At 49.7% G+C, this 61,475-nt stretch overlaps 3 protein-coding genes and 1 long non-coding RNA gene across 14 annotated transcripts; 3 read left to right on the top strand and 1 right to left on the bottom strand.

Annotated features, from left to right (window-relative positions):
- Positions 1-11,532: 11,532 nt before the first annotated feature.
- On the top strand, positions 11,533-14,587 carry LOC107312858 (uncharacterized). The gene is made up of 3 exons (XR_014945201.1): positions 11,533-11,628; positions 12,523-12,586; positions 14,487-14,587. It is a non-coding gene; the product is annotated as an uncharacterized LOC107312858 (long non-coding RNA).
- Positions 14,588-18,446: 3,859 nt separating this feature from the next.
- SPRY3 (sprouty RTK signaling antagonist 3) lies at positions 18,447-29,617 on the bottom strand. 3 transcript variants are annotated; one of them, XM_015860654.3, is made up of 2 exons: positions 29,412-29,617; positions 18,447-24,946 (listed from the first exon to the last, which is right to left on the bottom strand). In XM_015860654.3, the coding sequence occupies exon 2, from the start codon at positions 24,897-24,899 to the stop codon at positions 23,985-23,987; it is 915 nt and encodes a 304-aa protein (XP_015716140.1). In that variant the 5' UTR covers positions 24,900-24,946; positions 29,412-29,617; the 3' UTR covers positions 18,447-23,984. The 3 variants fall into 3 exon arrangements, with proteins under 3 accessions (XP_015716140.1, XP_015716138.1, XP_015716137.1); XM_015860652.3 differs by lacking the exon at positions 29,412-29,617 and adding an exon at positions 28,013-29,375; XM_015860651.3 differs by lacking the exon at positions 29,412-29,617 and adding an exon at positions 27,728-27,997.
- A 7,708-nt stretch (positions 29,618-37,325) lies between these two features.
- TMLHE (trimethyllysine hydroxylase, epsilon) lies at positions 37,326-50,438 on the top strand. 5 transcript variants are annotated; one of them, XM_015860663.3, is made up of 9 exons: positions 37,326-37,408; positions 39,668-39,735; positions 40,186-40,358; positions 41,474-41,650; positions 42,403-42,682; positions 43,710-43,829; positions 45,989-46,225; positions 46,561-46,699; positions 47,612-50,438. In XM_015860663.3, exons 3-9 carry the CDS (start codon positions 40,187-40,189, stop codon positions 47,741-47,743), a joined length of 1,257 nt encoding a protein of 418 aa, XP_015716149.2. In that variant the 5' UTR covers positions 37,326-37,408; positions 39,668-39,735; position 40,186; the 3' UTR covers positions 47,744-50,438. The 5 variants fall into 5 exon arrangements, with proteins under 5 accessions (XP_015716149.2, XP_085400828.1, XP_015716151.1 ...); XM_085544702.1 differs by having other exon boundaries at positions 37,326-37,823; XM_015860665.2 differs by lacking the exon at positions 39,668-39,735.
- A 327-nt stretch (positions 50,439-50,765) lies between these two features.
- On the top strand, positions 50,766-60,675 carry LOC107312819 (uncharacterized). 5 transcript variants are annotated; one of them, XM_085544697.1, is made up of 11 exons: positions 50,766-51,565; positions 51,751-51,860; positions 52,249-52,401; positions 52,515-53,267; positions 53,449-53,856; positions 54,925-55,332; positions 56,180-56,584; positions 57,876-58,283; positions 58,813-58,911; positions 59,487-59,521; positions 60,111-60,675. In XM_085544697.1, the coding sequence occupies exons 4-11, from the start codon at positions 53,009-53,011 to the stop codon at positions 60,312-60,314; spliced, it is 2,226 nt and encodes a 741-aa protein (XP_085400823.1). In that variant the 5' UTR covers positions 50,766-51,565; positions 51,751-51,860; positions 52,249-52,401; positions 52,515-53,008; the 3' UTR covers positions 60,315-60,675. The 5 variants fall into 5 exon arrangements, with proteins under 5 accessions (XP_085400823.1, XP_085400824.1, XP_085400825.1 ...); XM_085544699.1 differs by lacking the exons at positions 50,766-51,565; positions 51,751-51,860; positions 52,249-52,401; positions 52,515-53,267; positions 53,449-53,856 and adding an exon at positions 54,510-54,744; XM_085544698.1 differs by lacking the exons at positions 57,876-58,283; positions 58,813-58,911; positions 59,487-59,521; positions 60,111-60,675 and adding an exon at positions 56,727-57,122 and having other exon boundaries at positions 50,766-52,401.
- Positions 60,676-61,475: the final 800 nt, after the last annotated feature.

The raw sequence follows: 61,475 nt of genomic DNA, 5'->3' as shown, positions 1-61,475 counted from the left end.
AGAACAGGGAGGTGAGATGCTGAGCAATGCTGTGTGTATCTTCAATCACAAGGACTAGGTGACCAAAACTTGGGTGTACTCTCTGTCCTCAGTCCTCCCTTGCTCTTCTGCTGAAGAACGTGTGGCTCACACACTCAGTCAATCAGAGGAGCAGTCCAAGGCCTCCTTCTATCCCCCATTCCTTTTGCTATATTAATATTTTATTACTTTTCATTGGAATATGCAAATGAATGTGTGTGGGAAGGCCCTGGAGTCTTCCAGTGTTAACAACACAAGTAAACAAGGATTGTCCTCCTTATAAGTGATGTTAACACAATATACAAGTGTTGTTCTACAATCAATAACCTCATAGGAAACTCTAGTAGCTGGAGGCTGTTACTACATTAACTCACATTGTCATTAAAAGACTTTTGTTTTACTGATAATTTTTTTTTTTCCCAAAAAAATGAAATAAGAATTTATTTCAGACATTATAGGTGGATCAGAGAAACAAGGCTATAGAGTCAATAGGTAAGGCAGACTACAGCTTCACTGCCCCACAGAGTCGTCTTGTAGCTGCTTGAAACCAATGTAAACAATGTCTTGACATCTGCAGTGGAATTGCCAGGTAACAGCCTGAACTAGTGGTCAAGTGAGTCAAGGGAGCAGAGCAGTATCTCTGAATAGAGACCACACTTTCCTTGATCTGTCACTGGTTGTTAGAAGGGGTGAACTAATTTTCCTTCTTTATTACCTGTTATTGCTCTGTAGCGTCTATATACCATCCGAAGGGATTACGATCTCCTTCATTTGCCATACAACATCTCTGCTTGGAAAGGGAGATCAGACCAAGAGTTGGTGATTTGGTCTTCCACTGCTTGATCTCAAAGACTGTACCCTTTATGAAGGTCTTACTCAGATTAGCTGCTTGTGGGAGACATGCTGAAATAAGAGATTTAGGAAGATAAAAGATCTTGGATCAAAATTTCATTAGAAACCACCACCTCAGGGCACTTGGGTAAGAAGTGTGTCAATTTCTAGCCATGGATCTCAAGATGAATCCTATTGAAAAGCCAAAGCGTTGCACAATGGGAGCTTTCCTGGCTCAAATCAATGTCCTACAAACACCTCATTTCCCAAAAATCATGACTACTGCTCTAAAGTACATATGGGATCCATGAAGGTTTTTCAAATTTCTTCTGGTTTCAGTCATCTCTTCACAAATCTTGTATGTGAAAGGGGGAAAATATTTCATGAGAAACCTGGCTCGTGTGGCTCCTAGGAAACAACTGTACTGAGCAGATGGGATGCTCAGGATAAGCACAGCAATTGTGGCTCCACATGGCCAAGGCGGTCTCTTCCCAGACTCAAATCCCATGACTCCTTCAAACACTTCCATAAACATCTCCCTGTGAAACAGCAGCCTGTTTTTCTCACTGCTCAGCCTGGCTTGGGCTGGTGGGTAGAGTAATTATGTTAATTTTACCATCAAAATGATTAACCATTCCATTTCAGCCAAGAAAATGCTGGAAATTGGCTCATGATTTATTCTGTGCTCCTATTTCATCTCTCCTTTTAACACGGCACTTTGGTCTCCCTGCAGCTTGCTGGCCAATTAGTTGAATCAAAGGAGACACATAGAAATGCAAGTCTTAAATGCAGCTCTGGTCCAGGCTTTGGTGGGATCTGGACAGTTCCATACCCCAGAGGGTTGGGGAATAACATCTCCTTACCTTCCTTCACCAGGCTGGACTTCATTTCCTTCATGTTCATGAAATGATCTCTCTGGGGGTAGGCAGCTCTCAAGTTCAGTTCTTCTCTGTGAAGTGGAGAGTCTCTGAGCTTGGCATAAAGATGAAAGAGACCGGTCTTTTGCCACCTAAAATAGTGACGAAACTGTATGAATGGAAGCCCGCCCCAGTTGGAAGCAGCGATGACTGGGCTGGAAGGACCCATATTTCTTCACCCCTGCACTGAGCTGGATGGCTTGCTGCAATGATAGCGCTTTCTCTAATCTGTTTTGAGTGGCACCCCTCCTTCCCCTGTGGGATCTCCAGCATTTCCCTGGGAAATCTTGCATGGCCCGACACATCCCTTTGTCAAGATGTTTCCCTGAGCACTTCATTTTCAGTTAAAAGCCCCATCCCTCTTCATTGTGTTTTCTTTATGCCTCAGCACTTCCTCTCTGCACGTGCATTTTGCTTGATAGCAAGTCAGAGAACCAATCCTGCATATAATCCATCCATACACGCTGTCCTTTCACCTTGCCCATCCTCTTTGCCTTCTCTGACTTGATTTTCACTCTGATGGGTAACACTGTGTGTACCTTGAAGGTCCATGAAGCATTCAGAGGGTACACCAAGTGGATGTCCCCATCTGCCATGCCCTTAGCAAACCACTTATGCCCTGCATGTCATGTGTGGTGTGCTATCCAGGATATTCACCCAGTGGCATACAGCACTGTCCCCAGGCATGTGCTGTGTCTGCACAGCCAGGTTAAGGGGTGGGACCCTTCCATAAAGATTGCAATCACCATGGAGCTGTTTGTCTCCTGCTCACCTGTCTCAGGCCAGTCCCTGCAGGCTGCTAAGTAGAAGTGACTCCAAGGTTCTCCTGGGACTGCCTCCCCATTTATCTCAATGAGAGCCATGACATCCCAGACTGTGATGCATGAGGCATGCCACGTTCCCCCATACTGTGACACCTCTGGTTTTTCTGCTTTGCTGCTTCTCTGTGGCACCTCTCTCATGGGACACCCATCACTGCTGAGGGTGATGGTTTCTGTATTCAGTTTGGCAGGGTACAATATGTCCTAGGAGATAGTGTATTGTTTTCTGTTTTTCCTTTTCTTTCCTAGGATAAAACACATTGTTTTCTGCAAGGAAAGGAAAGAGAGAATAGGAAAGGGAAGAAAAAGAAAATCTGATGTTTGAATACCTGCTTTTGAGCTTTCTGGTTTGCTCCTGCTAAAAGACAAAGTAGTTTCCAAAGAGGCCAATGTTTCTGGATATTAACTCCACATGTATACATATATATATATATATATATATACCATTGCTCCCCAGCCTCAAAATGGGCCTTAGGATTAGAAAGAGGAATTGATGCTCCAGTTGTCCAGAAGACACTTGGGGGACATTCACTTGGTGTACCCTCTGAATGCTTCATGGACCTTCAAGGTACAGACAGAGAAGCCCCATCAAAAGGATTGCAACCATTCATATGTCACAGCTGTAGCACTCAGGGTGTGGGGACAGCTGGCTTCACATGGGGACTTTGGCACAGGCACAGAGCTGAAGCCAAGTGTCCCAGGCTGGTGAGACTAAGGGATAAATGATGCTTCAGCAAGCTGCAAACCACACAGACCCAAATGACTTCTAAATTAACTTTGCAAACCATTCTGGGAGGAGGGTTCCTTCTGAATAGCTTAAATGGTGGAAATTTGGGCACCTATCTAAATAGTGATGTCTTCCCAAATTAAAATACTATAGGAAGGGACAGAGAGCAACATCCCCTCCTGCCACAGCCCTGAACTCCTCTGCTGCAGAGCCAAGGGCTATAAATTACCGACAAGTGACTTTTCTCGTAAATGGTTTTAATTTTTGTGTTTATGTTCAAAGAGGGAACTGCAGGATCTATAACACAACAGATTGACGCTGGTTCCTCCCACAGAGCTCCTGGGCACCTCCAAGCCTTTTATATCCTGCTTTCCCATTAATGGGTAGTCCTAAAGCAAAGCCAAAGAGGCTCGTTGTCAGTCAAGTCCATTCCCAGGACCAACCTGGAGATGGACGGATGCAGCCAGTGTCAAATAATGGGCCTCTTTCATGCCACAGCAGGAGAAAGGAGGCAGTGAAGTCTGAAATGAAGGTGTAGTTTCATCTGCTGGGGCATCCCCTGAACATCTGATGCCTCCTCCAGGCTCAGTTTGTCCTTGCTGAGCTGTTTTCTGTTCATGCACAGAAGGAGGGCATCCTTCAGAGGTAGGCAGGTGGATCTGGAGCCAAGGTGTTGCATCCTTCTGAGACAAGGGGAGGCTGGGCATCCTCTGGGGAGAGGGTGAGCAGAATGGGAAGATGGGAAGGGTTTTGGGGGTCTGGCCGGAGGATGGGCAATGACTGTATTCCCAGCTGCAGTGCTGTGGTTCCTACATCCCTATGGGACATAGAAAAACATCTCAAATCACCATTTTCTTGCCCAGGAGTCAGGAAAGATTTGTTTCAAAGAAGACAACAGCGGCAGAGCATTTCATTCTAACTCTGCCCTTTTGCAATGACCCGGATGCTACTGCTTTAGTTTTCCACCCTTCACCTGTCCCTGATTGCTGGCTTGCATCAGGACACCCCAGTCTCCCACCAGCACTCAGGGATACTCTTGGCTATTCATTGAATCATAGAGTCATAGAATGGTTGGGTTGAAAACCTCAAATTGAGTGAAACTCCTGTTGAAAGTGCAGAGCAGGAGGGTGGTCCACAGGCTCGGAGAGCTCTTGTCCTACACAGCTTTTGCAGTTCTTCTATTGGATTTAGCTACAGATGACCCAATAAAAATAGACTTTGCTGCTGGATCACTGCCTGAGCTCTGCTGGACTCGGTGGAAACTGCGCCGCCAATCCCATCCTTCCCATCAATTCTGCTGCATTTGTAAGCTGGGTCACAAGAGGGAGCAATTGCCCTATTTGTCTTTCCCTGGCTGGAAAGCCTCTTGCTGGCCTCGGCCCCTGACTCCGGGGATTTGGGGCAGCCTGGATCTCAGAACAGCACCCAACATCATCCCTGACCCCAGATTTTGGGTCTCAGCGAGGCTGTCAAGGATGAACGTGACTGCACAGAATAGGCACAGATCTTCTACCCACTCAAGCTTCAGAGGGTAACTGGGATCCCATGTGGGATGCAGAGTCCATAGCCTGCAGTTTTAGGATGTCGCTGCATCTCCTAAATCTCCAGGAGCAGTGAGGACAGGGGAAGAGCTGCCCCTTTGCTCAGAGATTTCAGGATTGTTAGTCTCTCACTTCCCATAAGTGCTCATTCAGCTGGGAAAACTGCAAGAAAAACCCTTTCTCAGCAACTTAGTCCATCAGAGGCCAGGCCAGCAACTTCCCTTGCTCCCCACCCAGGCCAGCAGGCAAAGCATGGCTGCATATAACCTCTGACCCCGTGCCAAATACTTTGTGGAAGTTCAGGGCCACCCAGCACAAAGCCACAGCTGTATAAACATCTGGACTCCAGGCCAGAAGCCTTCCTCTGGAATCACTGGGACTTCTCAGCGTGTGAGGAAAAAATGCTTGAGCCTCCCTGCTATTCCCAGTGGGAACCAGAAAGGGAAACGTTCCATCTTCTCTCCCATGGAGTTGCAGCTGGGTCTGCAGTGAAGGTTTTGATTTTTCAAGCAACCCCTCTGCTCAACCCTCCATGTGCCTCTGAGGCATTGACCTCTTGCACCCAGCTGCAGCCCTCTACAAGGTCCCTCCACCATAAGGTAGATGGATGGAGTTGTCACCACCTCACTTGGACCATATTTGGCTGAAATCTGTTCTGATGGCTGGTGGGGCTGCAATGGGGCCCAATGGGACAAAGCTTCTCAGGATCCCATGGCACTTGCATGGGATAGCCTGGGTTCAGAACTCCAGTGGGTTTCCCTAGCAGATTTGCTAACATCATCCATGGATCAACAAACATTCCATGTGGCAGCACACCACCTTTCACTCCCTTTTCCACTAGACCCCCAGCTGGAGATGGGATGAGATCTGGACCTTCCCAAGCTGCCCTCACCTGCTGGGTAGCCAATGAGGCTGAATGTCCCCTATGTGAACGGCAGTGCCACCAGACCCCATTAACCATGCACACAGAAAACCCCAGAGTCTCATTTCCCTGACTCGTCCTTCCCACCCCCACCAGCTGCCCCAGCTGCTCATTCCAGGCATGTTTCTCATGGCCGTGGAGGAATGCAAAGCCCTGGGGTGTTTGGGAGACTAGCGAAAAGCTCTTCCGAAAAGGGACAGTGAGTGATGTCAGCGGAAGCATATTTTTAACTCCCGTTTGAATGAAAAGGAAACGACCCAGAGGAAACGCATCAAAAAGGGGGGGAAAAAATCCTCCTGACAATGAAAAGCTCAGCTTTACTTTCAAGTTTTGCTTTTCCCAGGACACTGACTGCCTCCTGCCCTCAGCCAGGAGGGGAAAGGCAGAGTGAGGGAGCACAAGCTTGCCTGCACACCCTGCAAACAGGATGCCTTGGCTACAGGGAGAGCAGGAGGCAGAGCAACAGGATACGGGATGTGCAAGAGCTTCTGACAGCCCCTCTGGCCACTGCCCTTCGTGAAGGTGGGCACACTGGCTGCCTGAGGCTGTGCGGAAAGGGGAAGACCTTCTTTTTTGAGGTTGGAGGACAGGCAACTCCACAGTGAGATAAAGCCAAAGGAAATGAAGGCAATGGTTCTGAATGGAAGAGCCCTCAAATGTTTTCTGTGCTACACCATAGCTCAACTGGCAAGAATCCCTGCAGCAAAACCTGGTGGAAGCAGGGGCTTGATTGCCTTTGGGATCTCAGATCAAAGAATCATTGAATCACAGAATCATAGCGTGGTTTGGTTTGGAAGGGACTTCAAAGACTGACTAGTTCCAACCCCCCTGCCCTAGGGCTGCTAACCACCAGATCAGATTACTCAGGGTCCCATCCAGCCTAACCTCTAATCATCCCAACAGAGTGCAGGCCATCATGCAACAAGACCAACATTTCACTCCTATGGAAAACTGTTAGCTCCAGGTCCACCACTGCTCCAGCCAAGGGTGTTCTTTTGAGAGAAGGAAGCAATGGGAGAAATTCCACTTGCTCCATAGCATGCCACCCCTGCATTTCATTTTCACAGGGCTGAACTCTATCCAGACCTGCATAGGGGAGTTATTTTTAGGTGCTGCATGGTGGTGGACAAGAAGGGCTTGGGCTCGGCCACAGGAAAATGGAGCTCAGCGAGGCAGGAAGAAGCTGCAGGGTGGGTGCGAGCAGCACTCCCTGCCTGCAGCCACAGCGGCTCCTTCCTCTATCACCAGCTTCCCAGAAAGCACTCCCAGGAGAAGGCAGAGGAGAGGACGGAGCAGGGGGAGGTGGAAGGAGAGGAGCCCCCAGAGCACCCCATGAGATCCCAGCCTGGATGATGCTGCCAACCCTGAGCAACAGCAAATTCTCCCATGGCAAATCCTCAACCTCTTTCCTTGCAAAACTGTGGGTAGCACAGGGGCCTCTCTTCTGCATGCACATAAAGGAGATGTAATTAAGGACAGACTGGTTGATATGTTTTCCTGCACCATATAAATCTCTGATCCATTTGCTGTGCAGTTCTTCTTGTGTGCCCCATATTTTTGGGAAATCCTGCCTGCCTCAGTGGTCTTTCTGCCTACAAAATGAGGTGCTTATCTTTGCTAGACCAAACTTTGGCTGCAGTTCAGGTTTTTCCCTAAAAAAGGTATTCCAGCTTCCAATTTATCCTGCTGTATGTTGGACATTGGGAAAAACAGCTTCTCAGGAAGAGTGGTCAGGCAGTGGCACAGGCTGCCCAGGGAGGTGGTGGAGTCACTGTCCCCGGAGGTGTTCATGAAACATGGTGATGTGGTGCTGAGAGATATGGTTAGTGGGCATGGTGGGGATGGGTTGGCGGTTGGACTTGGTGATCATAGAGATCTTTTCTAGCCTTAATGATTCTATAATTCTCTGATTCTAGGAAATGGTCTCCAGGCTTGCATCAGCACGTTCCTTGTGGCTGGTGGTCCCAGCTGGGAGAAAAGCAATGGGGTCAGAAGCTTGCTTTGCTGATGCAGTCCCTACCTCCTGCCCTGCAGGTATTCCCACAGCCTCTCCGGCTTTGATGGACAACTTCCTTCAGGCTGAGTGACACTTGGGGACCCACCAGGGTGTGCGAGATGTTTTGAGGACGGCTGACCTGCTCTCCACCCTGCAACAGAGACAAGAATGAGCCCTTGCCCTCTTCTTCACCCACCTCCGCCCCATGGCCTGGAGGAGCCGCTGAACCCTGTCCCTTGACCTGTGAAAGAGGAGGAGGACGGCAGAACCCACGGAGGCTGGCTGCCACCAAGTGTCCCCCAGCATAGCGGGCCACCCCAGGCATTGTGTGGGGAGGAAGGGGCTACAGGGACGGCCCCATCCCGCCCGCACCGTGAAAGCTGCCTTTGTCATGGGGCTGTCACCCGGGGCGAGGCATCATGGCCTCTGGTTTCCAGGGCGACAGGAGGAGGAGGAGGAGGAGGAGGAGGATGGGGAGGAAGGTGGGAGATGGCAACAGGGAAAAATATATTTTTAGCCCAATATTTATGGTTTGTCCCTTTGTGGCTCTCTAGTTCCATCTGATTTTCAGGGAGTTCAAAGGTGTTTTCCTGCTTCCTATAAGCACAGGGCTATTGATGGCTGTGTCAGACTCTGGCAGCCCAGCTTCCACGGACAACTGCACAATGTGCGCATGGAAATAGCTCATTGCTTGGGAGTAACTTCAGAGCAGTGGAAGTGACGAGATGCTGCCTATAGCCCTGTATGTGAGGCAGCATCTCAAAGGGAGGGTGGTGAAGAACAGAACAACACGCTGGATATTGGAAAAGAAATAACGCAAAAACAACATTTGGGATTCCTCAGGAGGAATGATGCTAATCCTGCCCCACAGGCTATTTCGAGGAAAGGTGGCCCAGTTGCTGTAGTTCTTCTTGCTGGTTCTAGCTCTGGGGATGCTCTTGATCTTCCTTTGGCATTCAGGAGAGGGTGATATTTCTATACATCTCAAAGCTCTGCCTGTTCTGTCCTGGATGCTTCTTAAATGAGAAATGGCTTTCCCTGGCTGGGGAACTGTTGCCATGGGATTCCATGCTGCAAGAGCCAAAAGGGTCATTTCTTACACAGGGAGAAACAGAGGGGGACCTCAGACTAGAACTCTGTCTTTCCACAGTGACCATGGTATGTCCATGGAAGGACTGAGCATTTGGATCTTTTGGGATTAGGAGAGTTGAACTGGGAGTCCCGCTGGCATTGCAGGCATGCTGCTTTTTTTATCTATGGAAGACACGTGTTCCACATCACTGTGAGGACAGAGCAGGGTAACAGTGGGCATTTCAGAGCTTGAGGCACCAGGACTCCTGCATCCTTATAAAACAGCTTGCATACACCTTTTCCCTCTGCATTAGCTGTCAGCATATGGAGCATGGCAGACTATTTAAGGAAAACGCCCAATAGCATTACTATTACTTACCATAAAAGCCTCGTGTTTCCAATAACAGCCTAATGTTCCAGGCACCTGTCCAACAAATTCAGAGTATTTCTTACCTGCCCACTGCAGGATTCACATCCCTCATACCTCCCAGCATGCATCTAGTCTGGCACTGCACAATTGCAGGCTCAGGAGGTGTTCAAACCCACTTTCACATTTGTCTGTAGCGGGGACAGTGGTCAGGAGGATCTCCCATCCCTACCAGCAGTCATCTGCATGAACTTCTAGTGGGTTGCAAGCAACAAGCAGCATGCAAGAGACATAGTACAGTCCCAAAATCTTCTTGGAACCAGCTCAGCCTCTTGCTGGCTGGTGGCATCTGCCCAGCTTTACTTCTATTGCAGATCCAGCATGGCCCTTATACGACCACAGCTTCTCATGGCAGATGACAACAGAGGGGCTGATGAGACCCAATGCCACTCTTGCCTAGTGACACGGTCACCCTGGTGCTGGAATGAGGCGGAAATGGACAAATGGATCAAAAACAAAAGGGCTCAGAAATGTTTTTCTTGATCAGATCCCATGAGCCCCATCAGCAGCATCCGCAATGGCTTTTACAGAGCAGGCTGGGCGGCGTGATCTTGTTCATGTTCCCAGGGAACAAAACAACATCACAAACATGCGTCTTGCTGAAAACACTCCCTCCAATCTGAAACCATGATTGTTCACCAGCAAAGTTACTCGTGGGCTTGGGAAATAATTCACAAGCAGAGGAGATGGTGTAACAGGATGTGGGCATCTAATCTCTCCGTACCAGGAGACAGTCATAAGCACTGGCACTTACCCAGCAGTCAGCTACAATTTGTTTGCACACAGGGTTTGCTGGAAAATTGCATCCAGCCGTCCAGTTAATAAAAATCATCTTCACACAGCTCACCGGCAGTGTTTGCTGAATGAGAGATGGCTGCTAAATTATTCACTCTGCACTATTGGAGTCTCAGCGGTGGAAGAGAGGGGAGGAAGATTTTGCTGCTGCTAGTCATGTTATGCTGTCAATTCATTCTCAGGGCTGAGAGTCTGCCATCTGGTACTGAACTCACCAAGAAAGATGGGGGGGAGAGAAGGGGGAAGGCAGCATTTTTAAGCATTGATTGCTCATCATATGGCAGCTCTAGAGCACATTTTCTAACATTCATGAGAAGTACGAATCCAGAGGGAAATGCAGGGCGGAAGGGATAATATGCCAGTTAGAGTATTCCACCCACACAGATGTAAAGGAAATACATGAGGGCACAAAATCCCATTCTGCCTGTCCAGCCTGCCACATCTGAGAGGTCAGTAGAGATGGTTGACATAGCATAACCTCCTAGATGTGTTCCTGGGCTTCACATCAGGCACTTTCCCATTCCTCCAAGCATTTATCTGTCTCCTTGACTGCTGAGCTACCTTTCAGCCCACTTGAATTTCAACCCACTTTCCCAGAGAGTAAAAATGTTTGGATGGTGATCAGTGTTATGGGAGATCCTTGTTGCTTGGTACACAGCTGGTAATGCCACAGAGCAAGTGTGGAGATATTGCTCCTCCTTTGGTGTCAGTGTTGGTGGAACTTTACAATGATCAGACTCTGGATGCATCACCTGTGTCTGTGTCTGGAAACACATCCAGCCCTGCTGCATACAGCATCCAGCGGTTTGCTTTATCAGGAACCAACCAGAAGAATGCATTAATGAACTGAGCAGAGTGTGTCCCTGCAGGCAGAGCTGCAGAAGGAGATAGAGCCCCTTGGCAGGGTATGAAAGGACAGCAAAATAAAAGGAGGAGGCAACAAAAATCAGAAGGGAAAATGAGCTCACTGACTTGTTCAGCCACTGACTGACATCATGGAGCACTAAAGATCTGGGGGGCTTCAGTCAAGGATGAAGTGGTGGAGATAAAGGCACCACGTGATTCATTTATGTCTTATGTGACCTAGACAGGAAGGAGGGACAGAGATACAGAACTGCCATGTGCTTTCCTATGCTGCATCACAACAATGAAACAAGATACTCTGGGTAAGTCCATTAGCTGAGAGGCTTGTTCCTTTTCTTGCCTTTTCCTCCAGTTGATCAACATCTGTATGGCCAGCATTGCACTGGGACACAAAGAAAAGCTTGAAGAACAGGTTAAGGTCCTCAACATGCTGTAGTTTAGACTTAAAGCATCCACAAGACCCTTAGCATGTGTATGTGAATTGCTAAGTCATAGCCTGAACCAATGATTGAGCACCTGGTGAAGGGACAGACAACTTTGGGAGCACAGGTGAAAGCAATTCACCCATGTGACTGGAAGGGGCTAACCTAACCTAACCTAACCTAACCTCATTTAAGGGCTGGCTACCACAAGGGGTGGATCTCTTTCTGGAGATCCCTCCTTCTGGAGATTTTAGCGAGTGTTGATCCTTGAGATGGGTGAGCAACTCTTTCTTTAATTGGGTTGTGACCATTCCCTCTGCTGGGGTTAATTTAGAACTGGTTATCTGCTATTGCCTTTCCCTACAGCATAGCACAAAAACCTTTGTTAGGATGTAACCCAGACAAGCATCCCATGAGCACTGATAGGTTTTTTTTCTTTTATTTACTCATCACACAGGCTGCTTTTTCACCAGCATTCATGCCTGTTGTCCCCTAATACAAGAAGAATTCGCTGATAAATATGTGCAGAACCTGTTTTTGCCTGTTTCTATACTCAGCACCTCCTTACCTGTCCTTCGCCTTATGCTCTGCCCATTGCCTTCTCCCTCTGGCCATAGCCTCTCATTGCAGAAGGAGACAAACTGGAAATTCTGGTCCTTTTGGCTTCTTGCACCCATCCCATCTCCTGTTTTGGAGCCAGGACTGAAGCTGGTACTCTCACCTTGCTGGTAAAGGATCATTGGATGGCTTAGGCTAGAAGTAACCTTAAAGATATTGAGCTGCCTTGTCCCATCTGTGGGTAGGGTCACCAACCAGAAGAGATGCCTCTTGCACAGGCAGAGGCACTGGATGCTCATTTTCTTGTGCTCCCTCCATTTCTTTTTTTTTGAAGTTTGTCTTCTGTGCTGAATGGCACCTAAAATAAACATAACCTTCCCTCAAAAATAACAGGCTGTATAATGCAGAGGTGCATCTTTCAGGTAAGGCATGAACATGTTCCTCTCTCGATCAAGGAAAAAAAGGTGTTTTCCCCTTTACTTATTCTCTAGCACCTTAGATTCATGCAGCCCATTTCTCCTGAAATATGGTGGGATTTTGGTCTGTATGCTTGGGAGGGGAGGAGGGTATTTGATTTTTAATGCTTAGTTATTTATTTTTGACATTGCACAGGCCATTCCAGCACCCGCTTTATCTCCAGTGATCTCTGACCCCTGCGTGTCAGGAGTTCAATCTGGTACGTTCCACTCTTTGCCCCCACTTAATTCTTTTTTAGCTGCTCGGCCTTTGAAACCTGGTGCCATATGCCAGCCCCAAAGAGTCCTGATCAATACCAGAGGGCTGCGTCCCTGTGACCTTGCAACCTGCCCCATAAAGGGCAGAGGGCAGAGCAGAGTGTTGGCCATGTTCTCATTACGAGATTTCAGCTGCATTTGTTGGAGGGGGAGGGAGAGCCTTTCTTTCTCACTTTCTTTCTTGCTTTCTTTTCATGAGACTTAGACACCAGAGCTCCTGGCTGTCTGTCGACTCCTCAACTTCATTTAATGAAAGTGAGCAAGAGAACAGCTAAAAATCAAGATGCCTGAGGATTTAAAGTAGGAAGATAAACAGCACATCTTGGTGGAGGAAAGGGATTGTTTGTGTCCATCCTTTTCGGATAGCCAGGATGCTTTGTTGTGCAATGCCTTGGTCACCCCTTAAACAGGGGGAGCCATTAAAAATTGCTTGGTCTATGCAGAAGAGCCCTGGAGATCTTGTAAAAGAGGCACCCAATTTCTCTCCTCTTGCATGGCCTCTATCCAACATAAGAGTCTGTAGGAAGATGTCGGGGACACCCATCTGGGATGCCCTATCTCCAGACTTTACATTTCAGTCTTGGGGCAGTGCTGGTCAGCCCATTCCAATGAGTGTGAACCATTTCTTCTTGGGCCACTACATCTTGAAGCCATCCTTTTTTAAGGCACAGATCTGTTTCTTGGTCATCTCTTTTTGTCTCTGCACAAAAAAGTACATTTGCCTACTTTTCTGCCCTTGCTCCTTTCCTTTTTAGAACAAGGAGTAGGAATAAAAAGGGAAAAGCTTGCAGTGTCTCTATGGGACAGCAGAGCTTTGATGGGATGGCTTCCAAAGGGAGATTTAACCCAGCTTCCTTTCCTCAGAGAGGAAAACCCAAAGCTAACACTGAGAGAAAGGTACTCACCCAGGAGCAGCCATCTACCAAGTGATACAGGGCAGGGAGATAGAAGTGTTCCTTTGGCACAGGACATTCTGAGTCTGCCTCTGTGGATCCCATTCCCATAGTGATGGGGACCACAAGGTGGTTTGGTTGGAATGCAGCTGGCTGCTAGTTTAATATCTGGGGTCAGCGCAACTCACCTGATACAGCTCTTCCCTTCTTTTCTCCTTTGTTTCCACCTCTACAAGGGGATGGACCCACCAACGTCTGGGACAAGCACCGTTGTCCCATGCAGCAGTACTCCAGCTGACCCTCTCAGACTGCCAGTTTAGGGTTAGGGGTTTCTATAAACCTCTAAGCAGACTTCAGGGGGCATTTCTGAGTTGAGAGCTCTCTCTCACCCTTATTATTCAAAGGATGAAAACATCCCAGCTCTCCCCAAGATATATTCAGGGATATTCCCTGAGGCTGGAGAGCAGAGAATTCCCCATTTGGTATTATTCTGCAATCCAAAAGTTCACTCAAGGACAAGAGCAATGGGGTGCTTCATCCTTTTGATTGAGTGCACCATACCCACGGGTGGCAAGGGGAGCCAATACCTCAGACAGAGGGCACTGCTGCACACCATCCAATTAACCCTTCTGATAGCTTCGATTAAAAATAAAGGGGCCTTCAGGTCCCTGCTGGAGTGGCCTATTTTATGTGTGCATTTCCTTGGTTTTGCCTCAGCTTATGATGTTCAGGAAGCGGTTATTTCAGGAAAGGTATGCTATAGATAACTGATCCGCCAGCAAGGTGTCATGTTCCTTCATTTATTTTCAATTACTTTGTCTCATTAGCTCTGGTGAGAATTGCCTGGTGTCAATTCATTTGGTCACCTCCATGTGTGCTGCACGTCTCTGGTGTGGTGTGATCTCTCCCTGGGGGGCATTGTTACAGAACAGCTCTGCTTCTCTTTCAGCTTCATCTTGTTCTCACCTTCTGGGCTACCCCCTGCTTTAAGGCCCTTCTCAGGGTCACAGAGTTCCTGGAGGAAAGCAGGTGGTAAGTACAGTCTTTGGGGGGTGGAGGTTGGGGGTTGGTCCCTTCTCCCCAGTAACAGTGATAGGATGATAGAAACAGGCCTTAGGTTGCACCAGGGGAGGTTCAGGTTGGAAATTAGGAAACAATTTCTTCTCTTAAACAGTGGTGAGGCATTAGCACAGGTTTCCCAGGGAGGTAGTGGAGTCACCATCCCTGGAAGCGTTGGAGAAAAGGGGCTAAGAATGCACCTAAGATCAACACCCATGCTCACTCCTTTATCTGGGAGAGCACCCCCAAAGCTGCCATGGCTGTAGAGGGAGGTGGTTTGTTTGTTTTTTGCTGGTAGTCTCAGGGCCCATCATGCTCCCTGCATGAACTCTCCTTTCAGCCCTTTTGTTCAGGTTCCATGTCCATCTACTTGTGCCCAACCCCATGTAACAGGGTGGGGAGAGATGCTGGAAAAGATGGTAGCATAAAGAGACAGAAGAAGGCATAGATGCTATCCGATGCATGTGGAAGAGAAAAACTAGCCTTCCACCTCTAGCTGCAGATTTCTTCTACTTTCCAGCACAGCATAAAGTTGAAACCTTTGAAACCAAATTCCCTGCTGCCCAAGGGGTGTCCTGACCTGCTGTTTGCCTCTAGGATCATCTCCAGCTGAGCATCTCATGGTGGGCCACCATGAATTAGACTTGTGCTTGCTCACTGCACAAGGCTTTTGTGCTTTCACCTGTCCAAGCATGAACTGATCCATGTCCCCAGTGTGACATGAGCAGTGCATCTGCCTGCTTGCTGTCAGCCATGTGGCCAGCTCAGCTCTGGTGGTGACAACAGCAAAGAGGGCATGGTGTAATTTTCAGATCCGTTGGGGAGTTTTCAGCAGTGATGGCTGGAAAAAAACAGCAATTTCTCTGTGAAAAAGGGCACATTCATTCTGGTTCCAATGAGAAAGAAATAAATAGAAAGCCTGGTAGTGACTGTCCTTAATTGATTAGTCATTTCTGCAGATGATAATTGCACATCAAAAGACAGGGATCCTACTGTTTCATGCAAATGTCCCCAGGAATAACAGCAAGGCACAGGGGAAGTGGGTAGAGGAAATAAATCCTTTAAGACGCTGCCCAGGAGAATTCAGAGCTTGAGATTCATTTTGGAAAAACAATGTTGCTCTGAACATGTCTGGAAGAAATATCCTCAACCTCCTGAGTGCCAGAAACATGGAGAAAGAGGGGGGCCAGGAGTGTGCCCCAGCCATGCCAGAGCATCACCTCTTCAGACACTGGTAGGGAACTTGAAGAGCTGGCTGAGGAGCCAGAATTGGACTTATTTGTTGTGGGTTCTGCAGTGAACCCCAGTTTTGGGTCCTTCCCACACACTGCAGTCTTCTGGGCTCTCTGACTTGTGCCTGGCGTGTCCAGTCCCATTCTGCTCCCCATGCTACCGCATCTGGGCCGCAAGCTAAACACCAACCCTGGGGCTCATCTGAGAACCTCCGTTCTCATTTAATTATTTCAGAGAAGCTGCTAGCCCTGGTGTCTGGCAAAAGAGGCTTGTGAGCATGACTCAGTCAGCCTCCAAAAGCAGCAGTGAAAAAAACAAGAATCTGCTGTGAGCTGCATCTTGATTTTTTTTTAAGCCAGCCTCGTGATGCTTTGCAGGGCCAAAGCACGAGTCTGTAATATCAGAACAGTGCCATAAACTGCAGGCGTTTTGGGGTGCTAATAAGAAAAATGGTCCTTTTTCACAAGCACGCAGCCATCACTGGGGTCATGGAGACCCTCTTGTAGGGTGTGAGCCCCTCTGCATCACAGCTGTGCTGTGGGAGAAGCTTTTGCAGGTGTCATTTCTTGCTTCCAAGGTTCCCAGCTGCCCTCCTCACTGCCCCCAGTAAATCCCCAAACTGTGATCCTTCTAGGCCCCATGTTCCTGACATCACCAAGCACTGGCATGCAAGGCAGAGCTGGGGACACCACTGGACTGTGATCTTGCATCTGCTCAGACCCACCAGCACTGGATTCTTCAGAGCAGTGGTCAGGGATTTGCAGGGCAATAAGCTGCCTTCAGCCCTACCTAAAGGATGACTGTGGAAGACCTATGAGGCACTGGTGGTCATGGAGAAGCCATTTAGCAAATTCTTCCAGCCAAGATTCCCACTCTGTGGTCCCTACAGCCTCTGGTGGAAACGAGATCTGACCTTCCACCTCCTCCTATGCAGCTCTGCATGCCTGGATTCCTCCATGCTCATCACCTTCAGCGTGGGTTAATGAACAGCTGGCATTTAAATATTCCTTCATCACTCCATCCACGTCACCGATGAAGTCACAGACAGCATGTTGGATCCGCAGGTTTGCCTTCAGATCCTTTACCTTCAGCTGTCTTCAGCACAGAGCTGCTGCAAGCTCCTTCCCCTTTGTAGTCAGCAAAGAGAAATAGGCGCTTTCAGGGCATGAGTCATCTGACCTATTTAGCCATCTTAGGAAGAGATGAATGAGTCCTTAAGAGGGCCCGTTTCTTACTGCTGTCTAGACAGCCAAGCTCTCAGCTGCAGACGCCTACCCTTGCTCTTCGGGCTGGGAAGGACTGCTGGCTAACGGTGGGCTCCCCGCTCCAGCAAAGTATTGGCTCACACCTGAGCATTCAGGAAAGATGTGCGCTCAGCTTTGCTCCCTCTGAAGGGAGGATTTCAACACCAAAAGGGTGGAAACCCACTTCTGCTGTACCTCCAAGGGAGGGTTTCATGGAGCTGGGCTTCTTCTGCTGTGACAATACAGCAGAGGTTATTTCAGGTCTGAATGTCAATGGGTGGTGTTAGCCAAGAGGAGGTGTTTTATTATTCTCAGTGAAACCAGCAAAAGTGGCCCAGTCACCCTGGTGACACCACTCCGTGACTGCGACCCAGTGCCAACACCAGCTGGTCTGGGATAGACTTGAGCCTGCGGAGCACGTGGTCTTCACAAGGATGCAAATAGCAAAGACCATGCAGTTTAAAGGGTCAACCTGTTCTAAGAAGAAAGCCCAACCACCGGGACTCTCTGTGATTCCTGGGGCTATTATGAATTTCTCTGTACAAGAGAACGAAAGTGTCCAAGTGAGTGGTGACCATCTCATTCAGATGGCCTGTGGGCCACTTGCTCATGGCTCTCTGTTGATCTGCATTACCGTTCTTTGCCTTGTCTTGCCTTGTTCATAAAGATCTGTGGGTACCCACAAGATTGGTTGCATGGACTAATAGGAACAGGGTAGGCATGGGAAGGTGGTACTATACAAACTAAAAAGTCTCTAACATAGTTAAAACAAGCTGTGCATCTAGGAACCAATCTGGTTTGCTGTGCCTAAGAGGGACTCTGGCAATTACAAATGTCCCAAAGTCATCTTTTGTTTTAGAAGCAGGGGAAGAATGAGTCACAGCAGGGACTGGACTCACATCTGTCCTCCAAAACCCCAAGGCAGATCCTGAATGCTGTGGTGAGGCCTTGGCACATGTGTTGGAAAGCATGTTCTGGTACCAGAGACAGGCTCCAAGGCCAATGAAACAGTGCGAGAAAAAGCTTTATGCGGAGAGGCATTAGAAAATGCACTCCAGAAAGGGCTTCAGAAATGTGTTTTGGGGACCAAATGCCAATAGATCTCAGGGATGCCTTACCTCAGTCCTTTATTTGCTGCCCAAGAACCCACCATGCTTCAAGGACCTGGAACAGCCACAGCAGGAAGTCAAACACTGAGATTTTTGAGGTTTTCGTTGAGCACCACAAAAGGGGAGATGTTGCAGAGCCAAAAAGGATCCCCACCAACACCCATCCCATGCCAGCAGAGCAAATGCAGAGCCAGCACCTGTTCAGAGCCCTGCCAAAGCAGGAGCCTGAGTCATGCCCTGGCTGTCACGAAGACAAGCAGACACTTTCAAAATTAATATATATATTTATTGAATAGTTGCTCTAAGTTGGCTTGTGAAGCCACCCATAGAATTACTTTTCATCTCAGCAGTGGTTCAGTTATCAGTTATTAGCTTTGCAAGAGAAGAAAACCAAACAGAAGGAGGTGCGTTAAAATAAATAGGTTATTTTTTTTCTTATCTTTAAAATAAACTTTTGAAATAAATACTTTGTTGGTTTTTTTAGAGTTTTTTTGGGTTTTTTTTGTTTGTTTTTTTGGGTTTTTTGTTTGTTTTTTTGTTTTGGTTTTTTTTTTTTTCCTTTTAAATTTACAAGAGTATTGTCAAAAAAAAAAAAAAAAAAGCCACTGGGTTATAAACATGTATTATACCTTATAGAAAGGAACCCAAATAAAGGCAGCCAGGGAGGGATCTCTTTATACACTGTACAGAACGCCTTTGTACCAGTTAAATGGAGAATTAGAGGCTTCGGTTCTTGGTATGAGACTCTCCTTTGAAGCCAAGGGGACCTGTCTTCTTGGGAGAGCTTTGTGCTGAGGACGCTGGGGAGGCAGGTGGCTGCCTGTCCACTGAGCATCACGAAGGCCTGAGGGAACTGCCAGGAGATGGGAAGAAGAGGAAGAGAAGGTGGACAGGGACTTCAGCAGGGAAGGAGGGGACCTGCCACACCAACAGCTCACTGGGGAGGATTTGATTCTGCTCCTTTTGAAGCCCTTTGGGTGTTTGCAAAAGGTCCTGGTGCTCACTGAGAAATAACCTGAAGCACGTGAGCCCATAGGAGGTCACAGCTTTGCTTCAGATCTGAACCAGCCACCTCCAGCTGCTGCACGTATCCTAGAGGAGTGGGCTCCATGGGCTCCTAGGAGATAAGCCTCACTTCATTTCCACCGAAGACCAAGAATGGGATTTCAGGTGGGACAGAGGAACATCTCTTCTCTGTGTTTCTTTTATACTGATCACAGAAAGATAGACCTTCCGATATCCAAAGACCTCTCAGTGTTCTCCAGCCTCAAAATACCCATCGGCCAGAATGAGAGAGAGAGCAAATTAACAGAGCAGGTGCTGGGAACAGCAATTTTGGGGCATGGCATGCTCCTTCCTGGTGCTTCCCACTCGTGTAAACCCAGTTCATCCCTCTTTATTGCACTACAGCAGCTGTTGATAAACTGTAAGTTTGTGCTTTGGCATCTTCTGTCCAATGATACTTCCCCACCAGTCCTTTGGATCATATGTGAGTATAGGGGAGAGTTGACTCAGCAGGATCTTATGGGAATCTGAGAATGCAGTCTCAAAGACCTTCCCCAAAAACTCCAACCCTGCCAACTGTTTTCTGATGTCCTTGGCTGGCAGCAGCTTTGGTGTGAGACAAAGAGCTTTCCCAAGGATGGATGCTGTATGGGAAATTGGTAATCACAGCCTGAACCTCTGATTAATCAGCTGAGGCAAGTGTCAGGTCAGCTGTGGGAGCACAGGTGAGAGTAATTTAGCTGTGCTCCCAGAAAGGATGGAGCCTGACTCCACCTCCTCTAGACTTCATTTAAGGGCTGGCTACCACTAAGGCAGCATCTCTTGGAGATGCTCCTTGGTGGTGATTGCTTCAGTGGTTCTCAGCAGACTGAAGGCTTCTATACAGGTGAGTTTTTCCTGTAAATAACCTTTTGTGTATTTACTACCATCTTTTCATTATTGTCACCGTACATGTGCCAACCTGAGCTACAGCCCAAGCACCACCTACTTCCACTGGGAAGACTGGGAGAACTGGGATAGGATGTGTGCTTCAGTTTGGTCCCCAGTGACTCCTTCACAACAGGGCTGGGACTGATCGCACGGTATTAAAGGAGGGGAACAGGGCTTAAAGAAGCCATGGCACAGAGCAAGCACCATCAGGATTCTTTGGAGAAGATGAGAAGAGCAGAGCAGGGGGAGCTCAGGTCCTGCTCAGCAGCTCCTGCCCTGCCTCCTGTTCCTTGGCTCCTGAGCATCTCTCCTTAAATTTGCCCTAAAGCCCTTCATGTTTCTTGGGAAAGGAGCCTGTGACCAGCACAGATGCACCATGTGGAGAAATGCTTTCTTGCAAAGCAGTTCCATCCCTGTCAGGTCCCAGGAGTGCATGGAAAACAGAGGACTTGTCATGCGACTCTCCAAACAGAAAACCAAGAAAGACACTTTAGGACAGAGAAAGACCCAAACTGCCAGGGCAAACAGCCGCACAAACATCTGGAGCAGATGTTATCTGACTCATTACAGGGTGGGGCAGGAAAGGGGCTCACAACTCCAACCAAAATTGGAGCCCTCTCTGAAGGGAAACTGAACCATCCAGCAGCCAGAAATGGGAAGGGAACAGGATGGAACTGGTCTGAAGACATTAGGAAAAGCTCAGGAAAAATAAACATGATCAGAGGCTACCCACAGCCTTCCTGACACCAGATGGGCTCAGTGAACTGGAGCTGGCATCTTTGGAGACCTTTTGGCAAATACCAGCTCTGAACATCTCCATTCCATGCAACTGTAAGACTTCAACACAGCTCTGATTTACCTTCGACACATTCCAACTGAGGCTCTTCATGGTCTGATAGCCCTCTGTGCCCAAGTGGGCCCTCTCCAATTCCCTTCTACATGCTCCATATTCCATAAAATGTATCTCATGAGTTTGGCTTTTCTAGGAGGTGAGACATTCAAGAGACCTGGCCAAACTCCTCAGCCCTGCACTCTGGCTATGGCATGATTCCCTATTGGGAATGGAACTTCCATGCTGACCCAGAAAAAGCCCATTAGGTAGACGGCATCCTGGACTCTTACCAATTGCTTAAGGTAAATATGCTGCAATAGTAGTGCTGGGTTCCACCTCACTGCACTATGCCAAGCCAAACTGGCTCCGAGGAAATGGTGTCTGGACAGCCATCTTCTCATCCTGTGGCTCCAGCACCTGGAGGAGATCACCCCATGTTTGCATGATTTGAGAGGCCGTGAAAATGATGAAGCTTCACATGTTGAGTCATTCCACCATCAGGAGAGGAAGCAACGAATTGCAGAGATACAGAGGTGGTAACTAAATTTATAAGACGGCTCCACTTAAAAAGGAGGAGGGAAAAAAAAAAAATCAAAGTGGAGCAAGTTGGAAAATTCTGTTCATTAGTTTTCATCTGAAAGTTTCAATGAACTATTTCCCGTTCTTGCTGAAGTGAGCCAGTTCCTCAAACCCTCAATGAGAAAAAAAAAAAAGGGACTTTTTCCCCCAAAAAAGGTTTTACACTTTTTAGGAGGAATAAGTTTAAATCAGCACCAATAGATAAGTGAACAGAAAAGGAAGGATGCCTCTTGGTGGAAGTCTCTCCCCGAAACATCACTTGGAAATAACCATGGGCCAAGCAACTGCTGGCATATGGATAAATATATTTGTGATGTATTTTGTAATCGATTGCCACAGAGATGGGCTGATCTTGTGTTGATACAGATGTGTACAGTCTCAGAAGGTCATTGCCTTGAAACCCAAATGGCAAAACTGCACAGGCATCATCTTCTCCCTCCTGAACAGTACAAGGTTCTGTTCTGTAAGCCACAGCATCATCCTGAATTCCCTACCACTCACGGAGGTGGGCTCTGCATCCTTAGAAGCATCTTCCATCAGTGCCCCTTGGTCTCTGGATGAAACCAGGGTCAGGACTTTGCTCATGCCTATACCACAACCAAGGCACAAACTCCCCACCAGGGATGGGATGCACCTCTGCTTCACGCCATCAATGTGCAGCTCCCTTAGAATCAAAGGAGTCAAGCACCAGCAGCACACATTTTAATTAATGTTTCTGAGGAGGATGAATCACTCCCTGGAACTGCTTTTTTTTTTTTTCTTTCTTTCTTTTTTTTTCTTTCCTGCAGCAGAGAGAGCTTGGATCAGCTGTGATTTTTAGATAGCAAATGTATGGGAAGATGAATCCCATCAAGAAATGCTACCTCCTGGCTCATCCCACAGCCAGCACTAAATCCTCCTCCCTCTCTGCAGCCTCTATACTTCCCTTTCCCCCTCTCCCGACTACCTAGGAACTCAAGGTCTAGGATTAGCGATAAACAGACTGGGAAATCATCTTCCAGAATGTGGAAGTGTACCAGGAAGCCAAACCTTGCATCTGGCACCATTCACAGCAGTATCATGGATATTATTAGTAATAGTCCTAGCCATCCTAACATTATATTTATATATACAAAAATAGATCCACAGAACTCTACGGAAAGAAGTGGCTGAGTGAATGCAATGGGCAAGCCCTGGACAGCAGAGTCTTAGAGGAAGCCAAGGGAGACTTTGCATATATTTCTCCAGGGGAATCATTTACTTCCCTCTGCACACACTTGTGTCTCAGAGGAGTGACAGCCTTGGGACGTAATCCCAGCTCCAAGCTCCCCTGACCCACCAATGGCAAATGGAGATGGGGCTGAGCCCAGATGTGGAAGGATCTACCCATAGCTGCAGCAATGGGTTTGGCTTTTTAGGATCACAGCACGTAAACCATGAAGTGATGACCCCAAATCATGGTCTGCAGATGGCCCAACTCAAGGGCTCCATTCAGCCCCATCCCCACTGTAACAGGATACCCTCAGCAGCGACAGTGCTGTGGCATGCTGATGGCCAAGGAAAGCAAGATGAGGGCTCAAAGGCAGCTTCTGCAGGGAAGGAAGGTTGGGGCTCCATCTGTGGAAACCCACTTTGACTCTCCATTTTCCCCAAGCCAAAACAGGAGCCCCACCTCGGATCAGTGCTAAGCAGCAGGGAGAGAAGAGCTGGCTGTCAATAGTTGGGTTTGGGGACTTTTTTAAAGTGATTTCAGTGCTGGTGGAAGGTACCAGACAGGCAGAAGGCAGATCTAGGGAACAGGGTGGTGGGACAAAGCACTGTCCCCATGGCTACTTCACCCTACCTCGAGTACAAGCCTGGAAGTATAGAAAGGGAGCTGCATCTGCTCAGTGGTGGGATGGAGATGGGTGACAATATCATCTTCTCTCCCATCCCACCATGGTTTGCACTTTGGAGGAAGACCCTTCACCTCCAGGCATGGAGAAATGAATAGTTGTTCCAAACCAGCATCCTGCTCTCCATCACATCCCAGGGGAACTTTCCCCTCACTGCAGCTGGGCAGCAGCTTAAAGGTTTGAAATCTTCCCACAGTTTCCCTTCTTCTTGGAGGCAGGAGAAATGAGGTGCCATCTGGCTATCATCTCTTGATGGCTTCCAAGCAGGCAGGGAGGCTGCTGCTGCTTGGTGGGACCCTGTGGCACCTGGAGGATAAGGGATGTAGGCAGTGGGAGAAAATGGAGACCACCCCTGAAAAGTGCTGGAAGGAGAGAACAGATCCAGGCTCCTGGAGGACTCTAGCTTGGGATGCATGGCCCCAGCTCCTCCTCCCATGGGAAGAGCCACGGCCCAGGGACCCTGAGTCTCGTTCCTAGGAGGAAGGCAGGGACAGGGGAGCACTGCAGAGCAGGGGCAGCCAGAGGATGGGGACGAAGGGGAGAGGATTAGGAGGAACTGTCTGCTTGTTCTCCCCAAGAGGGTCATACCGGCTTATCCAGTGCCTTGGGGAAAGGCGTGCCGCTGGAGGAAGAGATCTTTCTGCACACCGTGTTAGTGTGGGTCTGACAGCGGCAGCCGGGGCGTTTCAGGCCATCATAACCCCGCTGGCAAAGTTTGAGGCACCCCAAGGTGGGAAAGTAGCAGCAGAGGCAGGGCATGAGGAGGGAGAGGAAGCTCATGGCAGCCCAGCGGGCACAGCAGGAACCCGGCCCGCAGGAGCATGGGTCATCAGCGCAGGTGTCCTCGTCATCGCTGGAGCAGTGGTAGAAGATGCCCTTGACACAGCAGAGACAAGTCCCGTAGTCGAGGAGGCTCTCTGGGGAGCACAGGCAGCGCTGATTGCACAGCCAGCAGGAGGGCAGGCCACGGGCGGCCGTGCAGCGGGCACACTTGCAGCGCCCACACTCCTCGCAGACAAAGAGGTGCCCGCCATGCAGGCTGCCCTTCTCCACTGCTCCTTTCAAGGGAGATTCCTCTGCTTTCAGCTCGCCGGCCCTGGGTTGCGTCCGGATGAGAGAGTGACCCGAGTGGGATGGCGTCAGGGCGCTGAGCAGGCGCTGCTCGGAGGCTGTGGTGCTCTGGGACACAGAGCTGGCTGTGCTGGAGTGGCTCATGGCTTGCTGCAGGGGTGGCATGTGGGGCTGTTGGCTGCGGTGCAGGTCCTGCAGCGTGGAGGATGCCAGGCGGTCCTGAGTCCACTCCTGCTTGTGTGATGGCTGCGAGAGGGATGGGTTGGAGCGGGCTTGCTGGAAGCAGGTGGCTGGCCTCTCCACGTAGTTGTTGCTGGCACGGATGGAGCGGATTTGGTCGATGGACAGGACCTGCTGGAAGTCCTCAGCTGGGGGTTCCATTGTCTCATCACAGCTGAGCTCAGCCACACTGGAAGAGAGCTGCATCTCCAGGAGTTTTGGGAGCCTGCGGCATCAGGGCACATCTAAAAGTCCTAAAGGATACAGTGGAAAGAGGAACATTTGCATTATGCTTCATAACAGTCCATCCCTGCAGCCCATTGAACTCCTAATGAATTTCATAGTCACAGACAGGTTGGGTGAGAATGGACTTCAAAGCCCATCTGGTTCCAACCCCTGATGTGGGCTGGTTGCACCCCACCAGCTCAGGCTGCCCTGGGTCCCATCCCACCTGGCCTTGAGCACCTCCAGGGATGGGGCAGCCACAGTTATCTGGGCAGCAGTGCCAGGGCCTCACCGCCCTGAATAAAACATTTCTTCTTAATATCATATTCCTAACAAACAGCTCAAGGCTCTGCTGAGCCCAGGAGGATGTTGGCTGGACATTTCCAAACACTGGGACAATGAGACTTGTCCCTTGGCTCAGGTGGATGCAGCATCTCCTCATGCTCTGTGTCCTTCCAGGGAAGGTTCCCCAACTCTTGCCAGCAGCAATGGGCACTGCCTGTCCTCCCATGAGGAGGGGAAGCTCAGTGCTGAGACTTGGCCAGTGATAGAGCTGGGAACAGCATCTCCAGCTCAGGAAACTGTCGTGAGCCAGGGGCACAGGGAAGGAGGGAAACCAAACACATTTAATTGCAAGTAGCAACAGCAACAAATCACCACTAATACAACATGTGCTTGACTCCCCAAGACCTCGCATTTCACAGTGCAGTGCCTAGATTTCCCATTCACATCCCCATCACAAAAGGGCAGACTTCTACTTAAACCCCAAAGGCAAAGCTGATATAAGCAGCTTGACTTGCTCCTGCACCAAAGCTGCCATGCAAAAATGGAGCAGCCATGTGGATGTGCTTCATTGCATGCCAGTACCCCCAAGAACTTCCAGTCCAGATTTTAGTTGGATGTGTGCTTTGTGTGCACAGCCAACTTCCCCGGAATAAAGCTGTTCCCTGGCAGATCAAACATCTGATCTGCGGGTGACACCAGTATTGTCACAGTGCCCACAGGAAGGCTGTTCTATAGGAGCTCCTGTGGCCAGCAAAGGCCAGCAAGTAGGTGAGGGGCCACAGGTAAATCTGCTCATGCAGCAGAGAGAGGCAGAGGGAAGATTGATTTTCATTAGCTAAGGCTGACCTTGAAGAGCAGGAAAAGCAAAGGCAACTTACTTTGACAGTTAAAGCAAGAAATGCCCTCTCCCATCCCCCCTCCAGGAAAGAAAATGCAAGAAATCTGCTTAGATTTGTGGGGATTTTTTGTTTTTTTCTCCTTTGCAAGGAGCCCACTTCCAAGCCATTCTGAGTGAGATGCTCACCCCATGCAGGGCAGTGTGAGTGGTGAATGGGTCACTGTTGGATACCCATAGCTGACTGGGAATGGATTTCTTTAGTGGGAATACAAGGTGAGCCACGAGAGCATGTTTCCAGGATGGGAATGGGCCATGCAAGCAAAGCTCTCAGTGAAACACAGGCTAAGGAGCTGCAGCCCCCTGGACCCCTGAAGAGATGTGCAGATGGAATCATGCAACAGGGAACATAGCAGCTTCAGTGGGTTCCTGCATCTCTCAGGACACAGATCCCATCTCAAAGGGCATTAGGCTGACTGATACCCAGTGCAGGTGGAGCTCCTCATATCTTGGTGTTCATCCCCTTCGTCTGGGTGCTGGGTTTGGTGATGTTTGGGCATTAGGACTCAAACCAGGCAGAGTGGGGACCTTGGGAAGGTTCACATGTGGGGCTGAAAGTGAGATGTGACCCAAAGGGGGAGACCTGGGACAATAGAGGGTCTGTGGTGATGGAAACGGTGGAACCGGGAGACTGAGAGCAGCCAAAGGGCAACTACTCCCACACAGTCCTACACGCAAGAAGTAGAGACATGATTAGGCAGGAGGAGCAGTGTGGAGGATGCTGCAACATGGGGGTGACAGGAGGCAGAGAGAAACTGGCAATAGAACGCAGCGCACTGCAACCTGGACGCTTAGGATCTGGGTCCTGGACTTGGATGCAGCACCTGGGGCACGACATTTCCTTGGAGGACCCATGGCACCAAACCTGGGCCCAGGTGCTCCTGAACCTACAATCCCCAGATGTAGGAGTTAGACAAAATGTCTCTTTCTGTGAACGGAGTGAACAAGAGCTGGGGTGTCTACAGGGAGATGGAGTAGCTGGGATTCCCTTGGTCCAGTGGAATGGGGGGAAAGGGGGCTGAACACCCAGAGTGAGGACCCTGCTGTTGCCCCACAGAACCCCACTTGCTCCTGTCACTCCTTGCCTGAGGCACAGGGTGTGGGGGGGCTACAGTAGGTCCCTGCCCTCCACCCACAGCACTGCCACCCCCTCCCTGCCTACCTGCCCGTTGGGGGGAGCAGGGCAGCGTGTCCCCAGCCTCCTCCTCCTCACACCCTGCCTGCCAAACGGGCACACCAGCCCCGGAAACCAGGCAAGCTTTATGACCGGCAGCAGCCCCAAACATATAAAGTTCGTGTGATAATGGGCCAGAGGAAGGATCGTAAAAGCAAATGATTTACAGGCACTGGAGGTGGCTGCGAGCTCTGCAGAGCACTCCGGTGGGAACAGAGGGGGCTTCCTCCGTGCAGGACCCCCTCATTCCCCACTCACGGGCACTTGCATGGCCAGGTCCCTACCTCCATCTCCCCCACGCATACCCCACTCATGTCCAGCACTTCACGCGTGGATCCCAATGAACGCTCCCTACAATTCAGCACCGCCACCGGCAGCCACGCGTATCCCACACTCCACGCGTGACCCGAACCCCACTCACGTCCCGCACCCACCCGTGTCCCGTACCCCACTCACCCCGCCGCCGCTCCATCCGCCGTGCCCAGCCCTAGGGGCCGGTGGGCGGCACGGGCATGGGGCACCGGCCGCCCCCCCGGCCCCGCAGCCGGGGGCAGCGAAGCAGAGCCCTGCAGGGCTGCCCGGCTCGGGTTTGTGAATGCAGGCAGGTCCTTGTGAATGGGGGCAGCGTGGAGGATGGGAGGGAGGGAGGGATTTAGTGCTGCCCGTTAGCATCTCTCCCTCTCCCTCTCCCTCTCTCTCTCTGCCGCTCGCTTTCCCGGAGCTGGAGCTCTTAATGCTTACCTAAGTGGCGTCATCCAGCTGAAATTGAATCGGCCCATTAGCGGTCCCCATAGAGCCCTGTGCATCCGCTCCCTAGATAATGACTGCAACAGAGCCGAGCGCTGCGGGATGCAGCAGGCGCTATTTAAACATTTCCGTCTCTTCTCCGGCTCTGCTTCCCCCCTCCGCGCCCACCGGGACAGCCCCGCCGACCCCGTTCCTCGGCCCCCGGGGGACACAGGGGACAGCCTCATATAGCCCCATCCCATCGGCACTCGTGGGTTCGGTTTATTTTGCCATCACCACGGGCACGGTGTGTCGGAAGTGCCTTTGGGGTTTGGCAGCACAGAGCAGGGGATGGCATCGACCTGCGCTGTCACCTTGATGCATAAATCACTGTGCTTCAGGCACTGTCACCTGCTCCCCAGACCCAGTCACCTCTTCTGGGTATTTGGGAGGCATCAATGGGAGCCTGGATGCCGTCCACCTCTTACGCTGCCAGAAAGTCCACACTAATTCCAAATTAGTGACCAAAGCTCAGATAGGATGGAAAGAGGCTTTTCTTTGCCACAATCCCCCAAATCAACCCCACAGCTGCTGTTCTCTCAGGAGCAAAATCCCTCAGACTCTGTGTGCAAGAAGGACATGGACCTTCTGTCACTTGTACACTGTGCTCGCTCCCTCCTCACACTGTCTTGGGGCATACTGAGGACCCTTGTGACACCCCTGGGGCTCATCTAGAAATGAACAAGATTTGGGTTAGCAGTCCTGAGGACACAAGGCTTCTCCTTGGTGACACTGCACACAGCTTTGGAGCCAGCTTGAGCTCCTAGCTTCTCTTTTTACCCCCCCAGTCCTTCCCAGATCCTTTCAAGCAGTGCTTTATGGCCGAGTGAAGCAGCATTTGCAGCTCGAGGGGGCTGAGGACCTGTCTTCGAAGAATTAGGGTGAGGGTATGAAGAACCAGCACCCTTTGCAAGCCCAAACAGCATGGGAGCCCTGCCACTTGTTGCCCCACAGATGGGCTTCAACGAGGATGACCCCATTGAGCTCAGTGGCTCTCTCCCAGTGCACGCCAGCAGAAGCCCAACACAGTGATGAGCCACCCTGCTCTCTGGTGGTACATAGATGTGCCTGTCCACACTCGTTTTTAGGTATTTCAATGCTGAGCATCCCTCTATCCACACGGGATGTTTTCAGAGGTGCTGCTCCAGGAGTGGGGAATGGACCCTCGACAGCATCAACCCACAGCCTAAACGCCACATCCCGCTCCAACCAGCTCCTCCTCTTCATCACATCGCTACCAGCTCAGGTTTTAAAGGCACAGAAAGGAACGAGGTGCCCAAACCCCAGCGCCCGCCTCCAAAAAAGCACGTGTGCGCGTCCTCCCGTTTTCCCAGCCCCGATCTCTCGCTCCCACCTCAAGGCGTGCAGCAATTTGGGCTTTCCCTCCACCGTCTCGCAGCATCCCTGCAGCCTGCGTCGTGTTCGGCGCCGCTTTATTCCTCGCCTGCTGCCGAGGGAGGGCCGAAAAGCATGAATGCCGAGATGCTGAGACAAGTGGGAGGGTGGGAAGCAAAGGGAGAATAGCAGCCTCCTGGGGAGTTATTGACCACAGCATCTCCGAAGAGATAGGGCTGGGAACTGGGATGGATTTGTAGAGGAGGAAAGTTGAGGGATGCTCCCGAAGGAAGGGTCTGGGACAGATCCTCCATCAGGATCTGGAAGGGGGGGAGGGCGCAATTAGGATAGGGATGTGGTTCCCTGACTGTGCAGTCGTAGCACAGAGGATGCTGTGAGTCTCCTCTGCTCTATGATAGCCTCTCCCTGTGAGTGCAGAGGATTTAGCATCCTGCTGTGCCCCCTGTCCCCTGCTACCTGTACCTGCCGATCCCACCTCCCCCTCCAGCCCTTTGGGTCACTGCTCCCAGCTGGAATCTGTCACCTCTTAGCCCCTCCAGCACCCCTGGAGTCCCATCCTAAGTAGCTCCCCAGGCCCTGTTCTCTGCTCTTATTTTGGAGCTTCTCCTCCTGGGACAGCTGACAGCATGGAGTTATCCATCTTCCCATCCTCAATAACAGTTCAAAAAGCTTTTTTAGGTCTATGCACAAAATCACAATGATTTTAACAAAGCCAAAAGGGCTAAATCTGGAGCCTGAAGTGTTTGGCTGGGATTTAAAGCAGGCAGGAGATCCTCCAAACACTCCAGTCTCCCTGTTCAGAACAGCTCACTGCTGTGATCAGCCCAGGGAGGAGAAAATCCCAGAGGAAGGCTGAAGGTGTCTGATCCTTTCTGGTGCTCTCAGCCAGACTTGGGCACCAGCAGAGGGAAGATTCATCTTTGGTTAGACGACGCAGGGAGAGAAGGAGTGAGGGGGGCGAAGAAAAAGTACGATTCCCCTGATTAAATCAGGCAGAAACAAAGAGGTGCTGGTGCCCTCTAATTTCTGGATTCACAGATTTTAGGGCCAGAAGGGACGGTGATGTTCATCTAGCCTGACAGTCTGTATTATGTGAAAGCCACTTGAAGGCAGACAGCACCAGCAGCTCTTCAGAAGCAGCAGCAAGTGCTGGGGAGGAATTAAAAGGCTGTGATTCTCCCAGGGTGAGAGATGTGGGGATCCCAAAACAAGCCTCAATGAGGAGGCACCAGGTACATCCGCCCCACTGTGCACAGATTGAACAGACGGCTGCACAGGGAGGGGAGAATCATCATTTCCCTTCTGCATCATGCAGTTCCTTTGCTCAGCAAGCAGAGGGGAAAGAAGCAAACCCTTTCTTGTGCTTTTATTTTGGTGAATATAGAAACTTCTCCCTGTTCTCTGCTGCATCTGGTGAGCAGCAAGTGCTGCTCCATGGGGCTCCACACCTTGACCCAGATTCCCTTACTTGAATACCGCAATTCCCACTCTAATCCCAACCCAATGGACACAACTCATCCCTAGGAAAGAAGCAGGAGGGCAGTTCCACCCTATTTCTTTGCCTTCATCCCTTGGAGCTCCCATTTCAATGTCACTTTAACTTGAACGTGTGTGTACAGGGGAGAAAAGGCTTTGTATTAAATTGCCAATCTGGTCACATGTTGCCTGGGATTTGGCCGTAGCTAAGCAGCACCACCCCCGCATTCACTTTTTTGGCTGGTGACTCCTCTGCTCGGCGTAAGGCAGAGCCGGTGAAGAATAGGGGGGGAAAAAGGCAAAGAAAAATAAAATAAAAATAATAATAAAAAAATAAAAAAATAAAAATAAAAGGCAAGTCATTGTGAATGTCAGGAGCTCCTCAGCTGCGGGTGTGACAGCGATCCTCCCCCTCCAAACTCGCTCCGGGTGAGAGCCAAAGGGAGAGGGATTTCATTAGGATCTGGTGGCGGGCTATTTTCAGAGCTGACATCCTACCCACAGCTAAAAATAGCTGGTCCCCTCCACGCAAACCAGGGTTTCTGTTCGGTTAAACTTTAATAAACCTCAGCAAGGCTCAGACCTTGCTTTCTCCCCACACTTTGCTCCCTTGCATGCTCCACTCCCATTGCTTTGCCCCATCTCCATCCTTCATTCGCCTCCTCCTGGGTGTCCTCTCCCATCTCCCACCCGTTGAGAACCCATCCAAGGTTCTTGCTGGATCATCCCAAAAGCTTAGGAAGGTGAAAGAGCACCAGGGCCACCAAACCACTTGCAAAGCAGCAGCACCTTGTTTTGTTCACTCACAGAGAGCCCAGGGCATGTCTAAGAGGAGCATAGCCTAAAAACTGTGTCCAACCACCACTGCTGGTCCTCATTTCTCCATGGGCTGCTGGCAATTCCCTTCCTTCATTAGCACTGTCACCCCACAGGTATTTATAGTCATTTATAGCCATTTATAGCCCGCACTGACCCTGCTTTTTTAACAAAAACATGAATTTAACTCCTTCTGATGCTCCTATTTCCTCCAGCTCATCCTGGTGATCCAATACACCCCAGTTTGGAACAACCAAGCTCTTCCCTTCTTAATGCACATTCCAGACCTAAATATCCCTTCTTTCTCTGTTCCCAGCATACTCAAGATGCTCCAGGCCCTGCTGCCTTTAAGACAAGACCAAAGGTTTGTTAAAGGATGCTCCAAGCATTCCCAGTTTTTCCCAGATTGGGGAACAGATCCATCTCTGCATCCTTTGCACCATGTCCAGTGCAAAGGCACAGGGATAGGACACAGAGGCAGTGTTGGAGGAGGGACAAGCTGGCATGCCATGAGGACAGCAGGGACAGTGTCATCGGGACAGGGATGGTGCGCTTGCCTTCTGCCTCATGCTGGGTGCACGCCGGCCCTTTGGAGCCACTGGCCGCCAGCCAGCCAGCCATTTCCTGGTAATCTAATAGCCGCAGCAGATGAACTGAAAATGCATTTCCTGCCACCGTGCTGTAAAATTTTTTATTAATGTAAAGAGAGAAAGGCAGCTCTGATCCAGAGCTGCCAGGGTGGGGGGCATCTGCCTTGGTGGATAAACTGGGGATGAGAGACATGGGGATGGTGACACGGGGATGCTGTGGGAAGCTGGTGGGCATCAACTGAGGGTACACACAGAGGTAAGCACCAGGCTGGGGTTGTGTTGAAATCCAGCCTTTGGTACAGCTTCAGCTTCCCAGTCTTGCAGGAGCACCATGGTCCCTTCTTTGCCACATCCAGCATTGCTGCTTGGTGAAGGGGCCTAGGGATGGGGTGGCCTTGGGCTGCCTCCTGCCACTTTATCTCATTCATGAAAAGCACATGTCTTGCTTTACCCTGGTGAACAGGGACACATCCCTGGAATTCTGCAGACAGAGTATGTGTCAAGCCAGGCATCAGTCACCTGGATATGGAGGCACAGGTGAGACAAGTGCCTTTCCTAGAGTGCCCCAGCAGCAACTCCAGGGCAAAGGGACAGCACAAGTGGGTTTAATGGCATCTCTGGGAACACCCCCTCACCTCCACCCCAAAAACCCCAGCCCAAGTCCCCTTGTCCCAACTGAGGCCATTCCAGCGCCCCCTTGGTGGACACAGCCCCAGGGCTGTGGGCCTGGAGATGTTGGCACAGCCCCTTTCCCACCCAGAGCCTGTTCCCTGCACCAAGGCAGAGCTAAATTGGAAAAACACACACAATGACCTCTTGTGGAATGTAGTATGAATATTTGATAGGTCTAATGTAATCATATCCAATCGATATAGGCAGGAATATCTCTCCTCCCTCCCATGCTCTCACTCTGCCTGGTCCCTTCCTCTCTTTTCCTCTCTCTCCCTCGCTCTCTCTTTCATTAATGCATTCTCCACTTTACATTATTTATTAACTTCCTTCCTTTTTTCTTCTTCTTTTTTTTTTTTTTTTTTTAATTTAGAAAAAATAAATAACAGTGGTTATCTGGAGGCTCAGCTTCTCCTGCCTAGGCGCTTTTAGGCCAAGCAGTGAGGTCCTGCTCTTACGAGGTCCCCCCAAAAGCCCCTGGGCACGTCCACCCATTGCACACAGAAGAGCAGAGGTTGCACCAAGCCTGAAAGCAAGGCACCAAAGTGCAGAAACCACTGAGGAAGCTGAGGTTCTCTGATGGAGCCAGATGGGTTGTTTGGTCCCATCTCCATCACATCAGGAAACAGAGGCTGTCCCTTACTATCCCCAAACTGACCCAAGCTGCTGCCAGCAAATGGTGGTGATCAGTCCCATGAATCAGCAGCTCATCAGCCTACAAGGCACAGTCCTAATTATTTGCTGATACTCACAGCGTTGCAATGCTGAAAACCTCTGTGAGACCTTAAATGCTGGTCCATATCCTAAAATCTTCTTGCTGGAGGCTGTGGAAGGTTTGGGCTCAAAGTCCCATTGTGGCCTGGGGAAGGACAGGAGGAGAATGAATCTCCTTGCACAAGGCTAGGCTGTCCTTTGGTTCTTCCAGGGCTCCTCAGAGTTGCTGAGTGCAGGGATGATCCCACGGATGCTGCTACTCTGCACTGTCCTACCAGTGCGGGCTGAGCATGGGAGCTTACAAGGTTAGGGCTGGCCCCAGTTTCTGCCCTTCTGAGAACAGAACTTCTGCAGAGCCATTCACTGGGATAAAGAAATGTGAGGCTGGTGCCAACTGCTCTAACACATGCATAGGCGGGGTAAATGCAGTGCCCCATGCTCCAAATGAAGCTGTTTAGGGAGTGCAAAGACCCATCTCTCCCATCTCCCCATGGAGAAGCATGGTAAATTCATGGAAATCAGGAAATTAAGTTAGTTCATGGTTCCTGACTCAGTTTCCCTTTCCGGTAGGTATGATGGCTTAGCCACCTGGGAAGGACCCTTCCTGCTCCCATGCTTGGGGACGTGTAGATGTCCAGGGTATGTCCAGAGCTGGCTGCCATCCCCCAAGATCTCATGATCCTAAGTATCTTCAGCACAGACTATCTCAGAGCAGACTGCAAGTAGGACAATGGTCCAGACTGTATTGACAGAATAAGTAACAACAGCTTTAAAGTGAAACAGAGAAGACTTAGATTGGAATAAGGAAGATTTTTTTTTTACAGCGAGGATGGTGAAACTTCAAAACATGTTGTCCAGAGAAGTTGTGGATGCCCCATCACTGAAGGAGCACAAAGTTGGGTTGAATGGGGTTGGTCCAGAGAATCTGCAAGGTTCCCTTCCCCTTAGAGCAAAGCTTGCAGGCTCACCCTTATCTCCCATCCCTTGGGGGCTGGAGGATTCACTCCACCTCCTTGCAGTCCCCATGGCTGTTGCAGACATATGGGAACTGGCAGAGACTTCTGCTTTAATGTGAATTCACTTATTGACTCTGCAGAACTAAGGGTAGAAGAAAATCGAGAGGAGGAAGTGTCAGGAAGGAGCTCCAATTTGCAGTGTTGAAGCTACATATTATCCTCTGAGCCAGCAGGCAGTGAGTCAGGATGGTGACTGGGGGCGACCTAACTTCCCACCCAGCTTCTTTCTGCAGCACCTTCCATTCATCCTGCAAGAGCCTCCTGAAGTCTTATTTGCTAGAAATATTTGTTTCAGGTGGAAATCTTGGTTGGAAAGGGGGATCAAACCAGGATGAAGCACAGGTTCCAGCCACTTCACAGGACTCAGAAGAAAAGGCTGGGACTTCAGGAAGATGCTGTCCTTGCAGATACCTGCAGTGCTCCCCTCATAAAGGTCCCATAAACCAGGCGGAGCTTGTCACTTGTGTTCCAGCACTTTCTTCTTGATCTCCACCCCTATGAGCTCCAGGCATCCCACCATCATCCTGCTGGTCCAGCCTTGTGCTGCCTTCCCATGCTTCCCACCCACATCTCAGGTACGGGGACATGATGACAGGCACAGCCAGCATGGAGAAGACAAGGGAGTGAAGGCAGCTGGCAGCCCCCAGGCCAAGCTAATCAGAGAGAAACTGTGATGTAAGGGCAGGGGAAGCAGGGTCCCGGCCTTTCCCAGGCTCTGCCGTGCTCCACGCTCTGCTTCCCTGCCAGTTTATCAGCCACTGGAGCACGACCAAGGGAACATCGGCCAGGACAGAACAAATAAACATCCGAGTTTGGGCTTCCTTCCTTCCTTCGAATAACCAGAAAAAAAAAAAAAAAAGAAAAAAAGAAAAAAAAAAAAAGAGGCAGAGGATTAGATTAACTTTTAAAAGATTGAAACAAGCCAAATAAATAATTATTTATTTATGTTTCCATGGTTATGGGTGTATTCCTGGGGATGAGGCAGATCGGCTCTCTGCCCTGACTGCAGTCCCCAAGGGGATTTGGGCTCTGCCCCTTTGGCTGGTCCTTCAGTCACCTTGAAACCCGCTGTCCAGTATCACTGTGAGAGACAGACATTTGGAGGTGATTTTATCCATGGAAAGGGAGAATTAGGAGGAGGAAGATTAAATTCACTTAAATCATTAGAAAATCCACCTGGACTCCCATGTCTTCAACACACAGCCGCCTGTAAGTCACCTGGGTTAGGTTATGTCAGTCATGTTGGATTGACATGGACATTTTGGTTGGGTTGAGTTGTGCTCCTGAGTGGTACAGTAAAAATACTCAGTCACAGCTTGAAGCAGTGATTGAGCACCTGGTGGGAGGGCAGGGGCAACCCATGGGAGCTCAGGTGCATGCAATGTACCTGAATGACCAGAAGGGGTGGAGCCAGGATCCACCCCTTCCCAGACCTCATTTAAGGGTTGGCAGTAGAAGCAACAGCATTTTGCTGAAGATTACTTTATACCTGTGGCCTTTCAAAGGTAAGCAGATTCTTTCCTTTGTTTCTGTGTTTATAGCTGCTGCCTTTGCTTGGGGCTTTAGTTTTACTCTGTCTTTGCTGCACTTCCCATAGCATTATGGCACTATAGGTGGTAATGGGTTCAGCTGGGCTGGTCATTCATAGGTGGCTGCGCATCAGAATGACGCAGTGCCTACACCCACGTTTTGTTCCAATAGCCACTTCCAGGAACAACCCTTATTTACTCAGATTTTCTTTGTTCTTACAGCTTGCGTGGAAATTGCTGTATTTCCTATAAAACATTAATTCCTTGTCCCAACCTGCGGAAATATCCCTCAGTACAAAACCATGCCTAAAGATTAAACCTGTATGTCAAGGAAAACATTGTTTGACATCAACACCAGCAACGTGACCTCTAAGAAATGTCCCCAAGCAGGGAAGGAATAGCAACATCACATACAGGGCTTTGGAAAGGACTGGAGGGTACATCTACATCCTATACATGGAGGATACATGTAGGGTGCATAGCAGTGACGTGCTCCTGACCTCGCAGTTAGTTGAAGCTGGTGGCCAGGATTGAAGGGTCTTTCCCATCCTATGGGCTCATTGTGTACCCTGAGGGCCGGATGTGGTATCTGGTTAAGGGAAGAGCATTGTGTGGGTTGTTGCTTATTTAAGAGCCATTTATGACCCTGGGAGGAGCGTGTGAGCAGGAGGAGGGCTGGATACTGGGGGGTGCTGCTATTAGCGGGACGAGGCGGCCCTCCAGCGGCCGGATTGGCTCTGCCGGCTGCCTCACTCATCCCTAAGCGCCCTATATACGACCCATTGCTTCTCACTATCAATATATGCAGGTGTTACCCCATTAAGGTTGGACCCCCCCCCCCCAACACCTCCCACCCCGACCCCGACCAGCAGCACAGCCCAACTCGGAGCACCGCGCATGCGCAGAGCACCGCTCTTCTCTATGGTCACCCGGCGGGCCGCTCTGCGCTTCTCTCCTCCCCCACAGGGGGCGCTCTCCGCACTTCAAGCTCTCTCTATAGCGGAAGCCTCTCTATCACACCGCTCTCCGGAGGCTTATTGCTCTTCTTAGCACTCTATGGTATGCGGCGCTCTACACCTCGGCCTCCCGCCTCTTTATCGTCGCTGTTCGGCTCGCAGCGGGGCCAGAGCTGGGTACGGCCCGCAGCCCCACAGGCACAGCCCGCAGCCTCCGCCGCTCCCCCAGGTAACGCTGAGGTACATGAAGGGATTCGGGTACAGCCCTACACCCCTGTGAGGTCCTGCGGTGCTTTCCGCACCCTTTATGGGATGATCTTTGCTGTGGGGGTCGTGTGGGGTTTGGGTGCGTGTTCTAAAGGGGGTGGGAATGAAAGGCAGGCCTGCAGGCCTCCTACAAGCGATTTGCTGGGAGAATATGGGTTGGTAATCAGAGTTAAATGATGTTTTTGTGTGTAATGTCTGCACAGGGTCTCGTCCCTCTGCCATAGAGAGACAGGGTTGGAAACTGAAGCTCTCTCCTATCTCTAAGTCCGCTTGCATTCGTGTTTAGTGTGTTCTCCTTCCTCCTGCTTGTTGTTTGTGAGTGTCAAGGGAAATCTGGGCTTGGAACGTTGCAGCTGCTGCATTATACAGGTACCCAGGTAAGGTAGTGATGTAGGCAATGTAAGGGTGTAAAGAAGTGCAATGGGGAGGTATTAGCTGTTCACGTAACTCATTCCAGCCAGGAGAGCGTTTTTGGCTTTTGTTAAACAAGCTCAAAGGCAAAATATAAATTCTCCCTCATTATACCGTTGTTTTGTGTCTGTACGCTTGTCTCCTCTCAGTTTTAATGCCTTTTAGAAAGGTTGAATTGATGGGTTCTCTCTGCTCTTTGTGGTGTCTGCTTCCAGAGCAAAAAGCAGAGAAGCAAGAGGTCACAGTGATTAGATTAAGTATCTGGGTCAATTACCATTACCTGTGTTTATTCTCTGATGAGTTTTGATACTGGAAGAAGGAAGAGATAAAAAAGAACATGTGCAGAAAGAGATAACTACAGCTGGAGCTGCCCGAGGCAGTGGCCGCTTTCTAAATGGATTTATGGATGAGCTTTTCCTATCAGTTTTGTGTCCGGTGCGAGGAGATATCAGGCGTGTGCAAACGAGCTTCTTTATTGTTATTATTCTCTCTCAGTTAGTGGATGTTCTTGAGCTCCAAAAGCCAAAGTGGAGTGAGTCATCTTTCTAGCATAAAGCATAGTCTTACATTAATGTGAGTGTTACCACTTGGTTTGGGGAGTTAACTCGTTTCTTTAAACTTTATAAACCCAACAACCATTACTGGTAACTCCTGGCTCTCTGTAGGTCCTCTTGCAGATTTCCTTCTCTTAGTTATTGTCTATCAGTTTTAGTTTACAAAGTGGTGGGGGTTTGTAAAGCATTCTCCCCAAACTTAGCACTGACACAACTAAACACCAGATTATTCCTGCAGAACCTGACTTTCTGGTGCATGCTTTGCAGTGAAGATGCTGGAGACTCTCAGGATGCTGCAGCTCAGTCAGCATTGGAAGGAGACCCAGGAGCTTTGCAGGGCATGAGATCAGGTAGCAGAGATCTGTCTGCAGGTGTGAGGCAGGAGGCAAGGAGCAGCCAGCACTCCTCTGCATGTTGTGCAGAGCTAAACGGGGCTTTTAACCTGAATCCAGCTGATTTGCAAGACAGCCAGATTCCATTCAGCCTTCTGAGGAGGGCATTTTGCATATTAGCAGCCACAGAAATCAGTCTTCAGTTCTGAAGCTGTCAGTAAGTGGTACACAGGCTGAGGCCAAGCACCTTATACAACTCAATGACTTGCTTCTTAATCTCAAACCACATTATCATCTTTATAAAACAGCTTCTACTCTTTATTTGTCCCTGGGATTGGCACTTTGCTTTTTTCATACTCAGCAAATTTTCTGGGAATATCCTTCTCTGTGCTGATTTTACTGTTCTTATTAACTTCTACCATCTCTGCTCTAAGTCACCTATGAAGTGGAGAAGCAGGTTAGGCGGCTGAGGCACCAACGTCTGTACTCTTCAGATAAGAAAATGAAGGCAAATCAGTAAAGCAGGATAAGAAATTCTTTCTGTGCCTGTGTCTCGTTCAGCATTACTGCGTTTCTGTGTCCTTCAGATCAAAGCATTGTTAAAATTCTGCTGGGTTTAGACCTGACCTCCAGAACTTGATGTACACATGACAGGGTGCTTAGTGTGGCTTTGGGTTTATGTCTTAAACCGTCAGTGTCCTCAAGTGTTTTTATGAACCAACCTCTGGAATTCACCTTCTCATCTCTGGTCAAAGTTTAACTATGGCTGGTTACTCTTCCATGCTTGCTGTATCCTTTGGCAGTAGAAGTTCTTCCTCCTCATTGTTTTGCATACTTTTTCTAGAACTGATCTAATTAGTTGATTCCTCCATTACTTGCTTTCCTAACCAAGGTCACTTTTCTCCGCTTCCCCAATGATTACAGCTCCATCCAGCAAGGAGGAATTCGGCTTGGGGAAGACCAGAGAGAGGACGAGACTTGCTGCAGATAAGGTTTTACCAGCCTTTTTTAAAGGTCTTTGAACACCCAGCTGTCTCTTCTGGAAGTGCTTTGCCTGACAAATCCCAGGATCTTATCTGCTTGTCCTCAGGATAATTTTCTGCTGGAGTCTCTGTTGATCACAAAATAAACGAGATGACCTTGTTTCTCCTCCTGTTTCCAACTGATGTTCTGTGATTGGATTAGCTTGTGTTTCAAAAATTCATCACCTGCCCTAATGCTGACTTCCCTGCTGCTTCCATTACACTCAGTTTTTAGGGGTTTATAGGAGTGTTTGCTTACTGTCTTCAGTAGCAGTGGTGTCTACAGAAGCATTCACTGCAGCTGACCTGAGAAGGGTACGGTGCCCAATTTCATGGGGAAGGCTGTGTGCTCTAAATGTTTCTACCCAGAACAACAGTACAGCTGACTCACTTAATTCTCCTTCTTCTTCTGGCTTTCAGGATGTGGTGCCGGAGGCTGGCGTGCCTGCTCAGTGTGCCTTGCCAACATACCAGACATCACTTGCTGGGACTGTCCCGTGGCAGGAGGACCTTCACCACTGCTGTGGCTCGCTGGCATCACACGGCCCCAGAATCCATCAGCTGTGCCTGGCAATTACACGGTGATCATTTAGGTAGGTGTGTGATTTTGAACCTGCTTTTGGGTCTCTGGGGGAAGAGGAGCAAAATTTTCCCAAGTTTGTTTCCCCAGCAGTGATTCTCTTCTGAAACAACCCTTGTTTTTTAGAGGGATGTGTGCTGCAATTGCTGTTTTATGTTCCCTTTGGGAATTCCCAAAGGCAGGGTGGAGCAGGTTTGTCTCCTGGCAGTAAGTGCTGTATAATAAGTGAGGCAGTGCTAACTCAAAAAGTGATTCCTGAGCAGTCATTGTGTCTGAACATTGCCCTGTCTGCCAGTTGTTCATTATGTCTTGCAGGTGGGATGGCTGTTTTGGTGCATGTCCCAGCTCTGCCTTGTCCTCACTTGCAGGTTTTCCTTAAAACACTGATCTCTGAAACAGAGTAGATTAGAGCAGGCTTGTAGGCAACCTGTTTGTGTGTCTGCATGGCATGAGCAAGCCTTTTTGATGCAAGTCATTCCTCCCTTTGAGAATGCTGAAGGAAAAGCAAGGAATGCATACCTCTACCTTGTGCTGTTGTCTGAGGCTGGTTAGAAGGTGTTGCTACTCTAGATACACTTGTAACCCTGTCTCAAAAGGGAGTTGCTTAATATTTTATCCAACATAGTGGTCCTCTGGAAAAGAATATTGTTTTACTGTGTGGATACTTAGGTTTCAAAGCTGATCAAAAAGGACTCCCTGCTGCCTGTGCCAGCTCTAGTTTTCCTCTAAAGGAATTTGGGTATTCCTAAGCTTTCTCTGGAGGGAGCAAGGAGGTGAGGATTTCAATGCTTAGTGGGAATTAGAGGTTGTGATGTTGTTTGTAATGTGTTAAGTTTAGAATGTTTGGCTGGTTCTTACCTGTGTTTGTGCAATGGGGTCTGCAGCTAGATGGGTACGGGGGACCTTGTTATATACAGCAGCTGCTGGGTAGCTCTGAATTTACTACTCATTGAAGAGAGAAGGTAGACGTGTTTGTTAACCACACCACTTCCTGTTGCAGGATGAGACTGATTGTGGAGGTAGTAAGACAGGAGACCATGGCAAAATGTAACCTGTAGGCTCTTTTTGTTGTTTTATTTTCCTCACTGCTCACACCAATGCATCTTCTGTGCCTGTTACTCTTGGCAGAGCTCAGGTATGCAGACACCTTGATGCGCTTTGACTTCGTCTGGCTGCGGGACCACTGCCGCTCAGCTTCCTGCTACAACGCCAAGACGAACCAGCGCAGCTTGGACACAGCTAGTGTGGACCTAGGCATCAAGCCCAAGGCTGTCCGAGTAGATGAGACCACGCTTTTCCTCACGTGTGAGTACCAACTCTCCTGTGCTCTGTTTGTCAAGGAGCAGCCCTGGCTGGAGTGAGGCTGGCTGGTAGATCCCACTTTTAAGGGTGTCCCCTCTTAGAAAACCTTATCTGTAAATCAGGAGCTGTTTTGGAAGGAGGCTTAGCTGTAAGCAGATTTCAAACATTGCTGTTCTGAGTAGGGCTGTTTTTGTAAACACGACTCAGTCTTATTTATGTCTGTTTTTTCCCTCCTTTCATTCTCTCTCCTCTTGGTTACAGATGTGTGCATCCCCAGCATCTGTGTAGTTTATTGGTTTGCAGGAATGTGGCAGCAGTGCAGATAGTGAACATATCAAGAACTGGTTGACTTTTTCTTTACTCTGTTTTATTTGATCTCATGTTCCTTATCAGAATTCCTATCTTGTGTCCTTTCTCCTGTGGTTCCCTGCTGCTTTTTCTTTCTGCTGCAATTTGCTTTCATCTATGGTACCTTCATTTATGCTCTGGTCATCAGTGCTTTACTCTTCCATGGAGTCCTGTCACTAGAGAGCAAAATTACTGAAGTAGAAACACTTGGCTCTGAATTTGGAGTTGCTGACAACAATTCTAGTACTTATGGCCTGAAGTGGATACTACTATTCCTCTTGATATTAGCCAAAATATTATGTTGTTAGGCAAAGTTAAAAGGATGAGGACTGGCCTAGGTTGATGGTTGCGCTGGCTGTGATTTCAGGCTGTTCATTGCAATGACTGACCCTCCTCCTGTGTCACAGGGCCGGATGGACATGTTACACGGTACGGGCTGCAGTGGCTGGTGAAGAACAGCTACGAGGGGCAGAAGCAGCAGGTCATGCACCCACGGATCCTCTGGAATGCAGAAATCTACCGCCAAGCCCAGGTCCCCTCCGTTGACTGCCGGAGTTTCCTGGAGACGGATGAGGGGCTGAAGGAGTTCCTGCAAAACTTCCTTCTGTATGGGATTGCTTTTGTTGAGAATGTCACTCCCACCAAAGAGGACACACAAATCTTAGCAGAAAGGATCAGTTTAATCAGGTAACTAGTAGTTCCGCAGGAAGCTGTGGGTAGCTTTGTGGAACTGTGGATGATAGGCTGTTATTTCTTTTTTGTATGGAAAGGCAATACCCCTGTATTGTGCAGTGTTGCATGTTCTGCACACAGAGGATCTGGGTCTTCTGCAGTCTCTGACCACATACACAGAGATGGAGTATTGCACAGTGGGATCTGGCTCCTTTTTGGGGGGAAGCCAGACCAGGGGGTTACTAGGTTAGAGCTGCCTTAGGACAATACAGTGACTTTTGTGATAGTGGGACTGTGCACAGAGAGGAGTAACTGAAGGAAGTAGCCTGTCTGGGAAGACTTGAGCTTTGCAAGGAGAGAGATTTCCTGTTGTGACTTGAAAGGTTAAGAGGGCAGCCCTGGCCCTGGGAGCCAAGGGAGATCAAAAACAATTATTAGCTCTTGCTAAAGAAAAATACTGGAAAACATTTCTTCTGTGTTTGTTTAAAACACACCAACAACATGGCAAGCCTGGGTTTGAGTTTCAAGTTTTATCCAAGCTGCAGAAACAACTTAACTTGCCTTGGCCATTAGGAGAGGAGGGATTCCTATTTCTGTTGATGAATAGCCACTCCAAATAGAAATTAAGGGCTCTGATGAATATCCATCCCATGTTTTCCTCCAGATCCTTACCCTCACCCTGTACCCCTTGAGTATCGTTTGTCTCTCCTGGGTCCTTGCCTTCTCTAAACTCTGCTATGCACATTGCAGGGAGAGGTCAGTGGAAACTCCAGATCTTAAGAACAAGAAAGGGAATTGTGCCCACAGTGGGTATAAACAAACACTAGCTGCGCTCTATTAATTTCTAATGTTGCTCAGTCTTTCCCTGACTTGGCTGGGACATTGGAGTAAAAGGAAGATCTGTATTTGTGGAGGAGGAAGTAAGGCTTGCTCTCTATGTGAGATGGATAGAGTGACCTCAAAGTGCAAGAGAGGATCTGGTGTACAACAAATGACACTGATCCCTGCAGCACTCGGTGATAACTGCCCACCTCTTTTGCAGGGAGACCATCTATGGCAGAATGTGGTACTTCACCTCTGATTTCTCCCGGGGTGACACTGCCTACACAAAACTGGCTCTGGATCGGCACACTGACACAACCTACTTCCAGGAGCCCTGCGGGTACGTGTTGTTGCTGGTTCACAGACACTCAGCAGAGAAAGCAGGAGTGATTCATGGTGATGCAGTTTAGACTTGATTGTTTCCAGTACTGTTGATGTGCTGTAGTGGTGCTAGTTAAGCAGTAATCCTGGATCCTGCTTGATTCCTTTGAAGTGAGGTAGTCTGTAGATGCTTGAAACTCCCAAGTCTTCCAGACTGCAGGCAATGAAGGAGGTTTTGGTAGTCTTTGTAGTTGTACAAAGTTGCTACAGAAGTTTGCTTCAATTAAATCCTGGAGCAAGCCTCCTTATCCACATCAGCACTGTGTTTCACTGGCAGAGCTCTCTTAGTGGTAGCCTCTGGGGAAGAAGGGAGCTGCCTGTCTTGGCACAGCCTACACTATCTGCTTCTGCCCTCCCCAGCTGCATGAACGGCACCAGAGGTGTGTGCTGTCCTCATGTCTGCCCTTTGCAGATGCTCTGCTTCAGACTGGTTGGGATTTGTATTTTGGCAGTAGTGCATCCCGTAGGAAGAGCTTATCTAGCCCTTCAAAAGGCTTAATTGTGACTTTGTCTGGAAGTAGGGCTACAGAGGCCAGAAGTCGTCTTGTCCAAGTTTCTTACTTTAGAGTAGGTTTTAGCTCTTCCTGGTGAAGCTGTTCCTATATAAATTAGTAATCAGAGCTTCAGCCTACAATTGCACTTCAATTGAACTGCTTGTTGTGAGAACTGCAGAGTTCATTAGCTGTTTCTGTACCTTTCTTTTGGATAGGTATATTCTAGTCTGCAGCAAAATGAAATGTATCAAGCCATGGCTGGGCTAGTGGGCTGACTATTAATGCTTACAAACTGTAGCAGTGCAGGTAAAACATGAATTTCTGGCTTTCCTGAGCACATATCTCTGCCAGAAATCCTTTCTCAGACTGTTGGAGGCTTATTCTGAAATAGCTTAAATACTTTAAACTGTCTTTGACCTGTTTCTAAAGGAAGCGAGGTGTTTTTCAAGAAAGACATGTTTATTTGAATGTCTGCTTTCCCCACTGCGTTGGGTAAAATCCACCCAATCTAACAAGTCTCAAGTAAAATTACTACAAATGGTAGAGGAGAGAAAATCCCCAAGACGCAGGAGGGTGTGCAGTATTATCTGACTTACCAGGCAGTGAAGAACTTAGTGCCCTGAGCTGCAGGAGGAGGCTGCTGCCTTGAAAACACAGAGCCACGAGGGGTTGGGCAACCTGTGCTTCTGCACTTGTGGACTGACTTGCTGTAATGATTCTGATCCTTCTGTGGTTGTAAGGAACAATTAAAGTCCAGGTGAAAGGTACTGGTGAGGCTGTAGCTGGGAGCATCTGCCAAATCACTTGCTGAGGGGTGGGGTTAAGAGGCCTCAAAGGAAGATCAGGAGATAAAGGCTGCCCTGAAAGGTTACATTTGACTTTCTGATAAGTCAGGTTGACGTACCATGATAACTGACAGTATGTGACTTAAGGAAGCTCCTAGCTGTCCCTAAGAATACCAGGTCTGACCTGGATGAAGGGGAAGAAAGAAACTTCAGGAGTTTCAGAGAAGCATAAGAGCAAAAGCTGTTCAGCTGAATTGCTTCCTGTTCAGCTTCCTGCTAGGGAGGGGTATCCTCATATGGAAGCTTCTCATTCTAGGACTCTGCTCCAGGCTTTCCCAAGGGGTTTCTGACATATTGTCACATGGCTTGTCTTGACTAGTTGTGGGAGACCAAGATGCATGTGCACTCATATAAGAGCATAGTGCCACCAGCGTGTCTTTAACTGCCCTCTTATTCTGAGTTATTCTAGTGAAGTCAGTTTTGTTTTTGAACCTCTACATCCTACTGCCTGAATGAACCTTGGGTGGCACATGCCTGATCCTACACCACTTGAAGTTTCCCAACCTCATGTCTTTTGGCTTAAGAAACTGTGTAGACAGCAGCCCTCTTCTTTGAAAGCAAAATATATGAAAGCTGAAGATACAGCAAGTAGAGCTGCTTCTTTCTGGGCTGTCTCCATTCCCTGTCAGGTCTTAATGAAATAAAGTGTTATGAGAGTCTTGTAGTGCCAGTACAGAGAGGTGCTGCATCTATCTGCATTTGTCTGAGTCCACAGGGGCTGCATCTTATTGACATGGCAGGTAGCTGAGGTCTTTCCCCTTGTGCTCTCACCCATGCAGCATCCAAGTGTTTCACTGCCTCAAGCACGAGGGGACAGGTGGGCGTACACTGCTGGTGGATGGCTTCTATGCGGCGGAGCAGGTTCTCCGGCAAGCCCCCGATCAGTTTGAGCTGCTAAGTAAGGTGCCACTGAAGCATGAGTACATCGAGAATGTGGGAGACTGTCACAACCACATGATCGGAGTCGGGCCGGTCCTCAACGTCTATCCCTGGAACAATGAGCTTTACCTGATCAGGTAACGTGAGAAATGATGATGGGGAGGAGATGGGGTTGGGCAGACTGTAGTGATTTTCCAGAAGACAGCTTCAAAGGAAAGCATGTTTCGGGGAGGGGGGGGGATGACCACAAATACACCATGCATTTCCTTTTTGGGCTTTGCAGTGATGTTTTCAAGCAAGTGTAAGAAGCAATTCTGCTCTTTTGAAGCTGACCATATAACCTCTGTATTCATCACTGTTGCCTCCTTTAATACTGACTAATCTTATGGCTCCTGGGCTTCCCTCTAGAAACATGTGGCTGCACTGTGCTCGTGGGGCCGCATAAGTGATCTTTTCTCCTCTTTACTTCTAGATACAATAACTATGACCGTGCAGTCATCAACACTGTGCCTTACGATGTTGTGAATCGCTGGTACACTGCTCATCGCACACTCACCACTGAGCTCAGGAGACCAGAAAATGAACTGTGGGTCAAACTGAAGCCAGGCAAGGTAGGACTTTGGAGTTGGAGGCTCATGTGTTTGGTACAGGTAGGGGAGTAGGGTGATCCTATGGACATGCAGGCCTTCTGCCTTAAGTTAATGCTTCACTCCTTGTACTGCAGCTCTTTACAGCTGTTTTCATGTGCTTTGTATTCTAGAACTGGCTGCTACTATATATATATTCTTACTGTTGTGAAAGGATATTAGCTTCCAGACAAGGCAGAAGTAATTAATTCAAACACAGCCTCAGGAAAGCTAATCCTGAGTAGGGGAGAGGAGAAAGATCTTTGCAGTCATTGAATTGAGGACCTTCAGAGACAGGAAGGCTGGGAGCAATTGGTGCTCAGCCTCTGACTTCTTTCAGAAGCAGAAAATCTTTTAATGGAAGCATGAAGAGCACATGTGGGAGGCCAAATTTACTTCTGTTTTGAGGTTATATTTGAATACTAGCACTGCTGGTGAATCACAAGAGACCTGAGAATGTCCTCAGTGTCCCAGAAATGCCTTAGGACATCTTGGTGTTAAGGGAATAAAAGCTCTGCCCTTACTTGGAAAGGCTGATGCTGTATGCTGTTTTAGAAAGACTAGAGCTGCAGTCGTGGACTTAGAGGTGTTACAGGGTACGGCTTCATCTACCAGCTGTGCCTGCTTGAAAAAGTTTTTATTACTGCAGGGTTTAGATTCAGTGTGGGCCCAGGGCCCCAGAAATAAAAGTAAAGCAGAAGTATTCATATCAAAAGCCCTAGCACCCCTCTGTTATCAATGATGTCTGGGAAAATGGCTGTAGAAGCTGACAATGGCCACTTGCTGTTGTTGGTGGATCCCTTCCAGATAGGGATCTCCAGGACCTGTCACATCAGAGGGTCCTGGCTCGGTGTGGTGCTCACCCCTGTTCTGTTGGCTTTTCTTCTTCCCACGCAGGCACTGTTCATAGATAACTGGCGTGTCCTGCATGGACGGGAAGCATTCACAGGGTACCGCCAGCTGTGTGGCTGCTACCTGACAAGAGATGATGTGCTCAACACCGCACGCCTACTGGGACTGCAAGCTTAGCCTGGGCCATCTGCTGTGGAGAGGCAGACAGAGCTCCACGCCGTGCTGGTGCTTCACCACAACCATGTTGCACATACCTCAGACACCTCTGCCCTCTCTCAGCAGTTCTCTGCCTGTGTGGGAGAGGGAGCAGGTGGAAGCCAAAGGTTGTGGGAGCTTTATGGGACTGTATTCTGCCGCCTTGGTCAGCTCTTGCTGTCTGTGCACTCAGCCTGGTCTTTTCAGCCAGCCACTTTGTCTCAGCTCCAGTGAACTGGGGCTGATCACACTATGAGAAGTGTTCCTCCAATCAAGTGCCTTCAGGATCTGTAATCAGTTTCTCCCTGTTGTTTGGCCTTTTTTTTTAATCAGCTACCGTGTTTGTTTTTCTGGCATAACAGAGCAGAGTGGATATATCTGGGATATCTGGGACCTTGTTTCATCTCAGGCCAGATGCCTTCTAGAGAAAAAGGAAATCACTGCTTGATGAAAGTGCTACTACTTAAACTGAGGGCTGTTGGCATGTACCTGTGACTTCTTTCCTCTTAAGCTGTGTACCCCTGTCTGACAGGCTCTGGTACAAGTGATGCTACCTGAGAGTTGGCCTGGAAAGCCAAGCTCATATAGTTAAAGTATCTCTAAAGGTTTAGGGTAGACAGAAAGGGGAAAGTAGTGAGATAGATCTGCAGATTGGAGAGATGGCTTTGGTTGAGCGTGCTTCTCCTCACATTTCCTTCAGTAATGTAATGTTGAACTAGTGATCTGTCTGCCTGTTACACCATACTTCACTCGAGGATGAAGGCTTATCAGCTACAGTGTTTGACCCATTTCCTACTCTGCCTACTCTTCTGGCTTTATTGAAGAAGGAGTTTTTGTTAGGGCATCTTTATTCTGACTGCTGGATGAAGCCGACTTTTATTCCACCGGATTTTCCTGCATATGAAGGTAATGAACACAGATAAAATTTCAACTCCTGGTAGCAAGAAGGTAAATTTGTAGAGTGACACATTGAACAACCACGGTGGAAATCTCTTTTTAGGTTTTATTTTTAATTCTTCCATATGTTTGAGAGTTATTTGCTCTGCTGTGACTGGACCCTGAAGCATGGTCCTATTCACTTCTGGCTTTCCTGTATGAGGAAGTTGCTGTTATGCCTAAGGTATAAATGGGGTGCAGATGCCAAACCTGCTGCCTTTGTTTAATCTAAATATTGAATGTATACATCTTAATGTTAGGAAGCACTCTTAAGAGCTGCTGCTCCTGTGGACTGAGCTAACTTATGCTGTCATTTGCAGTGAGCCATTACTCCATCAGGATTTGAAAGGGTTTCAGAGTGGGAAGCTGTGTGTATCAGAGGATACATAAAGAAGTGAAGTATGAGCAATGGCGGCAAGCTTGAAGCAGGCTGGCTTTTGTCAGGTATGTCTCCCAAGGCTTGTGAGCAGCCTGAGACATAGGCAGGTTCTTAAGATTTCCTCTAGGCTAAGTGAGTAGGTTCCTCAAGCACCCTGAGGCATATGTTACTTCTGTTATTTCTTTACCAAATATTTGGTCTAATGGTTCTCCATAGATGCCCTCTACACCCGCATAGCTTAAGTGTGAAGCTTTGCAGATTTTCATTAACCACACGGAAGTGGCAAACCCCTGCAGTTACATGTGCTCCTCACATAACCCATCTCACATGCTCCAGGGTTGTTCCACTTTGTGTTTCTGGGTGAAGCTATGACCTGGAGCACGTTGGGGGGAGGTCATGACATAATCATCTCTGTGTTAATTGACCCTAGGAGGGGGATGAAGGAGCATGATCAGTATTTCAGGATGCATCAGAGATTTCTGAGCTTCTTTTGTCTCTTTATTCCCCCTGCAGTCAGAATAAAAGCACTTGGGTTAATGTGGGACTTATCCTGTAGCTGCTGAAATGAGCTTTACTTCCCATTTTTATCAGCTGCAAGCCAAAAATCTGCCACTACTCTGAGCTGGAGAGTGCAGGGCTATGGCCAGCACAAGGGAGAACTGACTCAAAATATACTGATAATTGTAGTGATACAGGTGCCTTTATAATGAGGAACGTGGTGATTGTAGCTCTGCCTCTCACTGAGCAGTGTGGAGCTGCCAAGAGCTGTGGTCTTCAGCCACCATATTCCTCTTTGAGCCATTTCCAAGCCAGCACACTCCTTGAGGTGACTGTGTAATGTGTTTTGAGGGGGAAATTCTTCACCATGAATGTAGCAGAAACACATTCCCTCATAGGTGTTGTTCCGTTCCATTTAGCCATTTCATAAGAAACTAGGGAGATAGAGCTTTGTTTAATCATGTGCTCCATCTCTTCCTCACTTCCCAAGTGAGCTGAGTTGTTTCTAAGCATCTTGTGATCCTCGAGGCTTTATTTGTAGAAACAGGGCTTCTTGGCAGCTGCTGTCTGTCTGATCTGGACATCTGTTGTGTTGTTATGGAACAGGTGGTTTGCTGTAATGGTATCCGATCAAGTTTTGTAATCGAGCTTTACCAGTTCTTTCAGCCAATAAATGATGAACCGCTTCTTCCTCCCACTACACAAAGGCTCTACTGTTTGTGTTTCTAAAGCATTTCCCAAAAGTAAAATATGAAGTGATGATGTTAACCTGACCAACTTTATAATTCATTTAGTACAAGACGTCTATGCCTAGCAATCATGAACTTGATAAGATGGAATAAATCTGAGAAGGGTATATCGATACATTGCCTTTGGCTTTTCATTCTTTGGCCACACGGTGGCAGAAGATGCATGGAACAGCATGGAAAATGAGTTCAAAACTCAAGTGTCAAGTCACATCCACCTGTGGCTCTAAGGCTGCTGCTGATTCTGTCCCTTCTGCTGTGCTACATCCACTTCTCTTGAAAAGCCCAGGGGCTGCTGGTCAAACATCTGCAAGACAACGAGGATTTTTAAGGAGCAGCAGGACATGATGTACTAAAGGTGATGGTGAAGGGTGCAGAGATGTGAGGGCACACAAGGGGGATCTGAATGAGCATAGAGAAAATGGGTTGGTATTGAAGGTGTGGGGAGGAGGAAGGAATCTGAACTAAGCATAGGCTGGGGGGGGGGAAATAGAGCTGTTTAGTTGGCTGATGGAAGGCAACATCTACCCTGAGGCCCTCAGTTCCTGCCCATGTGTGTCCCAGGACTCAGTTTGGTTTCCCAGGGGTCAGCTCTCTTTAAATTTGTATATCAGAAGATTCCCACATTGTTAATGCACCTTCGTTTATCTCTGCTTGCCTTCTGGTCCCTTCTAATGCCTCTTGTTACCCTGCAGTGCCCCCCTGTGTCCACTTTTGGGGTCTTATCCCCTTGGAATCATTCAGCTCTGAAGAGTCTTCAGGGGAAATACTTTGTCATTGTCCCCTGAGACATGCAGGATATATGGAATGCTCTTTGTAACATGTAATAGATAATGCACGGCTACATAGTGAACGTTGCAATAACCAACTATCCTTGAAATGTTTCCCTTCACCTCCTGCTGTATATTCTGCAGATTCTTAAGCAATCCACAGCGACACAGCTGTCTTTGATCTAGCAATTGAGACCAGCAGCATGTGAGTAGTCTCTCTTCAGTGGGCCCAAGTTTAACTCTCACTCCATCCCCACCATGTTCGCTAACCTGTGGCACTCAGTGCCACATCCCTACATTTCTTGAGCACCTCCAAGGACAGTGACTCTGTGACCTCCTTTGGCAGCCTTGCTACTCCTGACAAGAAATTCTTCCTAATATCCAACCTGAACCTCCACTGGTGCGACTTGAAGCCATCACATCTCATCCTATCACTATTACCCAGAAGAAGGGGCCAACCCCCTCCTTATTACAGGTAAGGTCTTCCCTGAGCTCTTGGGGAACCCTGAAACCCTGTGAGAGGTGGCTCTATTGATCAGGGCTTGGTCTGAATTTCATATTGTGATGGTTTAGCAGCAAATGCTTGTACATAGATTTACTGATGAGACAGAGAAATGCAGAAGGGGGGAGAGGATGACAGGTTTTCTGCTCTGTCCTCAGTGCTCACGCATCACTGCAGGCAGACCTTCAATTCTTGACCTCAAGCCTAACGAGGGAGGAAGCTGAAGCAGGAGTGTGCTGTGGTTAGCATGGGCTCTCAGCGGGCTGTGGTCAGTATCACCCTGATGACAGATGTGATGCCGCTCGCAGAGGGCTTCGCATCTTATCCCACCAGATCTCATCACAGGAAGTAGCTGCTGCCTGTGGTGGTGAGGTGTTTGAGCACATGGGCTGCTGCAATGGCAAAGTTTCCTGCTGCCCTCCAAGCTGCTGGGGCAGGTGAAGCCCTTGTATGGACTGATAAAACATCGCTTTGCTCAAGAGGGAGATGTAATCTTTGCTTGACCTTAACATTGGTCAAGCTCGGCTCTCAGAGTTTGCGCTGTCACCACATTCACCAAGTGAGAAACACCTCTTGGGTACAGCACGGTGAACAGGAACAGCATTTCACCCATCTGTTTCTTCATTTCTGCTCAGAAACTAAATATTTCCTGACAGCAAGCACTGCAGCAGTGAAGGTGGGGCAAGACCCGTTACCCTGAGTATACCCCAACCCCGTGGAGATCACATGCAAGCTGAATTGCAGAAGGAAGTCCCAAAACCTGTGATGAATATTGAAAATCTGGGAGCAAAGGGCTGGATTACATTAAGGTATGGAGGGCTGTCAAGTTTCTGGTTGTAACTGAAGAGTTGTTCTTCGAACTGTGAGTGCTGTGGCTTTGAAGACCCCCATCACAACTTTCCATTCCATATTTCCTTCCCAGATGAGTGACCCAACTAAGTGAGAATCATCGCCCAATGCTGCCTATCCAGCTCTTGGACACAGTAAATTGCTGCCATTGTCCAAGAGATTTTCCAACCCCATTGCCTTGGCAAGGACACCTTCCATTATCTATGTGTATTCCTCATCTGTTACGCAGGCTGAATTATGGAAGAAATCCATGCAGTGAAAATGGAGACAGGATGGTGATCATCTCCTACGGTCCTGATCACCAAAGCCACATGGTCAAACCAAAGGTCAAGACTCCAGACTAACCTTTCTCTTTCACTTGCATACCAGGACTCCCGACCAACCTTTCACTTGCATACCAATGGCTTTGAAACAGAGCTGGTAGTTCTACACTTGCATCTCAGACCAACCATTCCGGAGAAGACTTTTGGGTCATTTCCTTGTAGTTATCGACATCCTGTCTTTGTCTGCAGGGTGGAAGATTTTCTCTTGCTACTGAGAGATTCTTCCATCTGTGCATGGAAACTGATGTTATTTATAGTTCCTAAAACTAAAGACCATCATCAACTCCCATTTTCTGCTTATCAGTACATTATGTTCTCTTTAAAGCACGGAGCCTCGTTCATGGTACTCACGGTACCACCCACCCTCCGCGAACCCAAACGGTGCCGGGGGGCTGAGCCAGAGCCGCTGACTTCCTCTCGGTCCAGCACAGCCCGGCAGCCGCAGGAGATGTGCCGCGGGCGGCGCTGCTGGGGCCTCGGCTCCCTCGTGCTGCTGCTGCTGGGTGAGTCGGGGCTGGGGCTCGCTGGAGGCTGCGGCCGTTGCCGGGCTGGCTGTGAAGCCGAGGGCCGGCGTTAGGTGCGTGGCTGCTGGGCAAGGGGCGCTGGGAGTTCGGGTGCTGCGAGCACCGGGTGCTGACACTGGGGGCTGAACGGCTGCTGAGCTGCCTCCTCCTGTTCTTACAGGGCAAAACCTGGCTCTTCACATCGAAATCCCGCAGGATGCGGTCAGTGGAACCGTGGGGCAGTCCGTGCTCCTGCCCGTCTCATACAGACTCGACAGCTCCCTTCCCTTCCCACTGGCAATTGAGTGGAAGTTTGGAAAAAGCTCAAAAAAGATCATCATATGCTTGGTGCTGGACTGCTCCGTGGATTTTAGGGGAGCTCCCAGGAAATGCTCTGCTCGATCTTACACCCATTTCCCGTATCGGGGCCGCGTTGAGGTCTTCCCAGAGAATGCATCGCTGCTGCTGCGGGACCTGCGGCTCAGTGACAGCGGGGTGTACAGAATTGTCTTCCAAGAGCAAAACCAAAGCAGGCAGATAACCCTGGCCATATACGATCAGCATGATTTCTCCGGTCATCCTGATGAAGGTAAGAGCCCGTGTGCCTGCACAGCCTCCTCCTGCATCCCCCTGCAGAATGCCTGCCCTCCTGGCACAGCCTGGGGCAGCAGAGATGTCTCTGGGGGAGGTGGCCGTCTCCAGATGCTGCTTCTCCTCTCTCCTTGCACAGGTACAACTGAACGAATCCCTTGCTACAGCCTTGCAGCCTGCTACTGCTTCATCCTGCTGCTCGTGCAGCTGCTCTTCCACCTGCTGCTGTGCCTGCGGGGTGGCCACCAGCAGCGGAGCCGACCTGGAGAAGCGTGAGGCTGCTGATGGGGAGAAGAGAGCCAGCGAGTGGGAGCAGACAGAGCCGAAGCCTCAGGACACAGCAGTGCCCAGCAGAATGAGTGTGCTCAGCACTGCCTTGTGCTGTTTGCCCTGACACCAGTCCCTGTGCTGGAGAAACCCAGGCATCCCCAAACCCCTGTCCCTGCCTGCAGTGTGTGACCACTTCCCCACTCACATTCCCCCACCACTAAATAATCCCTCCTGTGGACGAATAAACATCCCTTCCTCCACCAAACTGTCTCCCAGGTGCCTGATGTGAGGCTGCAGCATCACCTGAAACAGTCCCAGCAGCAAAGAAAGAGGTGGGAGGCCGTTTCCCAAAGCTCCTGTCCTGCTGTGGGTGGTGGTGGTACATTGGTCTGAGGCTTGTGGCCCTAGTGCTGACGTGCAAGGCAAGAGATGGGCGGCTTCTGAGGCTGAAGCAGGGCAGAGGGTCAGTGTAGGCAGCACCAGCGAACCCAAACGGAGCAGGGGGCTGAGCCAGAGCCGCCGACTTCCTCTCGGTCCAGCACAGCCCGGCAGCCGCAGGAGATGTGCCGCGGGCGGCGCTGCTGGGGCCTCGGCTCCCTCGTGCTGCTGCTGCTGGGTGAGTCGGGGCTGGAGCTCGCTGGAGGCTGCGGCCGCTGCCGGGCTGGCTGTGAAGCCGAGGGCCGGCGTTAGGTGCGTGGCTGCTGGGCAAGGGGCGCTGGGAGATGGGGTGCTGCGAGCACCGGGTGCTGACATTGGGGCTGAACGGCTGCTGAGCTGCCTCCTCCTGTTCTTACAGGGCAAAACCTGGCTCTTCACATCGAAATCCCGCAGGATACAGTCAGTGGCACCGTGGGGCAGTCCGTGCTCCTGCCCGTCTACTACAGAGTCGACAGCTCCCTTCACTTCCCACTGTCAATTGAGTGGAAGTTTGGGAACAGCTCAAAATTGATCATCATCTGCTCGGTGCTGAACTGCTCCCTGGATGCTTGGGGAGCTCCCAGGAAATGCTCTGCACGATCTGTCTCTTATAACACGTATCGGGGCCGCATTGAGGTCTTCCCAGAGAATGCATCCCTGCTGCTGCGGGACCTGCGGCTCAGTGACAGCGGGGTGTACAGAATTGTCTTCAGACAGCAAAATCAAAGCAGGCAGATCACCCTGGCCGTGCACAAGCAGCGTGTTTTCTCCGTACCTCCTTATGAAGGTAAGTGCCCATGTGCCTGCACAGCCTCCTCCTGCACTTCCATGGACATGGGAACATCAGGCATGGGCAGGAATTTGGTCCCTCTTCCTATTGGGATGAACTACTGCAGCAAAAGGAGGATTTCCAGGGGTATCACAATTGGTGCCGGTTGTGCTGCTTTTTTTATAGTAGGAAACCCACCCTGTTCTTTTCTGCATGCTAAATTAGACGCATGAGAGCTTCTTGTTGGTGCAGCTGATTTACTTGTCTTTATGTGAAATAAGGTCCATGTGGGCCATCTAGGGACTCATCTCATGCAGGGTTCCACCTGTGAGGAATAAAACCCAGAGGAAAAGGCAAAGATGCCTCAATAGGAGACATGGGAACAGTACAACCCCAGCTGCTCTGCAGGCCATGTTTCGCAAAGCTTCTGTCCTGCTGAGGGTGGTGGCACATTGGGCTGGGGCTTGTGGCCCCAGTGCTGACGTGCAGGGCAAGAGATGGGCGGCTTCTGAGGCTGAAGCAGGGCAGAGGGTCAGTGTAGGCACCACCAGCGAACCCAAACGGTGCAGAGGGGCTGAGCCAGAGCCGCTGACTTCCTCTCGGTCCAGCACAGCCCGGCAGCCGCAGGAGATGTGCCGCGGGCGGCGCTGCTGGGGCCTCGGCTCCCTCGTGCTGCTGCTGCTGGGTGAGTCGGGGCTGGGGCTCGCTGGAGGCTGCGGCTGCTGCCGGGCTGGCTGTGAAGCCGAGGGCCGGCGTTAGGTGCGTGGCTGCTGGGCAAGGGGCGCTGGGAGATGGGGTGCTGCGAGCACCGGGTGCTGACATTGGGGCTGAACGGCTGCTGAGCTGCCTCCTCCTGTTCTTACAGGGCAAAACCTGGCTCTTCACATCGAAATCCCGCAGGATGCGGTCACTGGCAACGTGGGGCAGTCCGTGCTCCTGCCCGTTTCATACAGAGTCGACAGCTCCCTTCCCTTCCCACTGGCAATTAAGTGGGAGTTTGGGAACAGCTCACAAGTGATCACCTGCACGGTGCAGAACTGCTCCCTGGATGCTTGGGGAGCTCCCAGGAAATGCTCTGTACCATGTCTCCCTCATGCCATGTATCAGGGTCGCATTGAGCTCTTCCCAGAGAATGCATCCCTGCTGCTGCGGGACCTGCAGCTCAATGACAGCGGGGTGTACAGCATTGTCTTTGAAGAGCAAAACCAAAGCAGGCAGATCACCTTGGCCGTATACGATCAGCATGATTTCTCCGAACATCCTGATGAGGGTAAGAGCCCGTGTGCCTGCACAGCCTCCTCCTGTATCCCCCTGCAGAATGCCTGCCCTCCTGGCACAGCCTGGGGGCAGCAGAGATGTCTCTGGGGGAGGTGGCCGTCTCCAGCTGCTGCTTCTCCTCTCTCCTTGCACAGGTACAACTGAACGAATCCCTTGCTACAGCCTTGCAATCTGCTACTGCTTCATCCTGCTGCTCGTGCAGCTGCTCTTCCACCTGCTGCTGTGCCTGCTCGGTGGCCACCAGCAGCGGAGCCGACCTGGAGAAGCGTGAGGCTGCTGATGGGGAGAAGAGAGCCAGCGAGTGGGAGCAGACAGAGCCGAAGCCTCAGGACACAGCAGTGCCCAGCAGAATGAGTGTGCTCAGCACTGCCTTGAGCTGTTTGCCCTGACACCAGTCCCTGTGCTGGAGAAACCCAGGCATCCCCAAACCCCTGTCCCTGCCTGCAGTGTGCAACCAGTTCCCCACTCACATTCCCTCACCACTAAATAATCCCTCCTGTGGACGAATAAACATCCCTTCCTCCACCAAACTGTCTCCCAGGTGCCTGATGTGAGGCTGCAGCATCACCTGAAACAGTCCCAGCAGCAAAGAAAGAGGTGGGAGGCCGTTTTGCAAAGCTTCTGTCCTGCTGTGGGCGGTCGTGGTACATTGGGCTGGGGCTTGTGGCCCCAGTGCTGACGTGCAGGACAAGATATGGGCGGCTTCAGAGGCTGAAGCAGGGCAGAGGGTCAGTGTAGGCAGCACCATCAGTCCCAGTCCCGGCCACCAGCTGCAACATCGGCTCCTGCTCCAGCCCCAGCACAGGGATGTCCAGAGGTTCCCGTGGGCTCCTGCCCTCCTCCACTGGGATCTGCCCAGCCTTGGGATCCTCCTGGCACCCGGGGCTCCCCCATCACAACACTCTGCACCCGCAGCCTCCCCCCTGCACTTACACGTACAGGAAGGAGCCCCGTCTCACCCACCCGCCGCGAACCCAAACGGTGCCGGGGGGCTGAGCCAGAGCCGCTGACTTCCTCTCGGTCCAGCACAGCCCGGCAGCCGCAGGAGATGTGCCGCGGGCGGCGCTGCTGGGGCCTCGGCTCCCTCGTGCTGCTGCTGCTGGGTGAGTCGGGGCTGGGGCTCGCTGGAGGCTGCGGCCGCTGCCGGGCTGGCTGTGAAGCCGAGGGCCGGCGTTAGGTGCGTGGCTGCTGGGCAAGGGGCGCTGGGAGATGGGGTGCTGCGAGCACCGGGTGCTGACATTGGGGCTGAACGGCTGCTGAGCTGCCTCCTCCTGTTCTTACAGGGCAAAACCTGGCTCTTCACATCGAAATCCCGCAGGATGCGGTCAATGGCACCGTGGGACACTCCGTGCTCCTGCCCGTCTCATACAGAGTCGACAGCTCCCTTCCCTTCCCACTGTCAATTAAGTGGAAGTTTGAGAACAGCTCACAAGAAATCATCTCCTGCACGGTGCTGAACTGCTCCCTGGATGCTTGGGGAGCTCCCAGGAAATGCTCTGCTCGATCTTACCCCCATACCACGTATCGGGGCCGCATTGAGCTCTTCCTCGAGAATGCATCCCTGCTGCTGCGGGACCTGCGGCTCAGTGACAGCGGGGTGTACAGAATTGTCTTCCAAGAGCAAAACCAAAGCAGGCGGATCACCCTGGCCGTGCACAAGCAGGATGGTTTCTCCGTACCTCCTGATGAAGGTAAGTGCCTGTGTGCCTGCACAGACTCCTCTTGCACTTCCATGGACATGGGAACATGAGGCATAGGCAGGAATTTGGTCCCTCTTCCTATTGGTATGAACTACAGCAGCAAAAGGAGGATTTCCAGGTGTATCACAATTGATGCTGGTTGTGCTGCATTTTTATAGTAGGAAACCCACTCTGTTCTGCTCTGCCTGCTAAATTAGATGCATGAGAGCTTCTTGTTCGTGCAGCTGATTGACTCGTCTTTATGTGAAATAAATGGCTGCAGTAGGGAGAGATGGGCTCCGAAACTGAAGCCCTGGGTCTGAGTCCTGTGCCTGGAGAAATCCATTATTTGCGGGGTTTAATTGGGTACTTGCAGATAAATCAACAGCCACAGAGGCTGTGAAACACATGCCAAATATTCTTCTTCCATTTTGATGCCACTCTACTTACAAAGCAATGAAAATAATGTTTGCTGTGGTATCTGCCACCCATGCATTCCTTTAGGAAGCACTCACAGCACGTGTTGTGTTCCAAATACCAGGCACCAAGGACCAAGACAACCCACATTATTTCACAATTGGAGTTTGCTCCCTTATCGGCCTCTTTCTGCTGCTCCTGGTCCTCTGCATATGGCGGCGAGGTAGGTGGATCTGCTCCTGCATTTCTCCCTTTGAGGCTGCACATCAGGAGATGTTCCTGGGGGATAAAGGCAGTGGAGGACTCTTCCCACCAAAACTATTCCTTCCTAAGAGTTTCTTTGATGTCCCTCCTGACATTCCTAAAAGGTTCCAAGTTTGTGATGCAGCTTAACAAAGCAGAAGTAAAGCACAGGACGGCTGTGGTTTTCTACAGAACTTAGATCTTTTGGTGCTGAAACCATAATTGAGATACAGCATTGCATGCAATTCATAAAGGTGGTATAATGATGGACTCAGAAATGCAGCTTCTGAGTGTGGCTGTGATGATTTTGTTGTAGACACCTTAAAACTCCAGCTGGGGAGAATATCCACGTGAAAATAAACCTGCACGATGCCGGTCTCCCCAGCTTCCATCAGCACCATCACCCCTGAGGGTGGAAGGAAATGCATTAGTTTCCAAGTGGGAGATTTCACTTGTACTTAACAGTGTACCTCCGGGTCCCCAAGGCTTGGGGAGAAGAGGGCACAGCATATTTGTGTCTGTCAGGTACTAAAACTCTCTTTTTCTCTGGTGCAGTGTGGAAGAAGAGGAGAACCATTACACAGCAGCAGGTATAGGAACATCTTCTGAAAGCTCCTTGGGTAAATGCTAACTGCTGGCTTCGGTATGATGCACTGAGCTGCAGGAACAGGTTGCTGTATATAAAATTAGGAAGTTAATTCGGTGCTAGAAGAGTAAGTTATGAAGTGCCTGCCCTTCCCCCAGCTGCACAGTTCCCCTTTGCTTCTGTTCCAAAAAAGCTGGTTTTAAGAACACGAGAAGCTTGAGGACAGCTTTGACTAACAGCAGCACCGAGTAAGGATGGTTACATGCAGAGATATATAGAGACAGATCTCTTCCCTGATTGCCAGCCTTGTGAATTTATGTTCAGGATGTCTTTGGGGTCCATGTGGGCCATCTAGGGACTCATCTCATGCAGGGTTCCACCTGTGAGGAATAAAACCCAGAGGAAAAGGCAAAGATGCCTCAATAGGAGACATGAGAGCAGGACAACCCCAGCGGCTCTGCAGGCTGTGTTTCGTGTAGGACCCGGCTTTGTCTGTCAGGTCCTTGTGTAAAATACTCCTTGCTGTGTGTGGTCAGCAGCTCTGAATCCCTTCTAATTCCAGCACCTTTGGTGTTTTCTCTGTACTTCTCCAGGCCTCAAACACAGAGGATACCCACGTGGAAAACCCTGTTGTAAGGGACGTGGCAACAATTTACGCCACAGTTGGAGAAGATTTTGAAGAGACAAAGCCAAGAGCATCACCAGAGACTCTCTACGCATCCATAAACCTCCCTCAACTGCCTTCTGCTTCGGCTCCAAGCTTTGCAGGAGACAGATGTGCCACAAAGCCAAGGTGATGCTGTTAACAGTTGTGGTCAGACCTTTGGTGAGGCCACTCCTGCCCATGGAGTGTTTAAGTGCTTGGAGCAAGAGATTATGGAAATGCATTAGTTTGCCTCAAACTGCAATTTCTCTGGAATTTGAGGGTTGATCTGCTTTTAGTTTCATGTTGAGACTTCCAGAGAGCACAGAGACACCAAACGCAAGAGAAAGATGCCTAAAGCAAAGGCAAAACAACAGTTCACCCATGATAAGCTTGCTTCCAGAGAATGCCTTAATTTGAGGGGTAATGGAGAACATTGGATGGATTTCAGTCTTGCATCACAGGGTCCCTTAGTAATTGCCTTGTTATATTAAAAGAGTGTATGAAGATCCTTGTACCTGGTGCCCTTGTTTTTATGCGTATGCCAAGTAATACCTGAGCAGACCCTTTCTGCAATAAACTTTGCTCAACATTGGGGTCCCACAGCAGTAGCATTTTAGTGTCTCCGGAAAATGCAATGAGAGCATAGATCATTTTGTTCATCTCTGGGTTTCATGGAAAACTAGATAACATGTACTGAAACTTCAAGTCCCATTGGTAATAAATGGACATTAAGACTAGATAATGTGCTAGGCATCTCCCAACCACAACCAGGTTTGGAGACAGCACGGAAGCCTCTACTGCTGCCTCCTTCCCATTTGGGTGCTCCTGTGTTGTCTGGGATAATGTTCAAGAGGGATGACAATGATAATGGTGGTCAAAGACCCTCTACTGGCCCCAGCTGAAGTACAGGGCTGCTCTACCCTTGTGACACCCTGCTGACGTTCATTACGGCAGTTTTTCTTCTGAAACCATAAATGCTTTGTGATTATAAAACCACAAAAGCTGTTCTGCCTTAGGTATGAACAGCGCTTTTGCAGCGATTATCAAAAGACCTCAAGCATCAGGGAACACGAAAGAACAAAATATAGAAGTGAAGCAGCAGGAAATAACTGCACAGGAATCGTGGGTGTCAGTTGGGTGCCCAAGCACCCAACACATAACGAGCTGATCTCAGCTCAAGTGCTTTCTGTAGGAACATGCTACAGGCTGCTGGGACGTGACACTAAGATTTGGACAAGGTAATACAGCTTCCGTCTTGGCATGAGAACATACATCAGCAAACAGTGGAAAGACTGTGTCTGTGGAGAGGCTG

The sequence above is a fragment of the Coturnix japonica genome, chromosome 4 (genome assembly GCF_054131305.1).
Source record: "Coturnix japonica strain WE chromosome 4, WE-NBRP24, whole genome shotgun sequence".
Classification (NCBI taxonomy): Eukaryota; Metazoa; Chordata; class Aves; order Galliformes; family Phasianidae; genus Coturnix; species Coturnix japonica.
This window is presented reverse-complemented; position numbering and strand designations above follow the sequence as displayed.

What these genes read in the sequence shown, in the direction of transcription:
- SPRY3 (XM_015860654.3), bottom strand. Translation starts at nt 24,899, where the DNA reads ATGCAGCTCTCTTCCAGTGTGGCTGAGCTCAGCTGTGATGAGACAATG.
- TMLHE (XM_015860665.2), top strand. Translation starts at nt 40,187, where the DNA reads ATGTGGTGCCGGAGGCTGGCGTGCCTGCTCAGTGTGCCTTGCCAACAT. An exon ending in TACTTCCAGGAGCCCTGCGG is followed by an intron (nt 43,830 to 45,988) that starts GTACGTGTTGTT and finishes TCACCCATGCAG; the next exon opens with CATCCAAGTGTTTCACTGCC. An exon ending in AATGAGCTTTACCTGATCAG is followed by an intron (nt 46,226 to 46,560) that starts GTAACGTGAGAA and finishes CTTTACTTCTAG; the next exon opens with ATACAATAACTATGACCGTG.
- LOC107312819 (XM_085544697.1), top strand. Translation starts at nt 53,009, where the DNA reads ATGTTATTTATAGTTCCTAAAACTAAAGACCATCATCAACTCCCATTT. An exon ending in CTCCGGTCATCCTGATGAAG is followed by an intron (nt 53,857 to 54,924) that starts GTAAGAGCCCGT and finishes CTGTTCTTACAG; the next exon opens with GGCAAAACCTGGCTCTTCAC. An exon ending in CTCCGTACCTCCTTATGAAG is followed by an intron (nt 55,333 to 56,179) that starts GTAAGTGCCCAT and finishes CTGTTCTTACAG; the next exon opens with GGCAAAACCTGGCTCTTCAC.